Here is a 72089-nt window from a genome sequence, read left to right on the forward strand (position 1 = left end):
TCCGACATCTCCTGATCCACCAACGGAGGTTGAACTCTGGCAGCCAACTCCCTCCACCTCTGAGCATATTCTTTAAACCCCTCGTTATTCTTCTGAGACATACCCTGCAGCTGGGTACGACTCGGGGCCATATCAGCATTGAACTGATACTGTTTAAAGAAAGCGTCACCAAGATCCTGCCAGCTCTTGATATCGGACGACTTAAGCTTGGTGTACCACTCCAAGGATCCTCCAGACAGACTGTCTTGGAAGAAGTACATCCAGAGCTTCTGATCTGTTGTGTATGCAGAGATCTTGCGAACGAAAGCTTGAAGATGAGTTTCCGGGCAGGAACTCCCATTGTATTTGTCAAATGCAGGCGCCTTGAACTTTTGTGGGATCACAATCCCCTCGACCAGCCCCATGTTGGACATGTTGACAAACCCCGGAGTAGCATGGCTTTCCAGAGCCCTTACCTTCTCTGCCAGCAACTGAATCTCTTTGCTTTGAGGCTGAACATTGTACTGACCCAAAGGCTCGTTGTGCATCGAGAACTGATCAGCCTCTCTGTCTTCCTCCCTATCTTCATCGAAGCCATAGAATGGAGGCACAAAATTATCCTTCATATTCTGCCCCGGTTGGCCACCAGCACCAGCATTATTCACCACACCAATGGTTGTCCTCTTTCCGCCGTCGCGAGAACCACCCAGCCCCTGGTTGGAGACTCCGTCCAGGTTAACCCCACTGTTAGCAGCTGAAGCCCGCTCGAGCTTTTCAACTTTGTCAGCCAAAGCTTTCTGATCAACTGCAAAACCCTGCATGATGTTGATCAGCTCAGTCATCTTGTCCTTCAGCTCGAGGAGATCAGTACTTGGGAGATCCATCAGTCGAGGAGTATTGCGTCTGGTGAAGTATCTGTGAGGACGGGTTGAGTGCAAGGGTACAACTCTACGAGCGCGAGCAATGATTCCTGCAAAATAGCAAACAGGTTAATATGCATGAATGCAACGTCTATCCATACGAGGAAGCTTCTGTCTTTCGATCCTGGTTTCATCGAGACAGATAACATTTCACCAATAACATTTTGACATCCAGATGTCTCTCAACCAGATTCTCAATCCATAATACTCCCCATATGGCTAGACGTAGGTTTAAATGTAGATGAATGTAAAATGAGAATGATGCAGATGAGTGAATGCAATGCATTGCCATCCTCCAAGCCATCTGATCATCAACGGTACAGAAGCCTGGTCTCTGAACTGTTCCTACCCATCTGAGGAAACTGTAACCACAACTCTGACCCTCGGGTTCCGAAATAAACGGAAGACAGATACATCATCATCATCACTGAACCATCTCTGAGCAGACATTCGCGACCATCTGAATCGGCCCGGGGAATCCTGAAATAAACGGATCCCCACTGATAAATATCTCGGCCCGGGGAATCCTGAAATAAACGGATCCCCACTGATAAATCACGGACAGCACTCCGGCGTCTCGGCAATAAATGACCATAAATCCGACTTATAAATATGACTCTGATCCACGGAACAAAAGTCACCATCAAAATCACCATCTGTACCTGTGATAAAGATCATTCCCTCCCCACTCACGGGTGTCATCTAGGCCAGGGTAAGGTCGAGAGAAACGCAGCATAAATAACCTTTCGCAGAATACCATCATATACACACCCGAAGTATGTAACGATAATATCCCACCAGGGTCTGAACTGCTCGTGATGTCAATGTTCCGCTAAGTGGCGCATACCACCCGCTTCCCATGAATCACTCTATTCCTAGGTTTCCTAGATTGCACTCATAGCCTGGGTATTGGGCCTTTTACTTCGAGTAACTCCCACCCCAAACAGAGAAACCACCTGCACAGAGGACGGCAATAATGATAGTATGATGCATGCAAATATTTATGCAAATATATACACAGGTTAGAATAATAAATGCAATAAATACAACAACACAAGCAACCTAAACTATCCTAGAACGCTAGGAAGGACTCGCTTAGGGAAGATGGACCAGCACAGGTCTACATCCGTAGTCCCCAGCAGAGTCGCCAGCTGTCGCATCCTGCGAAAAATCAACCGGCGAGCTAAAAATAAAACACACACAGAGCCGCCACTAAACGTTATTTATCCCAAGATAGGGAAAGGAAACGCTCAGAGAAACCTGGAAAGACATGGTCTCGCGACCAGAGAGAAAAGGTTCGGGAGTCGGTTACGCGAGGGGAAGGTATTAGCACCCCTCACGTCCTAGGTACTCCTAGGGATCCACGTTCTAAAATAAAGAAAAGGTTGCTAAACATCACACACATACACGGGGAACGCAGGTGGGGTTAAGAGAAGGGAGCTCGATAAGGTATCGCACCTTATGCCTACATATCTTGTCTGGAACAAGAATCAGAGCCACTGTAGTTCGGCTTACGCACGCCAAACAACACAAAACATACAAACAAGCACGGGTGGCAAACATGGAGCCCGACAACCACTGGATGGAATTACGTCGGCATCCGAACCAAAACACACTCACAAGGGAAAACGTGGAGCCCGACTGCCAATCACTGGACTTACGTCGGCATCCGAGCCAAAACACGCAATCAGATAACAAGTAAACACACGCAAAAAAGAAAAAGGTTGCCCGGAGTGGTCTCGCACGACCACCTGCCTACATACCTCGTCTGGAACAAGGATCAGGGCGATGTAGTTCCCCTGAAAGGGAAAAAGATTCCTAACCAGAAACCAGGGAAAAGACACACTACTAGGGAGCTGGACTCGAGCCTAGTGTTGTCATGCATCGTTTACCCTAAGTTCAGTTTTCTATCCTACTTGCATAAGCAAACTACTCCTATCCAGGAAAGAAGCAAGCACACAAGCATACAGCATAATTCAAGCATACATCAAATGAGAACAAGCATCTCAAACAGATATCCACACAGCACGCACTATAACCAAACAAGTGGCTCACACAATAGGTTTGACTGCCGAAGCGAGTCGTCTGTACGGGCTGGGTTTGCTCTTAACCTTGCCATTACGAGGCTAAGGTGAAGCAGATGAGAGGTGAAGTGAGGATCAGACCTCACTGCTCTTATCCCTAACCAGGGAGAGCTTCTGACAAATGAGCATGGGTCCAGAATGGGGGAACCCTTCTATACTCAGAGACTCTGACACAATGTGCACTGCACAAGATCTTGAGCTTGTAATCTCAATGCTACAACCATGTAATGGGAGCAATGAGAAGACTCACAGAATAGTGGGGGGTAGATTGCATACCCCTACCTTCCACCAATTGCCTTATTTAAAGGACTTTCACCTGCTTGGCACGAAAAATAAACAACCACAATCATTGCCTCTTAAGGAGGACTTCAGACATTTATTTGCCCGGCCCGGTAACAGCCGGGTCTCCAGACTACATGAAGTCAAGAGGACCTACCTCAATGCAAGTTGCTTAAGCAAAGCAAAGCAAAAGTTCACAAGGAACTGAGCAACTAAAAGTACCTGGAAACAGTCAAACATAGTTAGTACTCAGACGGACAAAACTAAACAGCAAAAGTTCAATCAGTTAATCTATACAGATCAATGCACAACAAAGCAAGCTCAAAGCTCAATCCCAAACTTCACAACCTACAAAACAATGTTATATTAGTGTACAAACATCCAACAACATCAATTTCATTTAACTTGATTCATTCTCCATGTGCATTATGCTTTTGATCCTGAAAAATCAAGCAAATATTAGCAACAAGACCACTAGGCTAAGCCTAGGGTCCAAAGGCAAGAAAAATTCCTAAACAGCAAAGTATTCACCAACCAAAGTCAAATTAATATCAAACAAGAGCAAACACCATTAGTCTCATGTTTATATCATTCATCATGTTCATGTTATGCACAAAACAAGGCAAATTAGTTCAAATGAAGCACCAAACATGCAAACAGAACTATTGCATTCAAATCCACATCAAAACAACTTCAAAAATTCTCAAATAAATTACACCTAAACAGGACCTAATCCAGGCATGGCACACCAAATTTCAGCTTAATTGGGCAAATAGAACCATGTCAATGAAAATCAACAAAAACAGACACAATTATAGGCTCCAAATCACAACATCAACACATACATCCACTTCAAAAATTCATAACTCAATGAAAACAAAAAAGAAATGGATGAGACCAAAACAGGGATGTCACACAATGTGTCTATTACAAGCATGCCAAATTTCATGATTATCCAATACCATATGAGCATTTCACATCAAAATTACAAACATGTACCACATGGACTTGCATATTTGACCAACAGAGATGAAAAATCACAATCAATTTGAAAATGCAATGTAAAATTCCACAAAATTTCATACAACATCTCAACATGTTAATGATTCACCATGCAAAATTTCAGTTCATTCTAACAAGTATAGGTCACTCAAAAAAATCCAGCAAATTGACATAATGAGGTGTGACACAAATTGTCACACCTAAGTTCCAAAATTCATAACTCAATGATCAGGTATCAAAAACTCATGAAATTTACATGGAAATAAACATCATCCAGTCCACAATCATCACAAAAATTTTCAAGAATTTCTTTTAGAATATGAGGATTTCATGATCACAATAGCACAAGATACCAAAAATGCACATATGTGAAAGAACCCTAGGTCAAATAATAATTCCACCATGCACAACTTTGACCAATAGGTCAAACAAATTCTACACTCAACAACAAAGTCAAAGAAACAATCCTCATATTTTTCTGAATTCTCTATAATTTTTTATGAATTTTTAAACATGTTAATGAATTTTTATGAATTAATTAAATTAAGTGAAATTCCACAATGGCAGATCTGTAATTAAAGATGGCGGGAGCGGGAAACCTCCAATTCGAATATTCAAACAGAAAACAAGATCAAACAAGCTTTTGTCATCGTCTTCATCACAACATTTTCCAGATTTTCAAGAATTTGAAGAACACGAAATTTTCACTAAAATGAGCAAGTCTATAGTCATTCGAATCGTCTCAACATGAGGAACACGAATATCAACTTGATTTCTCCTAAAAGTTCCTATATCATGCGAATCGAATCAATTAGGGTTTGATTACAAAACTTCAATTCCAGATTTCGTGAGCTATGGTTCACTATAACCAAAACCAACCATATCATTGAACTCTACACAGCAAGGGCTTTCAAACACATATAACCAACAAGCATATCATGAAACTCGAAAAACTTCAAAACCTGGAAATGGCAGAAGTGTTCGCGTGGCCTTGGCGCTTAATTCCTTCAAACAGATGCAGAAGGATGATGAAGAAGGTGAATGGAGTGCTTGCTTCAGGTCCAGGTTGCTTCTAGTGCACCAAACCACGATTTGCCATGAATGAATGCATTTTGGACAGTTGCAATTGGTGGAGCAATCGATGATTAGAACCACAAACAGATGTAGAGGAAGGAGATGCAAGATCAACACAAAAAGAGATTCGAGAATTGATCCACAATTGAAGAAGATTGATGAGTTTGAAGGTTTTTGTGTTCTTGAGGATTTGAGAGAGTTTGGAAAGTTTGAGATCCAATCTTGGTAAAAGTGATTTTCTGTTATGATTTGGAAGTGATTAGAAATATATATGATACCTTAATCCAAGCTTAAACATGTAATTAGCCAACTTGCATTTGATTAGTGAAGATGTTAATTTTCAAGTGAGGGACAAAATGGTCTTTTCACATATAAGCCAATGCCAGCTCATGGACAGCTCACACACTCTCTAAATGACATGTGTGAGCTGTTGCAACTTGTCTCACTCTCATTGGATGCACCATTCTCATTTTCACCTTGTGATTGCACTTTATCCATTTTTGCACTTTCATTTTTCAAGCCAAACCTCAAATTACAAGGCCTATGCATGAAGTGATGATTCCAACAAATTTTAAATGCCATTTGGAAAGTGTTGCAAAAAGTCCCATCTCAAAATTCCAATTATTTCACAAGTTGGACCATTTTGCCCCTAGTCCAATTTAACTGTCCAGTTGAAAATTGACTTTTTGCATTGACCACTTTTAGAAAAATCCAATTATGCACCATGAAAGTACATGTCAAATGGAGTTTGTGCATATAAAGAACTTGCAATTTGGACAAACCATGTGGAAGTTATGGCCTCCTGATTATGGGTCATTTCTGAAATTCACTGAGCCATAATTTTCCAACCACACATGGGATTTTCAAGTTCTTGGACTTTTTGGAAAGGTGAGAACAATATCTACAACTTTCATGTTGAACAAATTTTCATTTGAAGCTTCCTTGGACACGTGGTCTTGAGGTCAAAAACTTTCCACTTTTGGAAACTTCAATTACAAGTCACTTTCTATTTTTGGCAGTTTTTGTTCTGACTTGATTTTCTTCATTCTTAAGCTTTGAGATGTCATACAACACTTGTTCCAACATGAATGAAGTGTATCCAACTCATTTCCACCTCCAAATCCATCAGATCATGTACAGTTGACCACAGTTGACTTTTTCATCTGATAGATGAATCTGGCAATGCATAGATCAATCTGAGCTCCATTCTTCAACTGAAATGGCTCAAGGGTGAAACCCTAGCCTCAATTATCTCCATAAAATCATATAATGAACCCCATAACCATCATAAACCCCATCTCCTGATCATGCCCTGACTGGCCCAATGCAACTGATTAGGGTTGACCAGTGGTCAAAACCCTAATCTCAAGGAATCTTCTTCAATCTTCTGATGATATCCAACCATGATGATGATGATGTATCACTTCAATCAAGATGAAGACCAATATCCTTGGAGAGTCATAAAACCCTAATTCACAGCCCAATCCTCAGATGGTCCATGATCAGTCAATAAACCCTAGGCTTGCACTTAGACTTCTCCATCTTCTGATCAAGACTTGGGAGAATGGCTTGCACAGTGTAACCACATGATATGCAATATGCAATGCCTAATGACCTAGAAATGATATGTACAATGATAAGCTTAGTCCCAAGAGAGGAGGGCAAATTTTGAGGTGTTACAGCTGCCCCTATTCAATCCACTGTGAACCTGTCGATACGAAATAGCCTCGGCTTTCGGATGATCAGGATGAAGAGTGATTGAATACCAAGAACAGACGAACAATTTGCACTCTGATGGGATAATAATTAACAACGCCTGTCAGCATCGACGAAGCAACCAACTCTAGAAACGTCGACCTGGATACCAAAATAAATGGTAACACAGGGATAACCATGGTCTGATCACCACACATCCACTCGGGATTATTATTCTCCTTTTTCTATGCTTTTCTTGAACCCCGAAATTTTCTTTTTTTTTTTTTCATTTTCTTGAACCCCGAACACCTCTTCGGTCTGGATACCACTTCGGTCTGGATACCACTTCGGTCTGGATACCACTTCGGTATGGATACCGGGAAACTGGCCGGATTGCCGCAAGCTGCATCGATCTAATCATCATGAGCTTCTTCGATCTGGAAATCGGAACTGGCCGGAGTGCCACAAGTTCTTCGTCCTGACTGTTGAGAACCTCTTCGATCTGGAAATCGGAAACTTCTTCGATCTGGAAATCGGAAACTGGCCGGAGTGCCACAAGTTCTTCGTCCTGATTGTTGAGAACCTCTTCGATCTGGAAATCGGAAACTGGCCGGAATGCCACAAGTTCTTCGTCCTGATTGTTGAGAACCTCTTCGATCTGGAAATCGGAAACTTCTTCGATCTGGAAATCGGAAACTGGCCGGAATGCCACAAGTTCTTCGTCCTGATTGTTGAGAACCTCTTCGATCTGGAAATCGGAAACTTCTTCGATCTGGAAATCGGAAACTTCTTCGATCTGGAAATCGGAAACTTCTTCGATCTGGAAATCGGAAACTGGCCGAATTGCCGCAAGTTCTTCGTCCTGACTGTTGAGAACCTCTTCGATCTGGAAATCGGAAACATGCCGGATTGCCACAACGACCCATGCTGAGGATGACAAGCCCTGAGCCGACTGCTCTCCATTCAACCCTGGCAGACAAACACTTCGCGTTCAGCTGGGGATTATCTTCTTTCTTGTTTTCCTATTTGGACCCCGAAACTTTCTTGATTAACATTCCCATCTCTGCTCGACAGAAACTTACCCTCCAGTATCGTACTACTGGGGAATATCCTTGATTAAAACCCTGATGCTAGACTCCTCGGAGTAACACCTTCACTGTCTGATAAAACCAATCCTCAAGCGGTAACCACGGCTTGAATCGCGCTGATCGCGTAACGTCCTCTGATTTTATTTCCATCTCTGTCCGACGGAAACATTTCCTCCAATATCGCACTACTGGGGAACGTTGCTGATCTGACGTCATGATGCTAAACTCCACAGAGTAAAATCTTCGCTTTTGCGGATAAAACCACCTCTCAAACAGTAACCACGGCTTGAGACTAGCTCTATGCTTGCAACAATGATGCATGATCTTCTTCTGCGTAATGCTCCATAATTATGGAAATGCTACGCGATTATCTATTTTTCTATGCAATATGCCATGTTATTTTTTCATGATGAATGCATAAAAAGAAATATCCCCCTCAAGGGACTCTTCTGAGGAATACGAGACTCTCCGCTGAGGAACTCGTCACCGCTCCGATTTCCACCCCGCTGGGGGAATAGCACCGCTGCTGGGAATAAGGCAACCCTTGCTGGGAAAGAGCCTCCTTTGCACACAATCCACTCGAGAAACGGCTGGGGATAAGCACCACCAACACTCTGTGGGGATACAACAGTCTTCGACCTGCTGAGGATATCAATCCTGACTCTGCTTCGGGAAAACCCTCACAGATACCTGCTGACTTCACTGGGGAAATGCTCACAAATACTCCGCTGGGGAATAGCAACCTCCAGGACTGTCGACTTGGGAAACATCAATTTGAAACCTGCTGGGGATAACCATCCTGACCCTGCTAGGGAAAACGAATGCTACTCCGCTGGGGACAACCCATGCAATCCATAGGTAGAATCAGCTCAGCTGGGGATGCTGATATCTGTCCACTACGGGCACTTACTCAATCCTCTGGTAGGATGAACGCTGCTGGAGATATATTTCTTTGAAAAAGACCCGCTCCACTCGGGGAGTAACAACCTTCAGGACTGGCTGCTGAGGCAACACCGTTGTAAACCTGCCGGGGATAACCATCTTAACTCGGCTGGGGAATTCACAGACATTGGATCTGCTGGAAGGTTTGGTCCTCACCACTCTGCTTGGGGACATAGCTGGGAAATGAGAAAAGTTGGTACAATACCCGTCGACTCGTCGAACCACGGTATCCACCTCCCAATCTCGTATCAGCTTTCCACTTTTGAGAACTCCCAGACTCGTCTGGACCTTTTCTGCTCCATCATCTTGTATTCCAAATCGTTCCGCGCTCGACGAGAACGTACTCCTGGAATTATACAGAAATTTCAATTTCTCGATTTTGAAGAGTCTTCTTGATTAATTCCAAAGGTCGTCGGACGTCTCGTCGTCTCTCTGTTCCTTTTTCATGCACTCGTCCCTGATCGGACTCTGCGGGGAATCGCTACAGACTTTCAAATCCTCTGATTTTGAAGAGTCTTCTTGATCATCATCAAGGATCGTCGTACGTCTCAACGTCTTCGCCATCGTCTCTGAGCGAACTCTCTGGGGATCTGTTACAAAGCTTCCACATCACAACCTGCAAGTGAGTGAAGAATATCTAACAGTACCTGCAAAACAGATCGTTAGATAAAACCGTGCCCCAGGCGTGTCAAGATTTCAACACTTGGGTCACTCGACCTTCCAAATAAGATTTCAAGCCTTCAATCTTATAAACATGCATTGGAAGGAACCTGTATGTCTTAAAATGCAAAATTCTTTATCAAAAATATCTGGATGTTTTTGCAATCAAAGCGGTAATGAAAAAACAAAAACAAAATTATTTGACTGAATATGCATTTTATTGATTGGAAAAGTGTGGCTCAAATTGAGCAATACAAAGGAAGCAATTCCTGAAAAGAGGTAATTGCACAAAAGGAAAAATCTATCCTAATGGCAATGTGAAACCCGTGATCTCATCGAGTTCCAACTCGGTTACACCCCATATGTCCTCAGACTCTCCATGCTTTCTGCCTTCTGAACAAGACGATTCCAACTGATCCTTACCAAGTATTATCCATGATGCTTTAACCAAAGCGAAAACGATCATGCTGGACGCAGTCGTTCGTTTCAATCCCTCTTTTGCCTGGACCGCCCTTTCGGGTTTTCAGTCCACCGGGATACCCATTTTTGCCCAAGTCGCCTTCTCAGGTTCTCGACTTGCCGGGTGTACAATTTTCATTTTTATCCCTAATTTTTGCCCGAACCTTTTCTTCCTGTTTTTGGTTCGCCGGGATGCCCATTTTTGCCTGGACTATTTTGTTCTTTTCGTCCAGCGGGTCTCTTTACACGAAGTATTTTTTAACTGCGTCCGCATTCACAGGGGATGGAAAATCCTCGCCATCCATGGTCGTTAACAACAAGGCTCCGCCAGAGAAAACCTTCTTGACCACGAATGGACCTTCATAATTCGGCGTCCATTTGCCCCTTCGATCGTTTTGAGGAGGAAGGATCCTTTTCAGCACCATATCACCTACGTGATACACACGAGGTCGCACCTTCTTGTCAAAAGCACGCTTCATCCGTTGCTGGTATAAATGCCCATGACAGATGGCTGCTAGCCTCTTTTCCTCAATCAGGCTCAACTCTTCATACCGGGTCCTTACCCATTCAACCTCTTGCAATTTCACGTCCATCAGGACTTTTAAAGAGGGAATCTGAACCTCAACGGGTAATACAGCCTCCATCCCATATACCAACGAGAAAGGAGTTGCCCCAGTAGATGTACGTACCGACGTTCGATACCCATGCAACGCAAACGGCAACATCTCGTGCCAGTCTCTGTAGGTTACCACCATTTTCTACACAATCACACCGTCGGTGCATTCAAACGTTATCCGGGCAACGAAAGCTCATCCACCTTAACCTCCCCATCAGACATCAGAATCCGTTCGGATTCAGGGTCAGGCCCCTCCTCCGGGATCGGTCACTCTCAATCTTTCGATTGGAGCACCTCGAGATGTCCTCATCAGGGAACTCAAACTTCATCGGTTGATAATCCTCAATGGGTTGCAGAGCGCTGTAATCAGACAATACACTCCCCTTGATTGCTTTCTGAGAGTGTCACAAATCAGTCCATATCCTTTCGCCTTTTCACAACCCGTCCGGTCAATGTTGGATTCTCAAACCCATGCTTGATCGGATCCATCTTGGAAATCCACAAAGTGGTATGAACCAGCATAAACTGTCTCAGTCGGCGAGCAGCCTATGCCAAAGTACATCAAGTTTTCCCGAACAGTGAATGTATTGTTTCACAGTCGGTAAACTTTTTGCTTAGGTAAATTGCATGCTCTTTTCAACAAGACTAGTCACGCTGACCCAACACACCTCGTAGACCCCTCGAAAGCCATCAAGTACATATTAACAGTCTCTTTCCATAGGGAGACATCCGAATCGGAGGTTCCTGCAACTTATTTTTATTCTTTCAATGCCCCTTGGCAATCATTATTTCACCTGACCATTCGATTTCTTTTCTTTCTCAGCTTCTTGAATATAGGTTCGCACATGGCTGTTAGATGAGATGTGAACCATGACAGGTAGTTCAATCTTTCTAAGAAACCACGAACCTCTCTTTTTCTGTTTTTCCTCGTTTCAGGCATTTTTTTTTAGCAGGTTCAACCTCGATTCCTCTCTTACAATGAACCCCAACAGCTTACCGGATCACACTCTGATAGTGCACTCGCTTGAATTCAACCTCAGTTTGAATTGTCCCAACTGGTCAAACGACTTGGCCAGATCTGCCAGATGCCCCTCTTCTGTTTGGGACTTTGCTATCATGTCATAGCATTCGATTTCATGATGAATCATGTCATGAAACAAAGTCACCATGGCTCTCTGCTAAGTAGCACCGGCGTTCTGCTCCTCTAGAGGACAGTCTCCTCTCCATGGTAGCTTGTGCACAACGACATCGGTATCCGACCCTGGCATATCCTGACACGACCAGGTGAAGGTATCCACATGTCCCTTCAACCGGACTACCATTCTGCTCTCGACTTGCCTCTGAAGCGGCCCCAATTTTTATTTCTTTCCTGACCTCGGTGGTGCTTGGAATAACAATCTCAACCTGCTCCGCATGCGGCTGAATCACCCTCTCCTCTGGTTTTAACATCCTGGTTAATTCCAGCAGATCACAGTCTTCTTCGTCTTCTTCTTCAGCCTGATCGCTCGGATTGTCGAAGTCATATGAGGTGTAACCAAATCGTTATCAACGAGATCCGGAGAATTATTTTTGAAGTTGGGACGAGACAGATCAAAAAGAGGAAAATGAAAACAAACATTGCCATTTTTATTTGTTTTTAAACTGCAAAAATAAATGAAAAACAGGGAACACCGCTTTTTTGACTGAAAAACATCCATTTATTTATGATGCAGAAATGCATATTTAAACATGAGGTGGCCCTTACAATGGACCATTACGTGTCGGGCAACACATATGGCTTTCATGCAAATAAAATTGAAAACAGAAAATCATTACTCTTCCGGACGAGTGTCAGTGCTGATCTTTTTTTTTTTTAAGCCTTCCAGCTTCCTGGTACGCACGGCTTTATCCAACCATCAAACTTGCAGTTACCATCAGTCTCTTCACCCATCCCACAGGCGTGATCCGAATCTTCAGCAACTGCACTCACCATCGCCTGACCATGTGCCGGCATGGGATTGGCATTAACATTCGGTGATGGTGCAAAGTTAATAGCCTTGGAGTCCACCAGGTCCTGGACAACATTCTTGAACGCTCTACAGCCCTCAATGTTATGCCCCGGTGTTCCAGAATGAAACTCGCACTGGGCGTTCTCATCATAGTTAGGAGGCCTCTGTTCAGATCTCATCGGAACCATCGCCCTTGGCTGCACCAACCCAAGATCCCTCAGCTTTTTGAACAGAACAGAATATGTCACGGGCGGCATGTCAAAATGGCGATCAACCCCTTTTCCTCTCACCTGGTACCCAGCTCTCTGTTGAGGTGGCTGACGTTGCTGTCGTACTGACTGATTACCAGCAGGGATGGTTACAGCAGCAGTGTGCTGGTAGTAACGATCCCTACCGTTTCCTCTCTGGGCATACACAGCACTCGATTCGCCCTCATTCTTGCGCTGACCATTCCCGAATGGCTTCTTCGATGCTGATGACGAAGCACTACCTTGTATTTTCCCCATTTTCAGCCAACTTTCAATTCTCTCCCCAGCCACCACAATGTCAGCAAAGTTGGTAACCGGGCATCCAACCATTCTTTCAGCAAAAACCCCTTGCAGGGTACCCAAGAATAGATCCGACATCTCCTGATCCACCAACGGAGGTTGAACTCTGGCAGCCAACTCCCTCCACCTCTGAGCATATTCTTTAAACCCCTCGTTATTCTTCTGAGACATACCCTGCAGCTGGGTACGACTCGGGGCCATATCAGCATTGAACTGATACTGTTTAAAGAAAGCGTCACCAAGATCCTGCCAGCTCTTGATATCGGACGACTTAAGCTTGGTGTACCACTCCAAGGATCCTCCAGACAGACTGTCTTGGAAGAAGTACATCCAGAGCTTCTGATCTGTTGTGTATGCAGAGATCTTGCGAACGAAAGCTTGAAGATGAGTTTCCGGGCAGGAACTCCCATTGTATTTGTCAAATGCAGGCGCCTTGAACTTTTGTGGGATCACAATCCCCTCGACCAGCCCCATGTTGGACATGTTGACAAACCCCGGAGTAGCATGGCTTTCCAGAGCCCTTACCTTCTCTGCCAGCAACTGAATCTCTTTGCTTTGAGGCTGAACATTGTACTGACCCAAAGGCTCGTTGTGCATCGAGAACTGATCAGCCTCTCTGTCTTCCTCCCTATCTTCATCGAAGCCATAGAATGGAGGCACAAAATTATCCTTCATATTCTGCCCCGGTTGGCCACCAGCACCAGCATTATTCACCACACCAATGGTTGTCCTCTTTCCGCCGTCGCGAGAACCACCCAGCCCCTGGTTGGAGACTCCGTCCAGGTTAACCCCACTGTTAGCAGCTGAAGCCCGCTCGAGCTTTTCAACTTTGTCAGCCAAAGCTTTCTGATCAACTGCAAAACCCTGCATGATGTTGATCAGCTCAGTCATCTTGTCCTTCAGCTCGAGGAGATCAGTACTTGGGAGATCCATCAGTCGAGGAGTATTGCGTCTGGTGAAGTATCTGTGAGGACGGGTTGAGTGCAAGGGTACAACTCTACGAGCGCGAGCAATGATTCCTGCAAAATAGCAAACAGGTTAATATGCATGAATGCAACGTCTATCCATACGAGGAAGCTTCTGTCTTTCGATCCTGGTTTCATCGAGACAGATAACATTTCACCAATAACATTTTGACATCCAGATGTCTCTCAACCAGATTCTCAATCCATAATACTCCCCATATGGCTAGACGTAGGTTTAAATGCAGATGAATGTAAAATGAGAATGATGCAGATGAGTGAATGCAATGCATTGCCATCCTCCAAGCCATCTGATCATCAACGGTACAGAAGCCTGGTCTCTGAACTGTTCCTACCCATCTGAGGAAACTGTAACCACAACTCTGACCCTCGGGTTCCGAAATAAACGGAAGACAGATACATCATCATCATCACTGAACCATCTCTGAGCAGACATTCGCGACCATCTGAATCGGCCCGGGGAATCCTGAAATAAACGGATCCCCACTGATAAATATCTCGGCCCGGGGAATCCTGAAATAAACGGATCCCCACTGATAAATCACGGACAGCACTCCGGCGTCTCGGCAATAAATGACCATAAATCCGACTTATAAATATGACTCTGATCCACGGAACAAAAGTCACCATCAAAATCACCATCTGTACCTGTGATAAAGATCATTCCCTCCCCACTCACGGGTGTCATCTAGGCCAGGGTAAGGTCGAGAGAAACGCAGCATAAATAACCTTTCGCAGAATACCATCATATACACACCCGAAGTATGTAACGATAATATCCCACCAGGGTCTGAACTGCTCGTGATGTCAATGTTCCGCTAAGTGGCGCATACCACCCGCTTCCCATGAATCACTCTATTCCTAGGTTTCCTAGATTGCACTCATAGCCTGGGTATTGGGCCTTTTACTTCGAGTAACTCCCACCCCAAACAGAGAAACCACCTGCACAGAGGACGGCAATAATGATAGTATGATGCATGCAAATATTTATGCAAATATATACACAGGTTAGAATAATAAATGCAATAAATACAACAACACAAGCAACCTAAACTATCCTAGAACGCTAGGAAGGACTCGCTTAGGGAAGATGGACCAGCACAGGTCTACATCCGTAGTCCCCAGCAGAGTCGCCAGCTGTCGCATCCTGCGAAAAATCAACCGGCGAGCTAAAAATAAAACACACACAGAGCCGCCACTAAACGTTATTTATCCCAAGATAGGGAAAGGAAACGCTCAGAGAAACCTGGAAAGACATGGTCTCGCGACCAGAGAGAAAAGGTTCGGGAGTCGGTTACGCGAGGGGAAGGTATTAGCACCCCTCACGTCCTAGGTACTCCTAGGGATCCACGTTCTAAAATAAAGAAAAGGTTGCTAAACATCACACACATACACGGGGAACGCAGGTGGGGTTAAGAGAAGGGAGCTCGATAAGGTATCGCACCTTATGCCTACATATCTTGTCTGGAACAAGAATCAGAGCCACTGTAGTTCGGCTTACGCACGCCAAACAACACAAAACATACAAACAAGCACGGGTGGCAAACATGGAGCCCGACAACCACTGGATGGAATTACGTCGGCATCCGAACCAAAACACACTCACAAGGGAAAACGTGGAGCCCGACTGCCAATCACTGGACTTACGTCGGCATCCGAGCCAAAACACGCAATCAGATAACAAGTAAACACACGCAAAAAAGAAAAAGGTTGCCCGGAGTGGTCTCGCACGACCACCTGCCTACATACCTCGTCTGGAACAAGGATCAGGGCGATGTAGTTCCCCTGAAAGGGAAAAAGATTCCTAACCAGAAACCAGGGAAAAGACACACTACTAGGGAGCTGGACTCGAGCCTAGTGTTGTCATGCATCGTTTACCCTAAGTTCAGTTTTCTATCCTACTTGCATAAGCAAACTACTCCTATCCAGGAAAGAAGCAAGCACACAAGCATACAGCATAATTCAAGCATACATCAAATGAGAACAAGCATCTCAAACAGATATCCACACAGCACGCACTATAACCAAACAAGTGGCTCACACAATAGGTTTGACTGCCGAAGCGAGTCGTCTGTACGGGCTGGGTTTGCTCTTAACCTTGCCATTACGAGGCTAAGGTGAAGCAGATGAGAGGTGAAGTGAGGATCAGACCTCACTGCTCTTATCCCTAACCAGGGAGAGCTTCTGACAAATGAGCATGGGTCCAGAATGGGGGAACCCTTCTATACTCAGAGACTCTGACACAATGTGCACTGCACAAGATCTTGAGCTTGTAATCTCAATGCTACAACCATGTAATGGGAGCAATGAGAAGACTCACAGAATAGTGGGGGGTAGATTGCATACCCCTACCTTCCACCAATTGCCTTATTTAAAGGACTTTCACCTGCTTGGCACGAAAAATAAACAACCACAATCATTGCCTCTTAAGGAGGACTTCAGACATTTATTTGCCCGGCCCGGTAACAGCCGGGTCTCCAGACTACATGAAGTCAAGAGGACCTACCTCAATGCAAGTTGCTTAAGCAAAGCAAAGCAAAAGTTCACAAGGAACTGAGCAACTAAAAGTACTTGGAAACAGTCAAACATAGTTAGTACTCAGACGGACAAAACTAAACAGCAAAAGTTCAATCAGTTAATCTATACAGATCAATGCACAACAAAGCAAGCTCAAAGCTCAATCCCAAACTTCACAACCTACAAAACAATGTTATATTAGTGTACAAACATCCAACAACATCAATTGCATTTAACTTGATTCATTCTCCATGTGCATTATGCTTTTGATCCTGAAAAATCAAGCAAATATTAGCAACAAGACCACTAGGCTAAGCCTAGGGTCCAAAGGCAAGAAAAATTCCTAAACAGCAAAGTATTCACCAACCAAAGTCAAATTAATATCAAACAAGAGCAAACACCATTAGTCTCATGTTTATATCATTCATCATGTTCATGTTATGCACAAAACAAGGCAAATTAGTTCAAATGAAGCACCAAACATGCAAACAGAACTATTGCATTCAAATCCACATCAAAACAACTTCAAAAATTCTCAAATAAATTACACCTAAACAGGACCTAATCCAGGCATGGCACACCAAATTTCAGCTTAATTGGGCAAATAGAACTATGTCAATGAAAATCAACAAAAACAGACACAATTATAGGCTCCAAATCACAACATCAACACATACATCCACTTCAAAAATTCATAACTCAATGAAAACAAAAAAGAAATGGATGAGACCAAAACATGGATGTCACACAATGTGTCTATTACAAGCATGCCAAATTTCATGATTATCCAATACCATATGAGCATTTCACATCAAAATTACAAACATGTACCACATGGACTTGCATATTTGACCAACAGAGATGAAAAATCACAATCAATTTGAAAATGCAATGTAAAATTCCACAAAATTTCATACAACATCTCAACATGTTAATGATTCACCATGCAAAATTTCATTTCATTCTAACAAGTATAGGTCACTCAAAAAAATCCAGCAAATTGACATAATGAGGTGTGACACAAATTGTCACACCTAAGTTCCAAAATTCATAACTCAATGATCAGGTATCAAAAACTCATGAAATTTACATGGAAATAAACATCATCCAGTCCACAATCATCACAAAAATTTTCAAGAATTTCTTTTAGAATATGAGGATTTCATGATCACAATAGCACAAGATACCAAAAATGCACATATGTGAAAGAACCCTAGGTCAAATAATAATTCCACCATGCACAACTTTGACCAATAGGTCAAACAAATTCTACACTCAACAACAAAGTCAAAGAAACAATCCTCATATTTTTCTGAATTCTCTATAATTTTTTATGAATTTTTAAACATGTTAATGAATTTTTATGAATTAATTAAATTAAGTGAAATTCCACAATGGCAGATCTGTAATTAAAGATGGCGGGAGCGGGAAACCTCCAATTCGAATATTCAAACAGAAAACAAGATCAAACAAGCTTTTGTCATCGTCTTCATCACAACATTTTCCAGATTTTCAAGAATTTGAAGAACACGAAATTTTCACTAAAATGAGCAAGTCTATAGTCATTCGAATCGTCTCAACATGAGGAACACGAATATCAACTTGATTTCTCCTAAAAGTTCCTATATCATGCGAATCGAATCAATTAGGGTTTGATTACAAAACTTCAATTCCAGATTTCGTGAGCTATGGTTCACTATAACCAAAACCAACCATATCATTGAACTCTACACAGCAAGGGCTTTCAAACACATATAACCAACAAGCATATCATGAAACTCGAAAAACTTCAAAACCTGGAAATGGCAGAAGTGTTCGCGTGGCCTTGGCGCTTAATTCCTTCAAACAGATGCAGAAGGATGATGAAGAAGGTGAATGGAGTGCTTGCTTCAGGTCCAGGTTGCTTCTAGTGCACCAAACCACGATTTGCCATGAATGAATGCATTTTGGACAGTTGCAATTGGTGGAGCAATCGATGATTAGAACCACAAACAGATGTAGAGGAAGGAGATGCAAGATCAACACAAAAAGAGATTCGAGAATTGATCCACAATTGAAGAAGATTGATGAGTTTGAAGGTTTTTGTGTTCTTGAGGATTTGAGAGAGTTTGGAAAGTTTGAGATCCAATCTTGGTAAAAGTGATTTTCTGTTATGATTTGGAAGTGATTAGAAATATATATGATACCTTAATCCAAGCTTAAACATGTAATTAGCCAACTTGCATTTGATTAGTGAAGATGTTAATTTTCAAGTGAGGGACAAAATGGTCTTTTCACATATAAGCCAATGCCAGCTCATGGACAGCTCACACACTCTCTAAATGACATGTGTGAGCTGTTGCAACTTGTCTCACTCTCATTGGATGCACCATTCTCATTTTCACCTTGTGATTGCACTTTATCCATTTTTGCACTTTCATTTTTCAAGCCAAACCTCAAATTACAAGGCCTATGCATGAAGTGATGATTCCAACAAATTTTAAATGCCATTTGGAAAGTGTTGCAAAAAGTCCCATCTCAAAATTCCAATTATTTCACAAGTTGGACCATTTTGCCCCTAGTCCAATTTAACTGTCCAGTTGAAAATTGACTTTTTGCATTGACCACTTTTAGAAAAATCCAATTATGCACCATGAAAGTACATGTCAAATGGAGTTTGTGCATATAAAGAACTTGCAATTTGGACAAACCATGTGGAAGTTATGGCCTCCTGATTATGGGTCATTTCTGAAATTCACTGAGCCATAATTTTCCAACCACACATGGGATTTTCAAGTTCTTGGACGTTTTGGAAAGGTGAGAACAATATCTACAACTTTCATGTTGAACAAATTTTCATTTGAAGCTTCCTTGGACACGTGGTCTTGAGGTCAAAAACTTTCCACTTTTGGAAACTTCAATTACAAGTCACTTTCTATTTTTGGCAGTTTTTGTTCTGACTTGATTTTCTTCATTCTTAAGCTTTGAGATGTCATACAACACTTGTTCCAACATGAATGAAGTGTATCCAACTCATTTCCACCTCCAAATCCATCAGATCATGTACAGTTGACCACAGTTGACTTTTTCATCTGATAGATGAATCTGGCAATGCATAGATCAATCTGAGCTCCATTCTTCAACTGAAATGGCTCAAGGGTGAAACCCTAGCCTCAATTATCTCCATAAAATCATATAATGAACCCCATAACCATCATAAACCCCATCTCCTGATCATGCCCTGAATGGCCCAATGCAACTGATTAGGGTTGACCAGTGGTCAAAACCCTAATCTCAAGGAATCTTCTTCAATCTTCTGATGATATCCAACCATGATGATGATGATGTATCACTTCAATCAAGATGAAGACCAATATCCTTGGAGAATCATAAAACCCTAATTCACAGCCCAATCCTCAGATGGTCCATGATCAGTCAATAAACCCTAGGCTTGCACTTAGACTTCTCCATCTTCTGATCAAGACTTGGGAGAATGGCTTGCACAGTGTAACCACATGATATGCAATATGCAATGCCTAATGACCTAGAAATGATATGTACAATGATAAGCTTAGTCCCAAGAGAGGAGGGCAAATTTTGAGGTGTTACACCATGATGCTGAAGTAGATAAATTAATTTCAATAACAAAAATACCTGAAGTTGGAGTCTCTACTCCATTCTTCCTATCTTCCAGGTACTTTGGGCAGTTCCTCTTCCAGTGTGCGGTCTTACCGCAATGGAAGCAGGTGCCTTCCTTTTCTATGCTTCCACTAGGCTTCAAAGCAGCACTAGTGGGTTTGGGTTTGGCAACTTCCTTGCCTTTCCCTTTATCATGTTTGAGGACAATCCTCATGTCTCGGTACCAATCCAGAAAATTTGTCCCAGACAATTTTTCCTTGTCAAGGTTTGATCGCAATATGTTGTTAGAGGTGTTTGTTGTCATGGTAATCTACACAAGGATTAATGAAAATATAAGTATCATTGACATATTTAATTAGGCCTTTAATTAAACATGCTCCCACTATTTTATTCAAAACAAATGACCCTCATCATTTGATTCGGAAAATCCCGTTGGAAGATTTTCTAGTGGGTCGAGATCCATATTTCACTTCGTTCTAAGTCCGTGTAGGCGGATTACACAAAACTAGGTTATTTCAGGTAGGAACTCCTTCCAATTGTATCTCATACAACTCTCGAAAATTTCAGTTGGGTGAATAACTCCTTATTCTAATCCATCATATGGATTATTCCCAACTCTTGCTTCTAAACATATATATAATCTTATTATAATTTGTTTAGTTAAGTTTGACCCATTGTTTTAACAGTTGGATATTACAATTATCCCATCGCACCTTACTAATATATAGATCATGCACCTCGCGTAGGCGAAACCTACATTATCCATTACTAGTCTTGATGAGTGTTAAAACTTGGAAAGCATAAACTTAATATTGAATTTGAGGGAATTGCAATTTTTCTGATCTCACCGGCTTGTTTATCATATAAACCGTCTCTCACATGCATCAACATACATACAAACATAATGAAACAGTTATGGCCCCTAGCGCAATTGTTCTCCCAAGCCAATGAGAGAACCTAAGCTAACCTAACAACGATCTAAGCTTCTCCAAGCAAGATCTTCAAGGTTGTCCTCCTTTGGTACTGACTTCTTTGCTTTCTTCATATCATTACATTACATAAAAGAAACTCGTTTTATATACGAGGGAGTGAGATGAGAAAAGAAATTACATTTGGGAGATTAAGAGAGAGGCACGACACGCAGGTCGTATTTTAAAATCCAAAGCAGAATAAAGGAAAACTAAGGCCATAAACGATCACCACAAGACAATAATAAACACTTTATTATTATTATTAATTCCTTTTAATTAATTAAAATCAAATTAAATTTCGACGACCGATCACACTACGCAGAGTTAGCCGGGGGTCCGCTGCCCGGACAGCGGGAACACTTGATACTTCAAAGCACTTTTTCTAGCCGAACGGGTGAATTTTTCCTTGCGTTAACCGGTTAACCATATGCGTTAACCGGTTAACACTGTTTGAAAACTTTTAGAAAATTCTTTTCTGCCTTGCGTTAACTGGTTAACCATATGCGTTAACCGGTTAACACTGTTTGAAAATTAAAAAAAATTATTTCGTATTGCGTTAACCGGTTAACCATACGCGTTAACCGGTTAACACTGTTCGGAAAAGTGTTTAGAACGCACAACTCTTGTGCAGTCAAACCCCAATCGCATAACTCTCTGACAACACAACCCTTGTGCCGTCACTAACCCTGATGCACCAATTTCAGACCGTCAAACACATCTCGATTATTAATTCAGTATGATTGATCAACACGTCATTGCTTCACCATACTAATGTCGGATCAAGAAGCAAACGACCATTGATCGCTCAAAGGAAAACAATCATTGAGGGTTTGAATGAATGAAACGAGAACACTATATCATATATAATGTATTTTGCATCAGGATTACATATATCACATATATGTAACTTGATCGATCTCAATTTAACCTTTGATTCATTCTGTCTTTAATCATATTATTACAGAACAAAAACAAATATCAGATTCATGATTTCGTAAGTGGCTCTGATACCACTGAAGGAGAATTGCCATCCAAGGCGCAGCGGAATTTAAAAATTTCTCCATTTAGTGATCCTTACGAATGGGCATGATCAGTGATAGAATCGTTACCTCTTGTGGAGATTCAAACCTTTGGTGCAGATCTCTTGAAACGACCAAAACCTTAGATACAAATCCACAGGGCGATCACGAACGTTGAATGATGACAACGTCTCTACTCAGTCCATACGAACGGATTCCTTCAATCGCAGTGCTAGCTGTTATGAATGAAGGCTTTGAGTGAGAGAAAGAGGGAAACAAAATTCCAAGTCTCTACTTGAATTTCTGTCTGAGTGGAGTGGAGTGACTATGCTTCTACCCAAGGGGTTCTATTTATAGAACCACTTGTGTGGGCTTCAAGCTAAAAAGCCCACTTAAGTGTATTTTGGCCCATATCTTATAATATGCCCAAAATCACTTAAGTATTTGGTACCTTACCATATTTCGTCTCCCACTTAAGTGCACCATACCTTACGGTGTTCCTTAGTTACTCTATCTCTCATCAATCTGTCCTTTGTGTGTGACCCTATAGGTTTTCGCGGCGTTGGCAATTATATTAAATCACGCATTTAACATAATAAATAGTGAGCGGTATCTAGCAACACATCACTGCTACCCAAGTCACGAAAATGTCATGTGATCTGACAAAACCTCCTGTGATAATAATTATGTGTATAATTACCCCTTTGCCCTTATGTCTATATTGAACACAAGGTATAGACCGTGTCACCCTTGTCCAGTTCAATATTGGGCCCATAGACATTTATCCTGTTACGCAGGATTGGCAAATTCCATCTAGGACACTCATGTCCCTCAACATTCTTCGTGGAGTACCCATCAACTGTCTTTATGGTTATCCAGTTACGGACAATGTTGGATCAACAATAAAGCACTCGACTCTACATCTAGGATCCATAGTGGTTTCAGGTCGAAGAGTAGTATACACTATTATCACCATGAGAATAACTTATGACACTTTGCACAACTTTCTACATAGTATTCTCATAGCGGGTCAATCCGGTATAAATATTACTCTTAATATTCATACCTATGTTTAAGACTTGATAACTCTTTATCCATGATCCATGAGATGTGATCATCAGTCTACAAACATAATAGTCTTAATGCTTTAATGTTATCCCACTTCACATTAAAGCTCGACTATAGATACTTTAAGAACAGTGCCCTTATGTTTAATGTGTTCTCATGATTAAGTCACACTTAATACATTAAACGGACTATCTATTCTAGGGACTTTATTAATCAACCATAATAAAGAAAATGCCATTTATTATTAATAAATAATTCGATACAAGAACCAAAAGTATTGGCCTCTAGGGCTTACACCAACAGTTAACACCTTACCACTTCTGAAGAACATCATAGCATAATCAGATTCCAAACCTTAAGGATATTGCTTAACTCGTTATTTTAAGCACTTTACCCAATTAGTTCTTTGTATGTTATCCAAACATCTCTTGCTTAACTAGTTATGTCAAGCACTTTAGCCAACAAATGTTCTTGGCACTTTATCATTATAAGTGTCTCCCTTCCCCTCTCCCCTCCCTCTACCCTTTAACTTCCACTTGACAAAATTTCTATACGATTACTCAGATCTTGGGAATCGTCCAATTATTACTTTAATGTATCCTAGGTGTCCCAACATTTTCCTCGACCCATCTCTTTTAGAGGTGTTAATGGGTTGGTATTCCCTAAAGATATAGATCATCCCTGTAACATTCATAATGGTCGTTACCACTAGATTGACACTTTTAGTTGCGATGGAAATGTCAACCTTCTTCTTTCTTGGAAGGGATCCTTGTCGTGGTTTATGGTTCTATGATGAGGTTACTGGTTTCTGTTGAAATATTAAACTTGATTTGGGTATAACCTTATTATTTGTATTTTTAGGCTTAGTTATTTTGGGCTTAGTTAAGTTTGGGTAATGCTTCTAGAAAAATCTTGTAGTGTTTGGAGTGTCTAGATATTTCTTAGGGTTGTAATATTTTCTAGAATACTCATTGAATTTCTAGACTTGATAACTCTTTAGAATTAGTGTGTCCTACTCTTTTGAATCGAGTACTATAAATAGAGATGTACTATAAATAGAGATGTAATCTTACTCTTTTGAATTGAGTAAAAATATAAAGTTCTCTCATCCACAAAGAATTCTCCTACCTATTAAGTTTCTATTCAAGCCTCTAATATTACCACACACTTTTCATAAACACAAAAGGTCTTATTTCCAACAAAGTGGTATCAGAGCTTCAAGGTCCTCAAAAAATGGAGAATGGAGGTTTCCCTTTCCAAATGACAATGCTCACAAAGAACAACTCTGACAATTGGAGCATCAAGATGAAGGCGCTACTAGAAGCTCAAGATGTGTGGGATATCTTTGATAAAGGCTTCAAGGAGCAAGATGAAGCCTCACTAAGCCATGGTGTAAAGGAGGCATTAAAGGAGTCAAGAAAGATAAACAAGAAAGCTCTCTTCCTCATTTATCAATCAATGGATGAAGATACATTTGAGAAGAACTCCAACGCAACGACGACCAAAGAAGTATGTGATAAGCTTCAAACTTGCAACAAAGGAGTGGAGCAGGTGAAAAAGATTTGTCTTCAAACTCTTAGAGGTGACTTTGAACGTTTATTTATGGAAGTGTCGAAGTCAACTTATGATTATTTTTCTCGAGTATTGATTGTATTCCATCAATTCAAAAGAAATGGTAAAGATGTTGATGAGGTGAAAGTCATGGAGAAAATACTTCGCACTTTAAATCCAAGTTTTGACTTCATTGTTACCAACATTGAAGAAAATAATGATTTAAAGACCATGACTATTAAGAAACTCATGGGTTCCTTACAAGCATACGAAGAAAGACAAAAGAGAAAAATTTAATAAAAGAAGGCTACAGAGAAACTACTACAACTCAACATAAAGGAAGCACGTGATGTGAAATACAAGAGCCAAAGAGGACGAGGTTGTAGACAAGATCATGTACGTGGACAAGGACATGGAGAAGAAGGAATAGGCGGTTACAATAACTACTCCAACAGCTTCAACAATGGAGAAAGAATTTGGAATCCACAAGCAACAAGAGGTCGCGAAAGAGGAAATTCATGGTCGAGGTGAGACAAATTACAAATCAAGTGCTTCAACTGCAACAAGATCAGTCACTACGCACCTAAGTGTAGATTCTTGAAGAAGGTTATGGAGAAAGCTAACTTTGTAGAAGAAAAAGGAGGAGAAGAAGGAACTTTTCTTCTCGTGTGCCAAAACCATGTTGAAGAGAAAAGAAACAAGTGGTACCTCGACATCGGTGCAAGAAATCATATGTTCGGAGATCGAAGCATGTTCGTAGAAATCAATGAAGCGGCAACTGGAAATGTCTCATTTAGAGATGACCCAAAGATACTAGTCAAAGGAAAAGATAAAGTTCTCATACGCTTGAAGAATGAGAGTCATCAATTCATATTCAATGTCTACTATGTTCCTAACATGAAGAATAATATTTGGAGCTTGGGAAAATTATTAGAGAAAGGCTATGACATCCACTTCAAAGAACATAGTCCTTTCTTAAGAGCTTATGGAGATAACCTGATTGCTAAGGTGCATATGTAAAAGAATAGAATGTTCCTCTTGAATATTCAAAATGCTGTGGAAAAGTGTCTCAACGCTTGCTATATCGACTCTTCGTGGCTATGGCATCTATGATTCAGACACCTCAACTTCGACAGTCTAGAACGTTTGTCAAAGAAGAAGACAGCGAGAGGCTTGCCTAGTATAAACCACCCATACCAACTCTGCGAAGGATGTATACTTGGGAAGCGATTTCGTAAAACTTTCCAAAGGAATCAGCGTCAAGAGCGACAAAACCACTAGAGCTCGTACACACTGATGTATATGGACCAATAAATCCAAAATCTTTTGGTAAGAGTAAATACTTTACCCTCTTTATTGATGATTATTCCAGAAAAACATGGGTTTATTTCTTGAAGGAGAAGTCATAAGGGTTTGAAAACTTTAAGAAGTTCAAAGCCCTTGTGGAGAAATAAAGTGGTCTTTCCATTAAGGTCATGAGATCTGATCGAGGATGGGAGTTCACTTCAAATGAGTTCCACAAATATTTTAAAGACCATGGAATACACTGCCCACTAACAGTGTCAAGATCTCCATAACAAAAGGGAGTAGCAGAGAGAAAGAATCGGACCATACTTAACATGGTGTGAAACATGCTTAAGAGCAAGTAGATGCCAAAAGAGTTTTGGGCCGAAGCAGTGGCATGTGCGATTCACTTGACAAACTATTCCCCAACAAGAAGCGTGCACGAGAAGACACCACAAGAAGCATGGATTGGAAGGAAGCATAGGATCTCTCACCTCAAAGTGTTTGGAAGCATTGCATATACCCACGTTCCAGATGAAAGGAGAAAAAGGCTCGATGATAAAAGTGAGAAGTACGTATTTGTGGGTTACGACTCAAGCTCCAAAGGATACAAGCTCTATAATCCAAATAGTGGAAACATCGTCATAAGCCCTGACGTGGAGTTCGAAGAAGAAGATTGTTGGGCTTGGAGTGTTCAAGAAGACATGTACAATTTTCTTTCTTACTTTGAGGAAGAAGACGAAATGGAACAACCAATGATAAAGGAACATATTACACCACCTGCCTCACCGACACCAAGGTTGGGTGAAATAAGCTCAAGTGAGAGGACACCACGACTAAGGAGCATTAAAGAGCTTTATGAGGTAACCAAAAACCAAAATGACATTAACCTCTTTTGTGTTTTTAGTGATTGTGAGCCTCTAAGTTATCAAGAAGCAATTGAAAATGTAAAGTGTAGAGACGTCGTGGACGAATAAATCAACTCAATCACGAAGAATGATACATGGGAACTTACTACACTTCCACGAGGATACAAAGCAATGGGAGTAAGGTGGGTGTACAGGGAAAATAAGAATGCAAAAGGAGACATGGAGCGATACAAAGCAAGATTGGTGGCGAAAGGTTATAGTCAAAGATAAGGAATTGACTATGATGAGGTATTCTCCCCCGTTGCTCGTCTTGAAACTATTACTCTAATCATTTCTTTGGAAGCCCAAAATGAATGGAAGATCTATCAAATGGATGTGAAGTTGGCCTTCTTGAATGATTTTCTTGAAGAAGAAGTTTATATCGAGCAACCACAGGGCTATGAAGTAAAAGGGCAAGAAGAAAAAGTATTGAAGTTGAAGAAGGCGTTGTATGGACTCAAGCAAGCACCGAGAGCTTGGAATGTTCGAATCGACAAGTACTTTCAAGACAAGAACTTCATCAAGAGTTCATATAAGCATACATTTTATATTAAAGTGCAAAGTGTAACACCCTACTAAAATACCCCAAAAATTAATTAAAATAATAAACATATAATCAGAGTAATAGTGCACCAAGGGTGTCACACAAACATTCCACACCATTTAAACAATATAACAATCATGCTCTTTTATTTAATTTAAATATAAAGTATTTGCACAATTACGCAGCGGATAGAGATCAACTCAATCATGCAAAACATGTAACATCACATGTAATTTAGTTCAACAACAACAACAATAATAATCAAAGTGTTCCCGCCCGATGTTACATCTATCAGAGCATGACCCACTAGGGAGACTACACTAGACTCCAAGCATTTGCTTCTACTCAACTCATTTCTCGTTACCTGAAAAATAGTTGTAAGGGTGAGTTCCTCAATCAATATAATAAGCATTATAAAACAACATGTAATGCCAAGTAATTAACACATCAATCGCCCTAATTGCAATACACATTCAGTAATAGCTCATTGGCTTAAACATCATACTCAACCTCAATATACAATACCAGTATAATCTCAAATCATACTTAACAACAACACAACACACGTATAATATTGGAACACATCCATTCATATTATACGCCATACATATTTTTATGCAATGAGACTCTACACATGCGGTACCGACTATTCTTGAACATATAGTTCAAGCTCACCGATCCCTCCAGATACGGCTACTAAGCTCACTAGTCCCACTCATTTGAGACCTAGTGACTCACTCACTAATTCCTCACCATGGGAATTAGCTACAGCCCCGAAGGCTAGACTATGCACACTAATCATCTAGTATGCAAACATCAACAACAAACCCACAATGGTTCACTCACTAATTCCTCACTATGGGAATTAGCTACAGCCCCGAAGGCTATGCCATGCATGCTAATCATCTAGCAATGCAACATCAACAATAATTCAAGAATAAACATATGCTCACACTCTGAACCATACAACAGTCCATTCACACATACATGCATAATATATACATTCACAGCATCATGTACATCATTATACATCATCAATCTTTCATCACATAAGCATGTCAGATTATGCCAAACAACAACCACAATATTAGTACATTTCAATATTGCATATACTGCTCAAAACAGCGGGAATTTATCCCTATTACACCATAGGCAACATAGGCCAACCCTCAATTAGGTACACCACATTTAAAAACAATAATTTTTCACTCTGCAACAGTGTTAACCGGTTAACGCCCTGGGTTAACCGGTTAACGCAGGCAAAACTCACTTTCTGGCAAAACGCAACAGCGTTAACCGGTTAACGCCCTGGGTTAACCGGTTAACGCAGGCAAAAACTCAATATTTTCACATTTCAATACAGTGTTAACCGGTTAACACCCTGGGTTAACCGGTTAACGCAGACCAAACAACAATTCCTGCGCTAACACACGGCAGAATGCAGAATTCCGCCGTTGGAGGACTTCCGGCCCTCCGATTCCGATTCCGTAAATAGCTATACGATCGGGAAAACATTACTCACACAAATACCGATTTAATTTCAACTTTCAGCACAGTTCATCCAACAACATTTCAACATTTACAATTCCCAATTAGGGTCAAATTAACGGCTTATCACTACCCATGACATATTATCCCAAAATACCCATTAATCGACGATAAACCCCCCTTACCTTAACAATCCGGCGAATCTTTGAGCTTCAAGCCTTTCCGTTCTTCAACCTTTGCTCTTCAGCTCCTTTCTCCTCTTCTCTGCCCTTTTCCCTTTTCACGATTTTCTCTGTTTTCACGTGAAATGTTTTTACTCCCAATGGGACTTTTTCCTTAATTCCAACTTATATATATTTTCCAAATAATAATTATTGTTCCAAAATAATAATAATTCAAAAAATAATAATAATAATAAAATTTCCAATTATTTAATTAAATTAATAATTAAATTATTAACTCAATTCAAATAATTATTTTATTATTATCGGGGTGTTACAACTCTCCCCCACTGGATAAGACTCCTTCATCTTACTCTCCAGTTCCCAAGTCACGTTGCCACCTGCTGGTCCTCCCCAAGCTACCTTCACCAAGGCAATCTCTTTACCCCGCAACTGCTTCAACTCTCGATCCTCGATCCTCATAGGTGATGTTTCAACAGTCAGGTTATCTCTCACCTGTACATCATCTATTTGGACTACATGCGACGGATCATGAATGTACCTCCTCAACTGAGACACATGAAAAACTTCATGCAAATTCGCAAGCGACGGCGGTAAGGTGATACGATAGGCTACTTCTCCTATCCTCTCCAAAATCTGATAAGGACCAATAAATCGAGGTGTCAACTTCTTCGACTTCAAAGCTCGACCAACACCAGTTATCGGAGTAACACGAAGAAACACATGATCTCCCTCTTGGAACTCAAGTGACTTCCTCCTCTTATCGTGATAACTCTTCTGACGACTCTGAGCAATTCTCATCTTCTCCTGAATCATCTTAATCTTTTCCGTAGTTTGTTGAACAATCTCCGGTCCAACCACAGCACTCTCACCGGACTCATACCAACATAAAGGTGTCCGACATCTCCTACCATACAAAGCTTCAAACGGTGCCATACCAATGCTCGAATGAAAACTATTGTTGTAGGTGAACTCAATCAAAGGCAAATAACAATCCCAAGCACCTCCTTTTTCCAAAACACAAGCTCTCAAAAGATCCTCTAATGACTGAATCGTCCTCTCAGTCTGACCATCAGTCTGCGGATGATATGCAGAACTCAATCTCAGCTTAGTTCCCAAAGCCTTCTGCAAACCTTCCCAGAATTTCGATGTAAATCTAGGATCCCTGTCCGAAACAATACTCGACGGAATACCATGCAAACTTACAATCTTCTCAATATACAACTCGGCTAATCTCTCTAACGGATAATCCATTCTGATCGGAATGAAATGAGCCGACTTTGTCAATCTGTCAACAATCACCCAAATGGCTTCAAAATTCTTATTTGTCCTCGGCAAACCAGAAACAAAATCCATACTGATACTATCCCACTTCCACTCTGGAATAGCCAACGGTTGCATTAGCCCAGACGGCTTCTGATGCTCAATCTTCGACTTCTGACAAGTCAAACAGGAATAAACAAAACTCGCAATTTCTCTTTTCATTCCCGGCCACCAAAATAACTTCTTCAAATCATGATACATCTTCGTAGCTCCAGGATGAATACTCAAGCCACTACGATGTCCTTCCTCAAGGATACTCTTCTTAAGTTCGATCACATCCGGAATACACACCCGATTACCAAATTTCAAAACACCATTCTCATCAACTCTGAATTCACCACCTTGGCCTTGATTCACTAAAGTCAACTTATCAACCAAAAACGCATCGGATTTCTGACCCTCTCTGATCTCATCCAGAATACCACTTGTTAACTTCAACATTCCCAATTTAACACTATTGTGAGTACTCTCACACACCAAACTCAAATCTCTAAACTGCTCAATTAAATCCAATTCCCTAACCATTAACATAGACATATGTAATGATTTCCGACTCAATGCATCAGCCACTACATTTGCTTTACCCGGATGGTAATTCAAACCAAAATCATAATCCTTCAGAAACTCTAACCATCTCCTCTGTCTCATATTCAGCTCTTTCTGATCAAACAAATACTTTAAACTCTTATGGTCACTGAAAACCTCAAATCTTGATCCATACAAGTAATGCCTCCACAACTTCAAAACAAACACTACAGCTGCCAACTCTAAATCGTGCGTCGGATAGTTCCTTTCATGAACCCTCAGCTGTCTCGAAGCATAAGCTATAACCTGCTGATTCTGCATCAACACACCACCCAAACCCAACAATGAAGCATCACAGTAAACTTCAAATGGTTCCGACGAACTCGGTAACGTCAAAATAGGAGCAGTAGTCAACCTTCTCTTTAACTCTTGGAAACCTTCTTCACATTTTGAGTCCCAAACAAACGCTTGCCCCTTTCTAGTCAACATCGTCAACGGTAACGCCAACTTAGAAAATCCCTCAATGAACTTCCTATAATAACCAGCCAAACCAAGGAAACTTCGAATCTCAGCAACAGACTTCGGAGCTTCCCACTTAGATACCGCTTCTATCTTAGAAGGATCAACAGCAACACCACCTCTTGAAATCACATGACCAAGAAAACTAACTTCTTCTAACCAAAATTCACACTTAGACAGTTTAGCAAATAACTGCTTTTCTCGCAGCACTCCTAAAACCACTCTCAAATGCTCAGCATGCTCTTCTTCAGATTTCGAATACACCAAAATGTCATCAATAAACACCACAACAAACTGATCCAAGTACGGATGGAAAATCCTATTCATGTACTCCATAAATACTCCAGGCGCATTAGTCACACCAAAAGGCATTACAGAATACTCATAATGTCCATACCTCGTTCTGAAAGCAGTCTTCTGAATATCCTCAGTTTTCACACGTATCTGATGATACCCAGATCTCAAATCTATCTTGCTGAACACACTCGCACCAACCAACTGATCCATCAAATCATCAATCCTCGGCAAAGGATACCGATTCTTGATCGTCACTTTATTCAGTTGCCTGTAGTCCACACACAACCTCATAGTACCTTCCTTCTTCTTGACCAACAACACTGGTGCACCCCACGGTGACACACTTGGACGAATAAACTTCTTATCCAACAAATCTTCCAACTGACTTTTCAATTCAGCTAACTCAACAGCAGACATACGGTACGGAGCCATCGATATCGGTCTAGTACCAGGTACCAATTCAATCGAGAACTCAACTTCACGCTCTGGCGGTAACTCATTCACTTCTTCCGGAAACACATCAGGAAAGTCACACACCACTGCTAGATCACGAATCACCAGTTTATCTTTAGCCTCTAAAGTTGCCAACAGCATAAACAACTCTGCCCCATCTGCCACTTCCTCATTCACCTGCCTGGCTGATAGAAACAGACTCTGCCCTTCCTCAATCTCAGGAAATATCACCGTCTTATCAAAACAGTTGATATAAACTCGGTTAAACACCAACCAGTTCATACCCAAGATAACGTCAATCTGCACTAATGGAAGACACACAAGGTCTATCCCAAAATCTCTACTAAAAATATTCAAAGGACAACTCAAACAAACCGAAGTAGTAGTCACTGAACCCTTTGCAGGAGTATCAATCACCATACTTCCACGCATCTCAGATATCTCTAACTTAAGCTTCACAGCACAATCCACAGATATAAAAGAATGAGTAGCACCTGTGTCAATAATAGCTATAAGAGGAAAGCCATTAATATAACACGTACCTCTGATCAAACGATCATCTGCAGAAGTCTCAGAACCTGATAGAGCAAAAACCTTGCCTCCTGACTGATTCTCCTTCTTCGGCTTAGGACACTGGGGACTGATATGACCCAACTCTCCACAGTTGAAACAAGTTACAGTCTTCAATCGGCACTCTGCAGCCAAGTGACCACCTTTCCCACACTTGAAACACTTCATCTCAGCACTGGTACACTCATGAACACGATGTCCAGCCCGACCACATCTATAACACTTAGCAGGAGCACTAGAGTCCCCTCCACTAGGCCTCTTCATCCCACTCTGCTTCTGAAAACCTTTGCCAGCTGCATACGGTTTTCCACGATCCATCTGATTCTTACCCTTCCTATCAACCCTCTGCTGATAGCTCTCTGCTCTAGCCTTGGAATCCTGTTCAAAAATTCTGCAACAGTCAACCAAGTCAGAAAACACCCTGATCCTCTGATATCCAATAGCTTGTTTGATCTCAGGACGCAACCCGTTCTCAAACTTCACACATTTCGAAAATTCTCCAGCAGCCTCATTATAGGGAGTATAGTACTTTGACAGCTCGGTGAACTTCGCAGCATACTCAGTAACCGACCTGTTACCCTGCTTCAATTCCAAAAACTCTATCTCTTTCTTTCCTCTGACATCTTCTGGAAAATACTTTCTCAGGAACCTTTCCCTGAACACAGCCCAAGTGATCTCAGTATTCCCAGCAGATTCCAACTCAGTGCGGGTAGCAACCCACCAATCATCAGCTTCCTCTGACAGCATATGTGTACCAAACCTGACCTTCTGGTTATCAGCACACTCAGTTACTCTGAAGATCCTCTCGATCTCCTTCAACCACTTCTGAGCACCATCTGGATCGTATGCTCCCTTGAACATTGGAGGATTGTTCTTCTGGAACTCACTCAGTTGACGAGCAGCTCCCATTCCTACAACATTTGGATTCCCTCCAAGTACTCCAGCCAGCATACCCAGAGCCTCAGCAATCGCAGCATCATCTCTGCCTCTTCCAGCCATCTCTATTCTGAAAACCCAACCAACTAAAACAATAAGTACTGATAGGGTTACGCAACACCTATCCCGTACAGGGAAAACAGAATAATTACGACTCGACACGACCGACTATGCTCTGATACCACTAATGTAACACCCTACTAAAATACCCCAAAAATTAATTAAAATAATAAACATATAATCAGAGTAATAGTGCACCAAGGGTGTCACACAAACATTCCACACCATTTAAACAATATAACAATCATGCTCTTTTATTTAATTTAAATATAAAGTATTTGCACAATTACGCAGCGGATAGAGATCAACTCAATCATGCAAAACATGTAACATCACATGTAATTTAGTTCAACAACAACAACAATAATAATCAAAGTGTTCCCGCCCGATGTTACATCTATCAGAGCATGACCCACTAGGGAGACTACACTAGACTCCAAGCATTTGCTTCTACTCAACTCATTTCTCGTTACCTGAAAAATAGTTGTAAGGGTGAGTTCCTCAATCAATATAATAAGCATTATAAAACAACATGTAATGCCAAGTAATTAACACATCAATCGCCCTAATTGCAATACACATTCAATAATAGCTCATTGGCTTAAACATCATACTCAACCTCAATATACAATACCAGTATAATCTCAAATCATACTTAACAACAACACAACACACGTATAATATTGGAACACATCCATTCATATTATACGCCATACATATTTTTATGCAATGAGACTCTACACATGCGGTACCGACTATTCTTGAACATATAGTTCAAGCTCACCGATCCCTCCAGATACGGCTACTAAGCTCACTAGTCCCACTCATTTGAGACCTAGTGACTCACTCACTAATTCCTCACCATGGGAATTAGCTACAGCCCCGAAGGCTAGACTATGCACACTAATCATCTAGTATGCAAACATCAACAACAAACCCACAATGGTTCACTCACTAATTCCTCACTATGGGAATTAGCTACAGCCCCGAAGGCTATGCCATGCATGCTAATCATCTAGCAATGCAACATCAACAATAATTCAAGAATAAACATATGCTCACACTCTGAACCATACAACAGTCCATTCACACATACATGCATAATATATACATTCACAGCATCATGTACATCATTATACATCATCAATCTTTCATCACATAAGCATGTCAGATTATGCCAAACAACAACCACAATATTAGTACATTTCAATATTGCATATACTGCTCAAAACAGCGGGAATTTATCCCTATTACACCATAGGCAACATAGGCCAACCCTCAATTAGGTACACCACATTTAAAAACAATAATTTTTCACTCTGCAACAGTGTTAACCGGTTAACGCCCTGGGTTAACCGGTTAACGCAGGCAAAACTCACTTTCTGGCAAAACGCAACAGCGTTAACCGGTTAACGCCCTGGGTTAACCGGTTAACGCAGGCAAAAACTCAATATTTTCACATTTCAATACAGTGTTAACCGGTTAACACCCTGGGTTAACCGGTTAACGCAGACCAAACAACAATTCCTGCGCTAACACACGGCAGAATGCAGAATTCCGCCGTTGGAGGACTTCCGGCCCTCCGATTCCGATTCCGTAAATAGCTATACGATCGGGAAAACATTACTCACACAAATACCGATTTAATTTCAACTTTCAGCACAGTTCATCCAACAACATTTCAACATTTACAATTCCCAATTAGGGTCAAATTAACGGCTTATCACTACCCATGACATATTATCCCAAAATACCCATTAATCGACGATAAACCCCCCTTACCTTAACAATCCGGCGAATCTTTGAGCTTCAAGCCTTTCCGTTCTTCAACCTTTGCTCTTCAGCTCCTTTCTCCTCTTCTCTGCCCTTTTCCCTTTTCACGATTTTCTCTGTTTTCACGTGAAATGTTTTTACTCCCAATGGGACTTTTTCCTTAATTCCAACTTATATATATTTTCCAAATAATAATTATTGTTCCAAAATAATAATAATTCAAAAAATAATAATAATAATAAAATTTCCAATTATTTAATTAAATTAATAATTAAATTATTAACTCAATTCAAATAATTATTTTATTATTATCGGGGTGTTACACAAAGTGGAGATATTTTGATTGTATGCTTATATGTTGATGACTTGATCTTCACGGGGAACAATCTAAGCAATGTTCGAAGAGTTCAAGAAACACATGTCAAATGAATTTGAGATGACAGATATGGGGCTTATGGCATATTATCTAGGCATCGAAGTAAAGAAAAACAAAGGAATTTTTATCACCCAAGAAGGTTATGCCAAAGAAGTCCTTAAGAAGTTCAAGATGGATGATGTCAATCTAGTTGGCACCCCGATGGAATGTGGCAGCAAGTTGAGTAAGCATGAAAATAGAGATATTATGGATCCAACTCTTTACAAAAGTTTGGTTGGAAGTCTTTGTTTGTTGTAGGAGTCGTAATTCGCTATATGGAAGCTCCAACAACAACTCGCTTCAAGGTGACAAAGAGAATCATTCGATACATCAAAGATATAACAAACTTTGGCTTGCATTATTACTCTTCTAACAATTATGAGATTGTTGGCTATAGAAATAACTATTGGAGTTTAGACTTGGATGATAGAAAGAGCACTACTGGTTTTGTATTCTTTATGGGAGATACTGCTTTCACTTAGATGTCAAAGAAGCAACTTATCATCACATTGTCAACTTGTGAAGCTGAGTATGCCGCCGCCACATCATGCGTTTGTCATGCAATTTGGCTAAGGAACTTGTTGAAAGAGTTAAAAATGCTACAAGAAGGTCCTATGGAAATATGTGTTGACAATAAATCAGCACTTGCTTTGACAAAGAATCCCATATTTCATAAAAGAAGTAAGCACATTGACATTCGTTACCACTTCATAAGAGAATTCATCGAGAAGAAGGAGGTCAAGTTAAAGTATGTGATGTCTCGAGATCAAACTGCCGACATTTTCACCAAGCCACTCAAGTTGGAAACTTTCGTGAAGCTAGGGAGTATGCTTGGAGTCACAAATCAAATTTAAAGGGGGGTGTTGAAATATTAAATTGTATTTGGGCCTAACCTTATTATTTGGATTTTTGGGCTTAGTTATTTTTGATTTAGTTAAGTTTGGGTAATGTTTCTAGAAAACTCTTAGTTATTTACTAGAATACTCTTTGAATTTCTAGTGTTGAGAACTCTCTAGAATTAGTGTGTCTAGAGTTCTCCTTAGAGTATTATAAATAGAGATGTAATCCTACACTTTTGTATCAAGCAAAAATATAAAGTTCTTCCACAAAAACAATCTCCTACTTATTAAGTTTTTATTCATATCTCTAATATTCTCCCATATTTTTCATAAACACTAAAGGCCTTATTTCCAACCATTTTAAGGTTGGCAAGTGAAATCCCATGCATTCCCATATTTGAAAAGGGTGCATCATGAGCAAGCTAGGGAACCCTTCCTCATCATGGTTGAATAAGATCCTAGGGATAGCAGGACAACACAATCATGCCGTCCTACTATTGAGGGTGCTCCTTAAAATCTTGCTTGCAGAGATGCGTCACTTCCAAGTTTTTCCGTCTTTTCTTCCACTCAAATTCGTTTTTGGTGAAAGAAAAGACGCAAAGGTGCGCCACTTCCATTTTAAATTAGTTTATTTTAGTTAAAAGTAAGTTGAATATAAAATAATTTGTTTTGATTTAATAACTTGAATAATAAATTTATAAAAGATTAATGTTTTGAAGCAAAAATTTCATATCTGAACTTCAGTTATTAATAAAATTTAGAGGCAAAATTAGTTATAGTCAATAAAAGCTAAATTTGTCAAAAGCAAAGTTTATGCTTTTCAGTAGAAAAACACTGAAATGAATATATAATCACTAACCATCAAATTTATGACTCTTCTGGTTTCACATTTATGTAAAAACAATATGGTAAAACACTGGCATGAATATATAAAATTCACTAACCATCAAATCAATAAAACATGAAAATGTCCCACACTATTTTACTATGGAACATGATATATTGTTCTATAGAAGAACAATACCACACTAGACTCATACATGTTACAAGAAAATACCATATCATGATATTCTTATTACATAAAAGACTCTATCTGAACAAGCATGTTTTGCTCTTCATATTTTCTATAGTAATGTAGAACTTCATATTATTACATGATTAGTTCATCATATTATCAACGATTTAGTTAACTTGGCGGCAATTCGTACGAATCTGACCGTTGTTTCCTGTTAAAGGGCTGAGATTTCCCATTTTCACCATAGCACTAGCAAAATCTGTATAGAAAGATGAAAAGCTTGTGCTATAGGCAGTGACTTGAGAGTCAGTAGAACCACCACTGAAGAGTTGTTGATCAGAATGTAAAAGTCCTTTTTTGTTAACTAGATTCTTGAAATAAGCGTTGTCAAATAACACATTGGTTGTGACATCAAGTGGGGTTAGGTTGCTATCACCACCTGTGCTTGGACAGTTTGATTGCACTGAGGTTGCAAAACTTGAGTCAATGATTGTTTCATTGTAAATTCGGCCTCGGAATAACTGACACCTGGCTTGACCTGTTGTATGTGCACCTATGCATACAAAATAACCTTTAAAAAATTGAACGGAGTTATAGTCCACAACCGCAATTACGGCTGCAATATTGCTGATGTGATAGTCTCTGCAACCGCCTTGAACTAATCTAATTTGAAATCACATATCCATCTATATTAATGAGCACTCTAGTTTAGCCCAGATTTTTTCAAATATTTTCGTCAAAACTTAAAATTTAAAACCCAATTTACTTTTGAAAATATTAATATTAAGTATTTTTTAACCGTATATTTGAAACTGTTCTCAATCAAAATTTATGTTGCAACAACCGCAATATACATTGTAGGAATCGCAATGGCCGTATTCCTAACACCAACAACCGCAACTGCATCGGCGATCGCAACTGCAATTTAAAATCATGATCAGGGTTAATTCATTAGTTAAGAAATATGAAGTTACCTGAAAGGACTACCATCTCTTTGGTGGTGAATCCCTTATTTGAAAAAGCAGTTATGAGGTCACTGAGATCCATTAGAGGGGATGGAATATCACTAGTGGCTGTATCTTTACTAGCAGTTGTTGAATCTCTTCTGCCTAACCCAACACTCCATGTTGGACCACTCAACTGACATAATTAATTGAAGACAAAAAATATATAAATTAGTTAAAGTAAGCTTTAAATTAATTAATCATATAAAAAGTTTTGAAGTTTGATTTATATTCATTGAGATAAGGTTAAGTTGTTGCTGTATTGTACAATATATTTTCTTCGAGTTTATACGTGATTATTAAAACTTACTGCTACAACAGAATCACGAGCAGCAGCAGCAACAATATCTGCACAAGAAACAATTCCAGGACAAGCAGTCTCCAACTGTGTTTTAATATTGTCAATAATATCAAAACCTCTAAGCGAATTCACATTTGCGCCTGCCGACTTCTCTCCGGTGAAGCTCGAAGTGTCATCCAACAGGACTGATGCATCACATCCCTTCAAGTTATAAAACCATCATTAGTAAAGATTATATTTTCTCAACAATATATCAAAGGTTTTAAATTGCCGTCTGCAACTACAGTTGCGGCCGCATGCATTTTTTAACTGCACTTACAAATCATGATCATATGGGTAAATATTAAATTTTATGTAAGTCACACACATGCATTTTCATGCAAGAAGAAATTAAGAACGTACGTTGACAAAGCAATCGTGAAAATGAAGACGGAGCAACGAAGCGCCCATGCGACGCTCTTTGGAAACAGCGCTACATACTGCAGAGTTTATGATAGAGAGAGCTTTGGGACATGTTGTTGAATAGAAATCTGGAGATAGTTGAGCAGAGGCATTTGCCAAGAAGGAAAACAAAATAAAGATAGAAAAAATGTTATTATGTGATTGGAAAACCATTTTATTTTCAAGTTAAAGAGAACAAGAATCACAACTAGTGAGAAATTAAATAAAGTTTTGTTTGCACTTGTGATTCTGTGAGGAAGGAATGTTTCTTGCGCTTAATTTATAGGGTGGTGTTTGTGTTTGGATATGATTAACTAATTTGGTCAAATCAATAGAAAAACAGACTGTGGTGCAAACTCTACTACCTATGCATTATTGGGTTTCAACCAAACTTTCTCCTTTTGTCCATTATTATGGACTATTCATAATTGGTTGGCAATGGCTTATTTTGAATTGCGCATTGATATTAAAGGTATAGGAAAATAAAAATGACCAAATGCTAATGAGTGACCAAGTGCATTGCTCAACAAACTTCAAAAATAAACTATAACAGTTTATTTATTGTGAAAACCTTTTTTATTTTATTTTTAAAAACTTGTTTTTTTTTAATGGCAACATATACTATATAAATAATGACAAGAGTTATTTATATTGGATTGAGAAAAGCGCCAAAAAGTAAGGGTTATTCACTACATTAAAGGCTAAATTTTTTTTTTTTGTCATGGAGTTGTTTTCTCAATAAATCCTCTTTGAATTCTTACTCCCTTATTAATTGATTTCAGAATTCTATCATGTGTCTAAATCAATTGCAGAACAAGAGTTTTGGTATATTCTACTAGTCTTAGTGTGGTTTCAAGCGTTGTGTGTGAGCTTTGATTATTGTTGGTGGGTCTGGTGTTTGAGATCTAGCCTGATACCTGTTGTTGAGCGGTTGTTGAGCGGTATTCTGATGTGCGAATGGTTCATAGGCGTTCGTACCTTTCTCTTAGGTTGATCTCTGATTTTTCATATTTTTTGCTTATTCTTTGACTATTTAGTGTTTGAATTTTCTTGATTTGTAACCGGTGTTTCTATATGTATTCTTAAGGATTATTTTGTCCTTATTTATTAATATTATTTTTTCATTAAAAAAACGTATTTTCAAACCCTATAAAAATCTGAAAATACTCTTTGTTATTGTTTGAATATTGAAATTTGGACGCACCACGTTACAACAAATCAACAAATCTCTATATCAGAAATGCACCCCATCCATTTAATATGGATTTTGGAATTCGGGTGCACCTTTAGGGTCATAGAGGACACCCTTCTTGTAGGTTTGAAATGCAAAATAGAGAATCTCCTACACTACACCGACAATCAAAAAGTGGGTGAGTATCGTTCACCAACAATTGATAATAAATGGAAGATTAAGTTTAATAAATTTTAGTTGAAGACAGATGCAAATGTAAGAGTTATATGGAGTACATTTCACTATTGTTCAACTGAGGATCTAATCGAGGTGGATGTGACACTTGCAAGAACAACCTCTATTACATAATACACATTTCACAACGGTAAAGAGAAGGATTCCACCACTGATGGTTCCCGGTGCTAAAGAAGGGTGTGGTTGTTTGTGTCCTCTTTACCACCACGAGCTATTAGTCATGGTAAAAACACAAAAGTTTGTAACATGCCATTACAATTGTATAAAGCAACTGAATTAAAAGGTTGAGGTCAGGGGTTTGATATCCAACGCCTATATTTTTGCAGATTTCAATACATTTCACCACGGTCCTAGATTCTAATCGCGGTGACAGACTTAGCGCACAACATTTCATCTCATTCCTAGATTCTAACTGTGGTGATATGTTTACTTGATTTTATTATAAATTATGTGAAATTCTTATGTCACCAACTTCTCACTAAACATATAACCTTTCAATCTGATTTAAAAATCAATAATATGGCAAATTAAGTTATATTAGAAGAACATGAAACACTAATCAAAATTGTACGAGTTTCATACAAACAATTATCTTCATTTTGGGCTTTAACGGTTAGAATGTGTTTTAATGCTTCTAATTCTTTTACTAACACTTACTTCACCTCTAGTTCATTTTGCAAAATATTATTTACTTTATAGTCAAAATTAGAGGTGAAGGAAGTGGTAACTGAATAACTAGAAGCATTGAATCAAGTTTCAACAATTAAAGAGCAAGATATGAATAATAAACTGCAAAAAAACACGTAAAACATTGTTAAATGTAAGTTGTTTTCTCATATAACTTAAGATATCTTATTATAATTTTCTGATTCAATTTGAAAGGTTATATATATTCAGTAAAGGGTTGAAAAACACTCAAACCACATACAATAAAATAATCTCATCTTATATGACATGTTCTCTGAACGTAAAAAATGTTTACAATAACACAAACATTTACAACATACCTAAACAAAAACATAAACAATGCAACATTCACAATAACTTACCTTAAACAATAACATGCCTTAACAACAACATCCAACTTTTATATAAAATAAAATAAAATCATGCTCAACATGCAACTTTTATCAACAATAACATACAACTTTTATTAACAAAAATAAAATCATTAATAATATACAACTTTTATCAACAACAACATAAAACTTTTATCAACAAAAAAAATTATCAACAACATACAACTTTTATCAACAACAGCATACCTTAAGAACATTATACAACCTAATTTTATCAACAAAAACAAAATCATCAACAAAAACAAAACCATCAATAAAATACAATTTTTATCAACAACAACATAGCTTAACAACAACATAAATTTTTTATCCTGTATGAGCTAAACAAAATTATTAATATACCTAAACAATAAAATTCACAATAACACAAACAACAACCTATATGTGCTAAACAAAAACAACAATATAGTTAAACAATAACATTCACAATAATACAAACAACAACAAACGTTTTATCCAAAAACGACAACATATAACATAGCTCAACAAAAACATTAACATATTCTTACAAAAATATCAAAAATATCACAACTCATGACATAAAATGTGGAAACATCTCACATATCTAAAATGTGAAGGGGAAGTTAAAGAAATGTGTCTTGTGTAATATTGTTCCTTGATCCATAAGAGTTAAATAAGATATGTTGGAGTTTTGTAAAGAAATTGTATGCAATCGTTCATGAAGATTAGGATAAGGCACGAGAGAGATATTAGGGTTTTGTTTTATGAGCGAGACAGTTGTTTTGTCCTGAACGGGAGAACTTTCACTTATATATAGGTTATACTTTTCACCACAGTTGATAAAAATGACTATGATGAAATGTAGGTACATTTCACAACGGTTTCTATTTTAAAACGTGGTGAAGGGTATTTTAATTTTAATATAAATATAATATTATAAGTGACACACCTATTTTGTAACCAAAAAAGAAAAATTACTAGTGCAGGGGTTTAAAGTTTATCACTCTAGAGTACTTTTCACTATGGTTGTTTGGTTTGATTATGGTGAAATGTCTAAAATAGCAACAACAAAAAAAACGCCTAAAAATGATTTATTACTACGGTTGACTAAATGGCCATAGTAAGATGATGTTATGAAATATATATTTTGTAGTAGTAAACCATGCATATTCTAAAGATGATGAAGCATCTGTTAGTGATGAGATGTCATGTTAGATTTAGATTAACAAATATCTATGTTATGTTGTATTATGTGTATATGATAACAAAGATTTATGTTAGCTTATATTATTTTAGATTCTATGTCTAATACTATTGGTGTGTTTTGTGTATGTGATAACAGAGGTGAATCAAGATTTCAATATTCAGACAAACATGTAGAACAAATTGCTTGTGTGTTCTATGCATGTGATAATCAGGGTGAATCCGAATTTCAATATCCAATCAAACCCTTAGAACAAATTGTTTGTGTATTTTGTGTATTTAATAAAAGGGTTGAATCCATATTTTAATATTCTGACAAACCCCTAAAACAAATTGCTTGTGTATTCTGTCTACGTGATAGCAAACAGTGAATCCATATTTCAATATTCAGACACACCCATATAACAAATTGATTATGTGTTTGGTCCATGTGATAACAAAGGGTGAATATGGATTTCCATATACGAATAAGCCCATATAACAAATTGCTTGTGTTATGTCTATGTGATACCAAAGAGTGAGTCTGGATTTCAATATCCGAACACATCCCTAGGACAAATTGTTTACGTGTTTAGTTCATTTGATAGCAAAGGGTGAATTCGAATTTCAATATCCAGACATATTTTTTCACTTGTTTTTGGAGTGGTTATGGTGCGTCAGGATTCTAATTTTCGGGTTCTATGGTTATGTTTAAAATTTCTGCAGGGTGGGTGAGTAATGTATGTGGTGCAATAAACAATAAAAAACCTACAAAGAACTGCAAAAGACAAGATAACAAAGAAGAAAAACTAAAAATAAGTAATAATAAAAAAATCAACAACAACAACAACATCAACAATAAAAAAAACACCATAAAACCTTCCGCTAAAGCCCTAACCATGATTTGAAAATTCAAACCCTCAAAACAACTAACAACTCAAGGATAGGACGGAGTCCGTTAAGCATCTGAAGAAGGTGCAAGAAACAAAGACAATCTTAATAAGATATAATTTTTTCAAACCAAAATAAAACTCTATACACCAATTCTTCAAATGTAGATGATGTCTTTCTTGAAAAAATGACATCATTTTAGGATTTCCACATAACTCATACTATAGAATTTCATACTAAGAAAAAACCAGTTCTATAACTCTAGCCTTAATCTTCATAGACCTAATTAATTAAAAAAACACTATAAATTTCTAAGTAAAGCCAACTCCCAGCTTAGTCACTTAAATACTTTATACCTAAGAGATATTGCAACATCACAAATTACAAAAAGGTAGAAATGAGGCTCCCTAAAACGACAAGAAAGCCTTTATGGATCAACAAACACCTGACAATTAAAAAGGTTGTCCCTCGTGGGAATATTTTGTCCTTACCATGAGACCAACTCAATCTATCCTCTTCGAGCGAATAAAAAAAACCTTTAATGGTCGAGATCATTCTACCCAAAAGCTCATTTGAAACAAAAAGAACCCTTCCCCACCTAAAATCTGAAACAGGATCCTTTTATCCAAACTAACAATCTTCTAAAAATGATGGATAGAGATCAGACAAAGCCCTAGAAAGCAGGCTCGTAAAAGAAATGGGCCTCACTAGAGGTCCTCCTCAAAAGAGGTATTATGACCATTTCCACATTCTTAAATAGACCCTTAACAACTGAGACACAAATATCATGGAAAATAATACCATTAAAAGAAATCACCTTCCACCACATAAAAGTCCATCTAAACCTTCGGTCCTACCCTTGAAGAAAGATAAAACCACACAAAATTCATATATAATTGAGAGGATACCAAACCAAAGGCTACAACAATAAAATAATATTTATTTATATTTAACAAGAAGCGCCAAATTGAGAATGTGTATCTCTAATACCTGGACCTTTGTCATTATTCTTTGCCATACAAACATCCCACAAAAAAGATTTAATACATCTTTTAATCTTTTAACTTAATTTAATATTTCACTTTGGTCTCTTATTTTATAAAAGTTACGTTTTAGTTCCTTAAAAACTATTTTGTTAGGCGATTTAGTTTATTTTATTAACTTTTAACTTTAAATGTTTTAGGTGAAATAATATGGTTGAGTGTCCACCATAGGTTTTATTAATTTTTTTAATTTTAACCATTTGATATTTTTAACGAATTTTACATATTTGAATCTTGAGAGTCTATTAATTATAATAGTACACTATCAACATCTAATATTTTTTACCTATCTTCATCTTTTCCCCCTTCTTCATCTTCATCACCATCTTCATAAATCTTCATCCAAAACCTAAAAAAAATCTAAAAAAATTAAAATTCTAAAAATCAATCTTTCTTCGAATAACGATCATTCTAAACATTTCATTTCCATTGTAGCTTTTTTTCATTCTTGGATCCACCAATGTTTCAAAATTCTCAGTATCGAGTGCTTCAATAAATAAAGGTCGAGTGTGGAATTCAAATTTATGTCATGGTGAACACAGTTAATATTATTGGATCATCAATTTGATCTACAAAATTTTCTTTGATCCTGCACAATGGAACCACACAACCAAGCACAAGTCTGCAGTTTTACTCATGTATTTATTTATTTATTTTGCAAGGGGAAACAATATTATAGCATTATTATTTCTAGTAGTTTAATTTTATTCAGCTTTTGATTTACAAAGCTTGAACATCAACCATATCAAATCAAGTAAGAAAAGATGAAGATACAATTTAAACCCATAACCTAACCTATTCTTATCGACTTGTGTGTCTTTTAAATATTATCTCTCTCTTACATCTCATTTGTCATTTGATAGTTCCTTGCAAAATTCAAAAATCTAATGCTTATCTAATGAAAAAGAAATTTTTAAGATCCGTAAAGAATTGCTGAGATCTCCAAAATATTCTCTCAAATGGATTTAATCAGTAAGAGTGTTGATGGTTTAATTGTTGATGGTTTAATTGTTATATTGTAGTGGAAATCTCTTGAAAGTTAAAGATAGTCTCATTTTAGGTGTGAGATTAAATTCTATTTTGATTTGGAAGTGGTTAGTGTTTAAGCTTTTTTATTGTAATGTTTAATTTTATTTTATTTTAAATTTGAGAGGTTTAGATTTACTAGTTTTAGAATTTTAAATTTTTTTACTTTTTATTTTTTGAATTTTGGATGAAGGTTTATATTGACGGTGCACGGTTATAATTAATAGATCTTCAAGATTCAAATATGTAAATTTTGTTAAAAGATCAAATAATTAAAATTAAAAAACAATAAAATATATGATAGACAATCAACGATATTGTCTAATCTAAAACATTTAAAATTAAAGTTAATAAATTGACTAAATCGATTAACGGAGTAATTTTGAAGGGAGGTGTTTATTAAATAAATGACTAAAATAAAATTTTAAATTAAATTAAGAGACTGTGACATTAATTAAGTCAAAAAAAACATCAACCTTCAAATGGCAGGTATTTATATTCTATATGTTAAATTAATTCAAAAAAAAAATTATAGATAATTAAATATTAATAAATTACATGAACTTCTTATTATATAAGATCTTATTTTCATACTTTTGTCACTTAATTTAAAACATTTTTTTCTCGTTTGATATCATTAATTATATGAATATTATAAAACTTAATACATATTTTTTTCAACTAACTTATTATTACAACTAATTTTTTTTAAAATTTCTACTTTTTATTTAGATAGATTTATAATATTGGATGGAGTGAGTAATTGTTTCCTCCACGCAATAGTTTTCCTCCCTCGTCCCAGAAATTAAACTTGTGGGGTCAAGATAAAGAGTCATGGACACAATAAAAATATTATTATTTTTTAGAGAAAAAATACTAGATTTTATATTTATAATACATACTAAGATTTAATAATGTTAATAACAATTGTCAATGTTGAGATAAAGAGATGTAGTAATAACAAGAAGATACAACAATGACAAAAATATTGAAAATGGAATCAAGATCAATTAAATTAAAGAAGAAGAAGCAATAACAGAATATTGTTATGAAACTGTTAGAAGGAAGCAAAATGATTGGTGTTTATTGTATTCACATTATTCACATACAAAATGAATGAATAATTATCAGGACAGTATACAGGCTATATATAAGCTAATATCCCCCCTCAAGTTGGGCAATGAATGGTACAAACTCCCAATTTGTCCAAACTACTCTTCAAAGATGGTAAATGAAGAGGTTTAGTAAAAATATTCGTCAATTGGTTATGTGTAGAGATTGGAAGCAGATGAATAAGTTTTGAATTGATCTTTTCCCTTATCACATGACAGTCCAATTCAATGTGTTTGCTACGTTCATGAAATGTAGGATTATGTGCCAAGTAAATTGCAGATTTGCTGTAACAAAACACAGATGCAGGCTGCTCAAATTGAACTAAGAAATCTCGAAACAGAAAATTCAGCCATTGTAATTCACAAGTAATATAAGCCAATGCACGATACTCTGCCTCAGTGGAAGAACGAGAAATTGTGTGTTGCTTTTTGGATTTCCAGCATAGTAAAGAGGAGCCTAACATGACACAATACTCAGTGACTGATTTCATGGTATCAGGGCATCTAGCCCAGTCAGAATCAACAAAACCAAAAAGTTGTAATTTGCTGTTGGAGGAAAAGAAAATACCTTTAGCTGGGACAACTTTGAGGTACCTGAGAATTTGAATTGCAGCCTGATAATGAGGAGCACGTGGCTTGGATACATATTGACTCAGATGTTGTACTGCAAATGCAATGCCAGGTTGTGAGTTGGTGAGGTAAATCAACCTACCAATTAACCTTCTATATAGGGAAGGATCCTCCAAAACACTGCCTTCATCAACAGACAGCTTTAGGGTTGGGTTGAAGGGAACTGCAGAGGGTTTTGCTGCCAAGAGACCAGCATCCTCCAAGAGTTCAAGAGCATATTTTATTTGATTAAGAAAAATACCAGTAGGAGATCTAGCAATCTCAAATCCTAAGAAGAAATGCAACTGACCAAGGTCTTTGATTTGAAACTTTTGATTCAAGAGATGCTTGACCTGTTGAATCTCAGACAAAAAATTACCTGCCAACACCACATCATTTACATAAACAAGTAGTGCAGTGAATTCATGTTTGACCTTTTTAACATAAAGGGAATGGTCAGCCTGGGATTATGTGTAGCCAAGTGAGAGAAATAAGGTGGAGAGTTTTGAGTACCATTTCATGTTGGCCTGTTTGAGGCCATATAAAGACTTCTGCAGTTTGCACACCTTAGATTCACCATAACCAGATAAGCCAGTAGGGAGAGTCATATATACCTCTTCATGTAAATCACCATGAAGAAATGCATTGTTCACATCTAACTGTTCTAAGTACCAACCTTTAACAGCGGATAATGATAAAAGAACTCTGACTGTAGTAATTTTGGCTACAGGAGAGAAGGTGTCAAAGTAATCAATACCCTCCATTTGTGTATATCCCTTTGCCACTAGCCTGGCTTTAAATCTCTCAATGGAACCATCTGCCTTATGTTTGATTTTGTAAACCCATCTGCAGCCTATGGGTGTTTTTCCATGAGGTAGATCAACAACCTGCCAAGTATGCTTTTCCTCAAGAGCAATCAACTCTGCATCCATTGCCTTCTTCCAACAGTCGTGTTTATTGGCTTGGTTAAATGTCTTTGGTTCAACATGAGAGGATATATAAAGGAAATAGTGTTTATAAGAGGGAGAACAATTATCATAGGACAACACAGAGGATAAGGGATATGCAACATTGGAAGGTTTTGGTTTAGTGTTAGGAGAGTTAGGAGAGTGATGTATGGTGTTATAGTAATGATAATCCTCCAGGTAACTTGGAGGATGAGACACTCTAGTAGAATATCGATTACGTAAAGGTTCTGCATTATTAGCTGGCTCTGGTTCAGGTAAAGGAACATGTGATTGTTCAGTTATAGCAGACGGTTGTGTAGTAGTAGTTACAGCAGGGGAAACAAGGGATTGTCCATTAGGTAATGGTAAAGGTGTTAAAGAGGTTCTGATAAGGACAGTTTGAGTAGCAGACCTATGTGCACCCAACAAGAGACTAGAGTTGAACATTTGTGTAGAGTCATTCATGACAGGTTGTAAAGTTGGCCTGATGACAGGTTGTAAAGTTGTCCTGATGACAGGTTGTAAAGTTGGATTGAGATTAGAAGGGTCATTAATGACCAACTATTGAGGTGTACCAACAGCAGGCTGAATAGGAGAACAAGGTGAAAGCATGTCATGAGTTGTAGAAGAGGGAATAGGCTGAATAGGTGGATCATCATATGTGGGAAAGGACACGATAGTGGGGTTTTTAGGTTCAGGTACAAATGTGTTAGGAGTTTTAAATGGAAAGTAAGTTTCATAAAAAAACTACATGCCTAGACACAAAGATATTATGATGTTGTAAGTCATAGAGAATATATCCCTTAGTCCCTTCCTTAAAACCAAGAAAAATAACTTTTCTAGCTCTAGGTGCAAACTTAGTTCTGTGAGCTTGTAATGAGGTAGCATGGCTCAAACGTCCAAAGGTTTTTAAATGGATGAAAATAGGAGGATGTTGATGTAGCAATTCATAAGGACTTTTGAGTTTCAATAGGGGAGTAGGAAGTCGATTTATGAGGTGTATGGCATGTTGGATATAGAAATTCCACATATTTAAAGGAATTGAGGAATGAAATAAAAGGGTTCTAGCTACATTCAATATATGTTGATGTTTCCTCTCTACTACCCCATTCTGTTGGGGTGTTTCAACGCAGGACTTTTGGTGAATGATACTTTTAGATAAGAGAAAATAACTAAGGGCAACAAACTCACTTCCATTATCAGATCTAAGGCATTTCAAAGAAGTTTTGAATTGAGTCTCAATGTATGGTACAAACTGTATTAAACTATTCTTTGTTTGATCTTTGGATTTGAGGAATATAGTCCATGTATACCTAGTATAATCATCTACCAAAGTCAAAAAGTATCTATGGCCCAATATAGAAGTGGTGGCAAACGGCCCCCCACAAGTCAACATGTAATATTTCAAAAGGAAAAGAGGAAACAGTAGTACTGTTAGGAAATGATAGTTTCTTTTGTTTTCCAAAATGACAAGAATCGCAGGGAATATTATTGTGTACATAAGGAATAAATGGGAAAACTTTGGAAATGTATTTTAAACCATCATTAGAGATGTGGCCTAATCTTATATGCCAAAGATTACAAGAGGAAGCAGAATTGGAATGAAGGGCTTGTGATTGAGGAGTAGCATCAAGCACATATAATCCTCTTTGTAGGTTAGTTATACCAATCACTGCCTTGAAATGGTTCTGCAGAATGGTACAAGAATTAGTAGTGAAGTTAACATGACAAACATTATTATTAACAAGTTTAGCAATAGAGAGTAAGTTAACATGGAAAGTGGGAATGTATAGTACATTATGAAGAGTAAGGGTGGGAGATAAAACTATGCTACCAGACATAGAAGCAACTATTTGAGAACCATCTGGTAAACTAACATGGACAGGGATTATGTCTTTATATGATTCAAAAGAGGCTAAGTCATATGAAATATGATCTGTTGCACTAGTATCAAATATCCATAGATTAGGGTTCTTACCATGATCATTGTAAGCATGAGAAGTTAGCCAAAAGGGGATGAGGATATGGAATTGGCTTGAGGTGTGAGTTGGGACTATTGAATTAAGGCCAAAATGTTGTTGTATTGTTCTTGTGTAAAACCAAAATTTGGTTGAGATTCATCTGACCCTGCATGAACAGATGCAACAACAGTCTGATTTGAAGCATTGGAAGATTGGGTTTTACCTTTACCTTTGAATCCAGGTGGATAGCCATGCTTGAGGAAACAAGTCTCAGCTGTATGATTAGTTCTCCCATAATGAGTGCATGCACGGTTGTGTCCTCGAGCTCCACCTTGTGGCTTGCCTCTGAAATTCTGACCATTCTTGCCATTAGCATGTCCTGAATAAGAACTGTGAAGTTGAAATGCAGTCACTTCTTCGTTTGCTGAAACAGTAGGAATAACCATAGATGACCCTGCATTGTTCATCTCTCTTTCTTGTTGAATCACCAATGGAAGTGCCTTGTCAATGGTGGGAAGGGGTTGCATCATCATTATTTGAGATTTGGAATGTATAAACTTTTCATTAAACCCTTTAAGAAACCTGATAACATAGTCTTGCTCTCTGTATTTTCGAATTGAACCAATGGCACCACAAAACACGGTATGGCGCAAGAACAAGCTGGTACGGGTCGATAATTCTTGAGTTCATCCCACATTACCTTCAATTGAGTGAAATAGTTCGAAACATCAAGAGAACCTTGACGAAACTTGTACAAATCTTCTTGAATATCTGAAATGCGGAAAATATCACCTTGCGAAAAACGGAGCTGCAAGTTCTTCCATACGCCAACTGCGCTTTCGCTCCACAACACAGACTTAGCAATAGATTCAGATATTGAATGATGAATCCATGCCAGAACCATTGTGTTACACCGAATCCATGGGGCGTATAAGGGATCAAAAATGGAAGGCTTTGTGAGTGTACCGTCAACGAACTTGTCCTTGTTCTTGGAGATCAGCGCAATATGCATCGATCTCGCTCAAGTATGGTAATTTTTATCATCAAGTAGAGGTGAAACGAGGATGATTAAGGGATTTTCATTCGGATGTAGGTAATACGGATTCGACGAATTTGTGGAAAAATCGGTGAAGCTCTGGTTAGCCATGAAAACAGAAATGAAGAAATAGCAAGAATCTGCAAATTGGAACAATTGGTTGAAAGATAACGCAATCAATTGGAGAGGGGAAAAGAAGAACAATGGCTACCAGAGCTATTGAAGCTCTGATACCATGCCAATGTTCAGATAAAGAGATGCAATAATAACAGAAGATGCAACAATGACAGGAGTATTGAAAATGGATTCAAGATCCATTAAAGAAGAAGAAGAAGCAATAACAAAATATTATTATGAAACTCTTAGAAGGAAGCAAAATGATTGGTGTTTATTATATTCACATTATCCACATACAAAATGAATGAATAATTATTGGTACAGGCTATATATAAGCTAATAACAATCTTGCTAAAGAATTTACTTATTTAAAAAAATGTTAATAACTATTAAGGTTTTCATTTGAAGTAAATAAATTTATCCACTACTTATTATTTTTTGTTAATTACACAAATAACAAAACTGTTTTTTGTAATTGGAAGTAGGATAATATACTTAAGAAAATTTTAGGTACCAATAGTGTTCAGTGCTCACCTTCATCTATTCATAAACATTATTTTTGTTTGGAATGTGAACACGCAGTCAAAGGAATCCATTCAATTAGTCAACAAAATTATTTTCAAAACTTAGAACCAAGTTTTGCTATTCTGCCAAACTAAAGAACATTCCAAAGTAAGATAATATAAATTCTTTTAGCAGTTCAAAAGTAAACGTTGGTTACAACAAAGCGTCCAAAAGGTTCATATTTGAAACTGGTTTGTCAAAGGCATGCATGAAATGATATGCAAAATGTTTACATCATAAGATGGCTTTATCTAACAAATTAATAGTAGTGACTTGTGACATCAACTTTCATGTTTCTTTTGAATTTGTTGGCAGATTGTCCAAATGGAAAATAATATTCAAGACAATGACACTTACTTGCCCTTGCCCAACCCCCCACTATATGATGATTCATGATATTTCTTATATTAATATATAGACATTTGATTTTAAAGATATTTGAGATTAAAGAAGATTCGAAGAATGGTTGGAAATCCACCACAATCTATGGAGAATTTCGATCAATCTTGATGAACAAGATTGTTATCACCTACACAATAACAATGAAAGAGAAGAAAATGGAGGAAGAAAGTAAAGAACGGAAAGAGTAATAAAATTCTCCAGAGTTTTCTCTGTCCACAAACTGTAAAGTATTGTGAATACAATGTTATGAATTCTCTATTCACTTCCATACAAGAATAAGGGTCATTCCCTCTATTTATAGATTTAGGTTAATTTAGACCTCAAACTAAAACTCAAATTTATAAAAGTCCAAAATAGCTAACACTACTAAAATAGACCTAAGTCGAAATTCTGTGTGAAGCAACATGCTTCGACACTTCGACACACTAACACAACTCAATACATTAGATGGTTCGACACTTTCTTGTTCTGTCGAATAATATATTTCGACACAAAGAATTACAATTCAATAAGAATTAAAATAATTGTAAAAGGAATTATTGGTGTATTTATGTCATTCAAATAATAGTAACATGTACAGTACATGTTCGTCCTTGAAAGAATAACAGACATCACACCTGTCGGACGATGTGAAAAACTAACTGAAAATTGTGATTTATTGATGTGGAAGAAATCAAGCCAAATCTTGAAGTTCTTGTTTTCTTTGGGGTGATTTTTAGGGTGTATAAACTGTTAAATTTGTCTACATTTTTAATCTTGGACTTATCATAAAAGTTGAATTGCTTGGATGTAATGATAGAAACTTTATTTATATATAAGTATTATTAAATTTTATAGTCTACAAGATTTGTCTAAAAAATGAGTATAAAAAAAATGTAAAAGATACGTTTATTTATTATAAGTTATATATTTATTTCATATAGTAGCTTAATATTATTTTTTTGTCAACTAAATGGCCTTCATTTTATTATTAACTTGAATATTGAATCAAATCATTGGATTGAACGAATTAAATATGTTACTCTCTCCGTACCTTTTTAATTATTTCTTTTTAACTTTTTCTGCATATCAATAAAGCAAATAATTTTTATTATTTTTAAAGTAATGATTGTCTTTTTATCTATAATACCCTTAATTGTTTGTTAATTCATTTAACTTTTTCTCTCTCTTCAATGAATAATTAGGGGTAATTTTGATAAATCAACAATTAATGTACCTTGAACTTTGAAAATAACAAATAAAAAGAAACAAAATTTTTGCTTAAAAACGACAGTTAAAAAGGAACAGAGGGAGTACAATAGATGTACATATATAGCAACCAGTTAGCTTGTGGTATAAGTAACTTAACCAAAGTAAATTTAATTAACTTGGTAGATAATCTAACTAATTAGAGGAATTTGTAACTAACTCATCCAACTCTGGTTATATTATTTGTGATACCCTTTAAAAACCCAGGGAAGGAAGATTGAAAAACTGAGTTTGAGTCTGAATGTGTAGAAAGTGAAGATGGGTTCTTTTTGTAAGAATGTCTGCAACTCTACTCAATTGGTGGTATGTGGAGGATTTTGAAAGTTTTGCCTAAAATATTTTCTCGAATGAAAGTGGAGATTTAATTCAAAGTGTTAAATTTGTGCGAGAATGAAGGATTGGGTTGGAACCTAGAAGAGTTCTGCTTAAATTGCCACAATAGATCATAAGTTGAGGGGATGATGAAAGACAGTCCTCAGCGTAAATTGGTGTGCCACCCTTATTTTGCCAAAATTTTATTCCCGAGATGCATCTTTGTATTAATATTAGGGTGAGTTCGGAGATGCATCTTTGTAGAAACCCTTAATTCAAAATTAAGTGAATTTTACAGAGATGTATCTTCGAATGCGTTTAATTCATAAAGTTGCACCAAAGTCTTCCTCATCCTTCTTCATTTTCTGCAAACTTAAACTCGCTAAAATGTTATTCGAGCTTGTGAGCAAGTTTTTTCAAGTCCATTTTTCAAGGTTCAACACTACTACTAGTTCACTAATTCAATCACAAGTCATTCAACTCACTCGATTGAAGCTTTTCATCCACAACTCTCATTTGCAAGTTTCTCATTTCATTTCTTTTTTGAGATATGATGAATGTATTAGTTAAAATAGGTTGTTTAAAATTCATTAGGTAGTAGTTACATTTGAAATATGTAGTTGGTATAAACATGCATTCCCATTTGATTGGAATTTATGGCATCAATGGGGTTTCTGCCATTTCTGTAACCCACGAGTTTATTCAGAGATTCAAATCTGGATTTTGGGTGAACTAGTTTACAGAGATGTATCACCGGATTTTGCATGACTACATTTTGATGTGATTTTATAGTTTTACAACAACTACAGTGGCTGAAAACAACGAGGACAGATTGAGGAACGGTCGTATCTCCCAACATGTGTTTGAACGACGTGAGAGAGGTAGGCCCAGGAGGCCACGAGTCGATGCTATCTCGTTTGATGGTTCACAAGGTCGAGGTTCAAAACCATCTACTTTTACTTCCCGAAATCTCTTGTCTCGGGCATCTACTTCACGGGGCCATGTGTCCCCTGCTTATAAAGCCCTTGAAGCCCCTAAATCTCCTGATGTGAATGCCCCTGTAGATAGTTATCTAGGAGGCCTATTTGACACATCCTTACTTAATATCTATGAAGAGCATGCTTATAGACATGTCATGGAAGGAGAGGTATATTTATTTACTTTTACATTGCATATATTTTGTATTAATTTAATCGGGAGTGATGGTAATATATTTACTTTTACAGGAGCGTCCATGTTTAAAATCTATAAACCACAAAAAGAAGAATTTTGACCTTGAACATCCTGAAGATGAATGGTTCGAGAATGTTCTATATTACTCTAGGCTTGCTGGTTTATGTGTTATTGTGTACAAGACCATAAACTATGACATACATGTGGTATTTGCAGAGAGATGACCATTCAGAGACGTCATCTTTCCACCTTCCTATTTGTGAGATGCCCATCACCTTGGATGACGTCTCATACCTCATACATCTTCCCATCAGGAGGAAATTATTGGACCATCGAAGGCTCAGTCGAGACGAAGCCATCGAGATAATGGTTACCTATCTGGGAACTGACCAAACTAAGGCCTGAAATGAGGTACATGACACCAGAGGTGTTCATGCTAGACTTATGATATTTGAAGACTTTTATAAAGGTCATTTGTATACGGTTATGGATGTCGAAGGTGATGATATGCAGGTTTAGTACCACAAGAAGTGTGCATTGAGGTGGTACCTCTTGTCCATGGTTGGCATGTTCATGTTTGTGGACAAAACTACAACCTACGTCGATATGGTCTACCTTAATACTTCACCGACTTAACGGTGATTCACAAGCAAAAATAGGGGGTCACTGGTTTGGTCTACCTGTACTCAAAGTTAGGTGAAGCTTATCTTTGAAAGACAAAGCAAATGATAGAAAGCTGCACGTTTCTTACAGTAATTAATTGTTACTACTATTTTCTTAAATCTTGTGTTACACTTGTTACTAATATTTTATCTGAACCATTTTTAGGTGTGGATCATATCTCACTTTCCTGGAATATTCGGATGGGAACCCGAGCCTAACTACACTGAGGATTACCCACGCGATTGTGTATTTGCATCTTACAGAGGGAATAATGTGATTTATCCCTTCTGGGTGTATCTTGATTGTCATGTAGTAGATGACATTGCCTTTTTCCCATACGGAGGTCACCCCAAAACATGTCAACTAGACGTTATTTCGTTTTACTTCTGATGTCTGGCTTATGGGTTATGTCATACCCCAAAATTTGCCCATTAATATTTCAAGACATTTCAGGGCACTCCGACTCATTTTATGACACTTAAAGGAACAAAGGCCCAGCTCGCGTATGACCCAAACTGGCCTACACGCTCACCCAGTGATAATATGAAAGTGGTTTATTTGGAAGCGGAGGAAAAGGGGTGCAAAAAGAAAATAAAACGAACCAAACAGCAAAGCCCAGCCCAAAGCGCAAGACACAAATGTTGTGCCTGTGACGGACGTCACAGAGGGCGTGACGAGCGTCACGCAACACAGCCTTGTGACGGGCGTCACAGAAGGCGTGACGAGCGTCACGCAACACACCCCTGTGACGGGCGTCACACATGGTGTGACGAACGTCACACCATTCCCCTACTTTGTAGGCGCAGGTAACGCTTCGGAGACTTGAAGATCCGTTGAGGAATGTTGGGCCCTGCATCCACTATATCCATGCGCACGTTGAAGACTTTTTTTGGGCAGCATGCATGACCTAATGACACTAATATAAATAGCCACCTTGAAAACCTAAAAGGGGGCTTTTTCACATTCCTTTTTCCGTGGCCGTTTTCGCTTTTGCACATTTACTTTTCCAACAGCTTAGGCATTGTGTTTTACAAGACTACTGTTTAACTTACCCCGGGTAACCCTAAAGGAAACCCTGAAGGAAAAGCCGGCGGCCGCAAAGCTACCTCCGTCCAATTCAATCCGGCTCGCCAACTCAAGGGTGCAATTCGATTGCAAACAGGTTTGCATTATTATTACAGCTTCATTTTCTCAATTTGCATGCGATATCGCTTTATGTTCTTAACTTGCGTGTGATATCATAATTTAACTCATAAATGTATTTGAGGTTTGCATGTGGACTTAAGTATGCCTGGATACTTTGAATTGTTATAATGAATGCCGCTGTTTCTTCGCTCTGTTTTGATCCTTGCCCACCTGACCTGTTTTACTATAACTATGCTTTGCTTACCTGATACTATTACTGCTTTGGTGTAATCTTCGATTACACCCCGATTTGGTATTCTAACCCATTTGCTGAATTTTGCAAAGGTTCATATGTCCCAGGAAAAGATTGCCGTTAGGTCTTCCACTTTATTTGTGGGATACCATTGTGAAGGCTCACCCTAAATTGCCTAATTTAATTTTAATGTGTTAATTTTAATAATTAATTTTAATGTGTTAATTTTAATAATTAATTTTAATGTAATTTTAATGTATTGATTTTAATGTGGAGGCTCATCCTAATTACCTACTTAACTTTAAAATATGACCTTTAAATAAGTGAACTTGGACCTCTTTTTGCGGCCTTACGGTACTACGGTATAAATCGGTCATGTCCCGCGAATGTGGGGATACACTTAGCAATGGCCCTTCGATTAAATCATCATAGAATAAATCATGGTCCCTCGGATGTTGCCTTCGAAAATACGATTTTGTCCCTCGATGTCCCTTCGGCGTAGCCTACGGTTAAATGATGATAGTCCCTTCGAATGCTAAGGTATCCTCACAACTGTTGCCTTCAATGACCGATCGATGACCCTACGATGACCCTTCAACATCCCAAGGATAAAACTACTTACTTCTCAATAGTAAGGACAGTTTTACCCTCATAAGGATGGGAAATGCCCGGAAAGACCTCGGACAGGTGCAACCTTAATTGCTCATTCATAATAAAAAATACTTTTCCCACCTTACACCTTTCAAACATCCTTTTTTTAGAAAATCACCACTTAGCATACATCCGTACTAGGATCATTGCCAAGTTCTATTTTTCTAAACCATTTTCAAAATTAAGAGGGATAACCACTTTGTATACATTCATGCAAGAATCATTACAAAGTTAAATTCTCATTTTCAAAACATCTTTCATACATTTCTCAACCACTTTTTCAAACCTAGAAAACATAAATGATTGAGCAATTAAGAGCCCATGGATAACCATGGATACGAAGGGTGCCTAACACCTTCCCTTCGTATAAAGTACCTCCCGAACCTAAGAATTTAAAATTAAGGTCTTTCCTGTTCTTTTCCGCCTTTCCTTATGGGATAAAAGAAAAGTCGGTGGCGACTCTTGCTAACCGCGACATTGCGATTACAAATCCAATAAGGTCCAGTTCACCGTATGACAGAACTGGCGACTCTGCTGGGGAATACAAAGAGAGGTCCATCTTAAAAAAAAAAATCATTTATGTTTTATTATTCCTTCTTTTAAGGGGGCTTTGAGTGAAAGATCCTACACCCGGATCTAGTGTACCTTAGGTAAGTAGCAATAGATCATCGCGACTATCCGGCGTATACTGGAATGGTCAAAATGATAGCTACGGTTAATGCGACACTTTGGTTGTCCTGATGGTCCTCATGTTATTTGAGGAAAAATTTGGCTTCCGCGTGGTGTCATCAAAGCATTAACCCGACCTTTAGAACCCTAATTGACTCATCCTAGCCATTAGAAAGTAGTGAGATAACTGGCTTCGGTTCCGACTGAGGTTGGTTGATACTCGATACTACACTCTTTGAGATTGGACTTTAGGGAAGCTTCGGTCAACCACTTGGTGTTGCACTGAAGTGGACTTAAGGAAAGGTCGATGATTTGAGATCCTTCTAGAACCCGGTTACTATTCTAGGACAGGTTGAACCAACTAAACTTCAGTGGGGAGGGTACTTACCTATGGAACTCATGCAAGCCTTAAAACCTAGGAATGATGGTTGTGTGACTTGCTTGTGCTTGTTATTTATTTAACCTCATAACATCATAACATCATAACATCATGACATCATAACATTGAACTAACCATTTCAAGGACTTAGGGATTTAACTTTGCTCTGTTTTGTATGAAAAAAAAAACAAAAAAAGTTTCCCTTTCCGGTAGTTTATGCAAAGTTAAATTCCAAAAGGCCTTGAAAACATTTCATGCATTGCATAGCATAACATAGCATAACAGGTACTCTAAAGGGATCAGTGTTCTCACGGTTTTCCTCCAAACAGAAAAATGGACCTCGAACAAACTGTCAAGGATCTCCATGCTCAGAAGGCTCAACTCCAGGAGATGATCTTGAACTTATCCAGGGGGCAGGAGGAACTGAAAGCTCTCTTGCTCGAGGAAAAGAAAGACAAGAAAGCTGTGAGTTACATTAACCCGGGAAGAAGGCTTAAAGGACAGGCTGCGGGAATCAAAATCAGAATTCCGAAGGATCAAGAAGAGGAAACAGAGACAGATTCAGAAGATGAGAATGCTGATCCTTTCAACCCTGAGGATGACGATGAAGATTACGAGAATGAACAGTACTCTCCAAAGGATGGCAAGTACAAGTTGCTGGAAGAACGCATGCTAGCTATGGAAGGTCAGAAGGCGCCCGGTCTGGATTTTGAAAGTTTGGGTCTAGTCTCCGATGTGATCATTCCTCGCAAATTCAAGGTCCCCGCTTTCACTCAGTATGATGGGGCATCTTGTCCTCAGATGCATCTGAGAGCTTACGTGAGAAAGATTCAGCCGTATACCACTAATAAGAAGCTCTGGGTCCATTTCTTCCAAGAGAGTCTGGCTGGCACACAGTTGGAATGGTACTATCAGCTCGAGAGCTCTAACATCCGCACCTGGACTGATTTAGCGACAGCTTTCTACAAGCACTATTAGTATAATTCTGAACTAGCGCCTACTCGGCTACAGCTGCAGAATATGACTATGGGATCTAAAGAAAGTTTCAAAGAATATGCTCAAAAGTGGAGAGATTTGGCTGGCAGAGTCAAACCCCCTATGACTGATCGAGAATTAGTGGACATGTTCATGAGCACACTGACTGGCCCATTCTACAGCCATCTATTGAGGAGTTCCTCATTGGGTTTCACTGAACTTATATTAACAGGTGAACATGTTGAAAGTGGCATTCGAAGTGGGAAGATACAGGCGACTATCTTTGATCCTCCAGAGACTCCTAATGGCATCACTGCCCCTCTACCTAATCATGACGAGACTGTCAATGCTGTGGAAGATACTGATAACGATTATGACTTGGATAGCTGGATTTTCCCAACAATTGGTGACGGACCCAATAATTGGAAGGCTGAAGACACTATCCCGATTTCCTTTAGTCAGGAGTAATTGTTATTGCTATTTTTGTGTTTCAAAGCATTGTGTCTATACCCGGGGCATAATAGCTAATTTTTCAAGGGTTTTGTCATTTCATAAGCATATTCATATTCAATAAATCAATGGACTTTTTGCATTCAAATATTGCGCTCTTTATCTTTCCTGTCATTTTTTTCAAAACAAGCTATGTTTCTTGCACACACGCACGTAACAGTTTTCCGATCCATATCCACTCTGGATCCTGTTGATAATAGTTCTGCTACTGTTCATTATGACTTTGAAAATCCGATCTACCAAGCCGAGGATGGAAGCGAGGAAGATTGTGAAGTCCCTGGTGAACTTGTCAGATTGTTACTACAAGAAGAAAAGACCATACAGCCGCAGGAGGAATCAATTGAAATTGCAATGGGTACTGAAATAGACAAGAAAGAAGTCAGAGGTTTCTTGGGGCACTCGAATTACATTGCCCGATTCATCCCACATTTGACTGCTACCTGCAAACCCATCTTCAAATTACCAAAAAAGAAAAATCAAGAGATGGTATGGAATGATGAATGACAAAATCAAGAAATATCTCCAAGAACCTCCAATTCTAATGCTACCAGTTGAAGGAAGACCTCTAATCATGTATTTGACCGTGTTAGCAAATTCAATAGGGTGTGCTGGGGCAACATGACGAGTCTGGTCGAAAAGAGCATGCCATACACTGCCTTAGCAAAAGGTACCGACTGTGAAACAAGATACTCACGGCTCGAGAAAGCTTGCTACGCTTTGGCCTAGGCTGCTCGCCGACTAAGACAGTATATGTTGAATCATACCACTTTATTGACTTCTAAGATGGATTCTATCAAATACCTATTTGAGAAACCTGTTGTTCCCTGAAAGAGTTATCACTGATAATGGTACTAAACTGAACTCGGCATGCAGTTCAAAATAAAACACCATAACTCTTCTCCGTACCGGCCAAAGACGAACGGCGCCATGGAGGCTGCTAACAATATCAAGAATATAACAGTAACATACAAAGACTGGCATGAGATGTTACCTTTTGCTCTTCATGGTTACCGCACTTCGACAGGGGCAACTCCGTTCTCTTTAGTCTATGGAAGGGAAGCCATCTTACCAGTGGAAGTTCAGATTCCCTCTCTAAGAATCATGAAAGAGGCGGGCTTAGATGAAGAGGAACGGATTCAGACTCGACTCGATCAGATAAATTTGATTGAAGAGACTTGCGGCTGTATGTCACGGGCAGATATATCAGAAGCGCATGACCAGGGCATTCAACAAAAAGGTCAAGAGACAAGTGTACCAACTTGGCGACGTGGTGATCAAGCGTATCATTCTACCGCAAACTGATCCCAGAGGCAAATGGACTCCCACGTACAAAGGGCCATTTGTAGTTAGGAAGGTATTCTCTGGTGGAGCCATAATACTTGCTACAGTGGATGGCGAAGATTTCCCACATCCCGTGAACGCGGACATAGTTAAAAAATACTACGCATAAAAGAGACCCGCTAGATCGACGTATCTAGGCAAAAATAAGGGCATCCCGGCGAACCAAAAGGGTTCGGGCAAAAATTAGGGATATATAAAAAAAATGTACACCCGGCAAGTCGAAAAACTGAAAAGGTGGCTTGGGCAAAAAAGGGTATCCTGGTGGACTGAAAACCTGAAAAGGCGGTCCAGGCAAAAATTAGGGATCAAAGCGTATGACTATGTCCCATTCTCTGCCACCTTCAACCAAGTTCCAGGGACTGAACGAGCCAATCACTTCTATCCGACGGCAGGAGATGAGATGCTTGAAGACATAATGACAGTGGTGGAATTAGAATCGATAGGACTTTTTCTGCATAGCTTTCTCTTTTTCTTGACAATTTCCTCTTACTAGGATTTCTGTCTCCTTGTACATAAATTGCCTGTTTATAGGCCCTCTTTCAACATCAATACAATTTCATTTCCCAAAAGATGCTTTTGTTTTTTACTTTTCTGTTTTGGTTGCGTAAATGTCCATTGATTTAACTTGAATTGACTTATGCACTCGGATATGACCGATGTTTATAAAAAATGCATGCCTAAAATAGCAATAGCAATTACTACACGACTTCAGGATCGAGGAGAAGGTCTAACCATGCTTTCCAAGGAGGCTGTTACTAATTCGATTCCCCGGCAACGCCAGTTATTCCCCAACGGAGGTCGGCATCATCAGACATATTGATCATCTCATCCATCCCCAGCCAGGCTCTGTTGAATATCTCTACCATCGATCAGAACCCCCAGCCGAGAGAGGGTCCTCAACACGAATATCTCCAATCAGTAGAGGGGGATTTATTTTCCCCAGTAGAGTCCCCAAGCAGAACTTCTCATACGCATAACTCATTCATTACATTGTTTCACCACATACGCATGCATACAACATTCGCATTTATTTTCGAAAGCATAAAACATCTCATGCATCATGACATAGCATAGCGCTAACCTTTCTTTGCAGATTAATTATCCTCCTGATATAGTCAAAGTAAAAGGCTCATTCAGGCAGACGCCTTTATCAATCACAGACAAGATTCAGATACATATTCCAGACAATACTTCGATATCCTCCTAGCGATGGCATCTTTAAGCCCATCCCAGACATTTATTGCAAGTACAACGTATACAGATACAGCCTAACATACAGTTCATTCTGATTCAGCTCAACATATGACTCCTTCGACTCAGATACGATCTAGCGTACGATCCATTCTGACCTTCTTCAACTCAAATACGGTTTAATGTACGACCAAGTTAAACCTCCATCTTGCTCAGGTGCTACCTTCGGACAGGTACATTCCTGAATGGTAGTCTGGTATACGGCTACTCCCTTACTCAGGTGCTACCTTCGGACAGGTACATTCCTGAATGGTAGTCTGGTATACGGCTACTCCCTTGCTCAGGGGCTACCTTCGGACAGGTACATTCCTGAATGGTAGTCTGGTATACGGCTACTCCCTTACTCAGGTGCTACCTTCGGACAGGTACATTCCTGAATGGTAGTCTGGTATACGGCTACTCCCTTACTCAGGTGCTACCTTCGGACAGGTACATTCCTGAATGGTAGTCTGGTATACGGCTACTCCCTTGCTCAGGTGATACCTTCGGACAGGTACATTCCTGAATGGTAGTCTGGTATACGGCTACTCCCTTACTCAGGTGCTACCTTCGGACAGGTACATTCCTGAATGGTAGTTTGGTATACGGCTACTCCCTTGCTCAGGTGCTACCTTCGGACAGGTACAGTCCTGAATGGTAGTCTGGTATACGGCTACTCCCTTGCTCAGGTGCTACCTTCGGACAGGTACATTCCTGAATGGTAGTCTGGTATACGGCTACTCCCTTACTCAGGTGCTACCTTCGGACAGGTACATTCCTGAATGGTAGTTTGGTATACGGCTACTCCCTTGCTCAGGTGCTACCTTCGGACAGGTACAGTCCTGAATGGTAGTCTGGTATACGGCTACTCCCTTGCTCAGGTGCTACCTTCGGACAGGTACATTCCTGAATGGTATTCTGGTATACGGCTACTCCCTTTCTCAGGTGCTACCTTCGGACAGGTACATTCCTGAATGGTAGTCGAGTATACGACTACTCCCTCTTCAAGCAGATTCAGCCTAACGGACGGCTCATTCTGCAACTCAGAACCGATCTGGCGTACGATCCGTTCTGATCTTTCATCCCCATCAAAGTCACCTGCCTAACGAACAGCTCACGGTCCAGTGTATGACCCATTCTGATCCTTTATCCCCAACAGCATATGACACACTCCGACTCCCCAGCGAAGTCGGCAGCCTAATGGATGACTCATTATTCGGTCTAATGTACGACCCAGTGTGGCACCCATGTCTTCAAATTGGCCTAACGTACGACACAGCCTGAAGCTCCCCTCATCAAATTTCCTGGATGGCATCTTTAAGCCCATCTCCACCAAGACCAATTGGCAAGCGCAAATTTTCGGGACATTCTAGTGTTCAATAATCTTTCACCTCCAGACCACGAACGGCACATACCATTCTACTCTCTCGGTTCAAGAATATTGAACAGGGGCAGCTGTCATACCCCAAAATTTGCCCATTAATATTTCAAGACATTTCAGGGCACTCCGACTCATTTTATGACACTTAAAGGAACAAAGGCCCAGCTCGCGTATGACCCAAACTGGCCTACACGCTCACCCAGTGATAATATGAAAGTGGTTTATTTGGAAGCGGAGGAAAAGGGGTGCAAAAAGAAAATAAAACGAACCAAACAGCAAAGCCCAGCCCAAAGCGCAAGACACAAATGTTGTGCCTGTGACGGACGTCACAGAGGGCGTGACGAGCGTCACGCAACACAGCCTTGTGACGGGCGTCACAGAAGGCGTGACGAGCGTCACGCAACACACCCCTGTGACGGGCGTCACACATGGTGTGACGAACGTCACACCATTCCCCTACTTTGTAGGCGCAGGTAACGCTTCGGAGACTTGAAGATCCGTTGAGGAATGTTGGGCCCTGCATCCACTATATCCATGCGCACGTTGAAGACTTTTTTTGGGCAGCATGCATGACCTAATGACACTAATATAAATAGCCACCTTGAAAACCTAAAAGGGGGCTTTTTCACATTCCTTTTTCCGTGGCCGTTTTCGCTTTTGCACATTTACTTTTCCAACAGCTTAGGCATTGTGTTTTACAAGACTACTGTTTAACTTACCCCGGGTAACCCTAAAGGAAACCCTGAAGGAAAAGCCGGCGGCCGCAAAGCTACCTCCGTCCAATTCAATCCGGCTCGCCAACTCAAGGGTGCAATTCGATTGCAAACAGGTTTGCATTATTATTACAGCTTCATTTTCTCAATTTGCATGCGATATCGCTTTATGTTCTTAACTTGCGTGTGATATCATAATTTAACTCATAAATGTATTTGAGGTTTGCATGTGGACTTAAGTATGCCTGGATACTTTGAATTGTTATAATGAATGCCGTTGTTTCTTCGCTCTGTTTTGATCCTTGCCCACCTGACCTGTTTTACTATAACTATGCTTTGCTTACCTGATACTATTACTGCTTTGGTGTAATCTTCGATTACACCCCGATTTGGTATTCTAACCCATTTGCTGAATTTTGCAAAGGTTCATATGTCCCAGGAAAAGATTGCCGTTAGGTCTTCCACTTTATTTGTGGGATACCATTGTGAAGGCTCACCCTAAATTGCCTAATTTAATTTTAATGTGTTAATTTTAATAATTAATTTTAATGTGTTAATTTTAATAATTAATTTTAATGTAATTTTAATGTATTGATTTTAATGTGGAGGCTCATCCTAATTACCTACTTAACTTTAAAATATGACCTTTAAATAAGTGATCTTGGACCTCTTTTTGCGGCCTTACGGTACTACGGTATAAATCGGTCATGTCCCGCGAATGTGGGGATACACTTAGCAATGGCCCTTCGATTAAATCATCATAGAATAAATCATGGTCCCTCGGATGTTGCCTTCGAAAATACGATTTTGTCCCTCGATGTCCCTTCGGCGTAGCCTACGGTTAAATGATGATAGTCCCTTCGAATGCTAAGGTATCCTCACAACTGTTGCCTTCAATGACCGATCGATGACCCTACGATGACCCTTCAACATCCCAAGGATAAAACTACTTACTTCTCAATAGTAAGGACAGTTTTACCCTCATAAGGATGGGAAATGCCCGGAAAGACCTCGGACAGGTGCAACCTTAATTGCTCATTCATAATAAAAAATACTTTTCCCACCTTACACCTTTCAAACATCCTTTTTTTAGAAAATCACCACTTAGCATACATCCGTACTAGGATCATTGCCAAGTTCTATTTTTCTAAACCATTTTCAAAATTAAGAGGGATAACCACTTTGTATACATTCATGCAAGAATCATTACAAAGTTAAATTCTCATTTTCAAAACATCTTTCATACATTTCTCAACCACTTTTTCAAACCTAGAAAACATAAATGATTGAGCAATTAAGAGCCCATGGATAACCATGGATACGAAGGGTGCCTAACACCTTCCCTTCGTATAAAGTACCTCCCGAACCTAAGAATTTAAAATTAAGGTCTTTCCTGTTCTTTTCCGCCTTTCCTTATGGGATAAAAGAAAAGTCGGTGGCGACTCTTGCTAACCGCGACATTGCGATTACAAATCCAATAAGGTCCAGTTCACCGTATGACAGGTTAGGTCTGATGTATACATATTTTCCTGAGCGAGTGATGTTCCAGTTTGGTTATTTGCAGGTGATTCCGCAACACGCCTCAAAGTCTTCTCCTACCACCGTCTGTCACAAAGATCTTGATTTCATACTTGAGGATCTCGATAGCCATCTGGTACAATAAAACTATCATAGGGTGGAAACTCTTGTACAATGGGCTTATGCAGATGGCAACATCACATGCTTCTACAGGGTGTCACATCATATCTTGACACCAAACGTTCTTGGAATACCACCTAAGCCATCTAATTAGGAGATGCTAGAGGCTAGGGATGACCACACCTAGGACATGTTGTCGGTCTGTCAGCGTATTGTGAATATCAAGAGATCGGGCATAGATGTATCGCCTCAGACTACTTTTCAGGATTACCGTCTGACCCCGCAAACCAACACAGGTCTTTTCAGCATGTTTTGTCCTCACTCACATGCTTTCCGAAAGACTTTCCAGAAGGTTACCCATCAAAATATGTACTACTCCAAGTCAAGCACACTTAACTATGGAGTTCTTATTTGTTAGGCTATCGAAAAAAAGATGCATCTTGTTGGTATAGGTAGTACCTTTCAATCCTTATAAGTTTTTCTTCAACCATGCAGTCCCATACATGCACACCATCATGATCCTCTTCATTTCGATGTGAATTCGAGCTACCACCCCCCTCGCTCTTCGACCTCGGTTGTTACAACCATTCCCCTCCCTTTTCTGTCTCGGGTATTATATGTCCATCAATTTCCGCTTAGTTCGTCCCTGAAGCACATCATACTGGGAAAGATACGCATTGATACAATTTGTAATTCCCCAGACTACTTTCAGGATTATCGACTCATCCCACAAACCAACACGATTTTTTTATCATATTTTGTCCTCACACGCACACTTTTTGGAAAACTTTCCAGATGATCCAACATCCAAATATTACTCCAAGTCAAGGACGTCTAGCTATAGAGTTCTTATTAGTTAGGCTACCGAAAAGAAAATGCATCTTTTTGGTATAGGTAGTACCAATCAATCCTTATAAGTCTTCCTTCAACCATGCAGTCTCGTACCTGCACAACCTTAGAATCCTCCCATTTTAATGTGAATTTGGGCGACCATTCCCCGCCCTTTTCGGTCTCGGATGTTACAACCACTCTCCTCCCTCTTCGGCCTCGAGTGTTACAATAGATGCTGAACTTTTTGAGGAACGAAGTCCTCAGTTGGTCCTCATAGAAGACATTATGGTCGAGGAATGAAATGTCTTGCAGTACAGGCGGAGGAGACACCGGGGGGTTAGACATATCCAGTCATTTATGTTTGTTTTTATTATTTTTTGTATTTTTTGGAACAACTTATGTATGGTCGATACATTTTAAATTTGATTTAATTAATATATAACATGTTTGAACAATTTATGACACTCTTAAATGACCAAAGAATGACCTAAAATATAAATTAGCTTTAAAAAATGATAAAGGTAAGACAATGTTTCTTCCTAGAATGCATTCAAGAGGATCTCCGGAGATGCATCTCCGAATTCCAATAACTTAAATTGAATTTAGGGGGTTGTACGGAGATTCATCTCCGAATGCAACCCATAAAATTTACGAGTATGCATACTCGGACCGGACTAGATTTTGATAAAATAGAGTCTGTGTTTGGAGATGTATCTCTGAACATTAATAAAAGTACTTTTGAATTTCCAGAGACGTGGGACGTACCCCATAGAGTGAGATAAGTATTCTCCTTTGAAAATATCTAAGATGTTTCGCTTCAACTTATAGAGTTGAAGATCAAAGTAGTGACATTTGGAACAACGAAAGGAAAATCTTAATGTTGAATAATCTTAATGCTTTAGAAGTTACTAGAATACGAAGAGACGGTTGGTTGTGGAGTAAAATTTTTAATGGAGATTATAATACTAGAAGTTGGTTTCATTGATTTTCATTTATGCGTCTGGATTATGATCCTCATTATCACTGCAATTTGATATGCAAGCTACATCTTGTAGCAAGTGCTCACTTTATTATTTAGCAAATTTGTCATAACTCTCTTCTTCTGCAACATCGAGATGTTAAAGGTTTCATCTACACGTCCTTATTGTGTGGAAATGTGAAAGTTATAACTGCATAATACTTTTCTTGCAAGTCGTGTCTATTTGGCGTGCGTTTGACTTTTTAAATATCAGATAAGGTTTTTTCAAGTACATAATGTAAACTTATATGATTATGTGGAACCTGTGATGCTGATGCTGATGTTGTACAAGGAATAAATTTGTATATGAATGAACACAGTTAGTGACTGTATCTACGCCTACAACTGCTACAATATACTCCATATAACATCGAGCATTTGGTAACTCGATAATTTCTCCCTCTTTCCAGCCTCCATAGAAAGCGTGTAGGCAATATAGTGACAGGTATACTTTAGTCATAAATATTAATGATAGTGCATTAATGAACCTGAGACAAGCTCGAGTGTGCTTGCCAAACATTTCATCATTATAGTAACTTCTTGGAGCTAATTTTAAAATTTCAAGATAAAGATTAAAATATGTTTTTTTCACTAGAAGAAAATTCTTATAGGAATATTCTTGCTAAGTTAAGTGTTAATCAAATAGATCTCATACATAAATTCTGTTAAAAAAAAGTTATCTGACTAATAATGTAAGGAGTTGAATCCATTACCATTGCTACTACAAAGAATTAATTTTCTACAAGGTCAATCATTCTATCTTATAGAAATATTACAACAAATATATATATATTCTATAACTAATTCAGTATTATAAAATTATTTAATATTTTAATTAATTTATTTCAACTATAAATTATTTAATATTTCATTAAATACTTGAGTATTTGTATTTCATATTATTTAATAAATTAATTCTTATTTCATATTAATACTTATGGTTGAAATAACTTTTTAATTAACTAATTTTTATTTCAAACTATTTAGTAATTATTTAATATTACATTTCAATTTTATTTTTATTGATATATGAAATAATATTAGTATTATTAAATAGTTTATTAAATATTTCAATTATTATACAAGAAATAATTATGTTATATTATTTGAACTATTTAATATGCTATTAATATATCAACTATTTAATTTATTAAATATTTATTCAATTAAAAAAATATTTTATTAAATATTTAATATTTAATATATTAAATATTTAATATATTAATTATTAATATACTAAATATTAATAGACTAAATATTTATGTTTAATAAAATAATATTAATAGACTAAATATTTAATATTTAATAAAATAATTATTAATAGATTAATATTTTATAGACTAAATATTTAATATTTAATAAAATAATTATTAATAGATTAATATTTTATAGACTAAATATTTAATATTTAATAAAGAAATTTTTTAATAGAATAAATATTTAATAAAATAGATAGTTGAAATATTAATAGCTAAAATATTAATAGATGAAATATTAAATAGTTAAAATAATATGACATAATTATTTAATATATAGTAGTTGAAATATTTAATAAACTATTTGATAATATTAATAGTATTTCATAATATCAATAAAAATAAAACTAAAATATAATATCAAATAATTATTAAATAATATGAAATAAAAATTAATTTATTAAATCGTTATTTCAACCATAATTATTAAGATGAAATAAAAATTTGTTTATTAAATAATATAATATTATGGAATGGAATGGTTGGCTTAGTGGAAAAATAGTCGCGGAATATATATTATTGTTACTATCATACTATGGAAAAATAGTATATATTATTGTTACGTGTATATATTTTTGTTCGTTGTTTGTAATTGCATAGGTGATGAGTTCAATCCCTCAACATTGAGTGTGTTTGCCAAACATTTCATCATTATGGTAATTTTTTGGAGTTAATTTTAAATTTTCAAGATAAAGACTAAAATATGTTTTATTCATGGGAAGAAAACTCTTATAGGAATATTCTTGCCAAGTTAAGTGTTAATCAAATAGATCTCTTATACATAAATCTTTTGAAGGACGTTTTTTATTATAACTTAGTTCTTTTTAGTTTTTTTCTTTCTCTCATAACCAAAATAAACGAATAAGTTCTGAAAAAAAAGTTAGCGATCATATTAGCATGGATGTTACAAGGATATCAAGTTTGCAAGCCGTTATGTTGTCTAGTGAAAGGTAAATACCCCTCAATTTTTTTATTGAATTGCATAACAATAGGGATAAAAGTGAATGTTTTTTGAAAAATATTCAAGCTCTGAATTAAAAGTTCTGGTTTACCCCGAGCAGAATCTTCACTCCATACTAGTTTGCTGCATCAACTAAATGTATAAATGTTAACCATTGAACATTCTATATATTATCATATAACAAGAGATATTCAACCCCGTATTTTCCAACAAATGTTAATATCAGCCATATAACTCTTCAGTGCAGCTTTCCTTGGGGTATATTATACATATACGCCCAATAATTTTTCATTCAGAACATAAATTTAATAAATTGAATGATCCAATAAATTGGCTATATGATATTCCAACTCCAACAGTAAGTGTATGTATGTATATATATTTTATTTCGCCTCTTTTCCATGCATCTCGAATCATGATTCTCATTTTCAATCTCTGACTTCTTTAAACAAAATCACAAACCAAAAT

General features: G+C 38.2%; 4 protein-coding genes across 4 annotated transcripts in view; 2 read left to right on the plus strand and 2 right to left on the minus strand.

Annotated features, from left to right (window-relative positions):
* Window positions 1-24743: 24743 nt before the first annotated feature.
* Window positions 24744-25358, plus strand: LOC127080490 (uncharacterized). The gene has a single exon (XM_051020801.1). It carries the CDS (start codon window positions 24744-24746, stop codon window positions 25356-25358), a length of 615 nt encoding a protein of 204 aa, XP_050876758.1.
* Window positions 25359-36368: 11010 nt separating this feature from the next.
* LOC127080491 (uncharacterized mitochondrial protein AtMg00810-like) lies at window positions 36369-36820 on the plus strand. Its single transcript, XM_051020802.1, has 2 exons — window positions 36369-36522; window positions 36597-36820. Exons 1-2 carry the CDS (start codon window positions 36369-36371, stop codon window positions 36818-36820), a joined length of 378 nt encoding a protein of 125 aa, XP_050876759.1.
* A 1205-nt stretch (window positions 36821-38025) lies between these two features.
* LOC127084434 (cationic peroxidase 1) lies at window positions 38026-40197 on the minus strand. Its single transcript, XM_051024879.1, has 4 exons — window positions 39900-40197; window positions 39507-39698; window positions 39167-39332; window positions 38026-38745 (listed from the first exon to the last, which is right to left on the minus strand). The coding sequence occupies exons 1-4, from the start codon at window positions 40110-40112 to the stop codon at window positions 38360-38362; spliced, it is 957 nt and encodes a 318-aa protein (XP_050880836.1). The 5' UTR covers window positions 40113-40197; the 3' UTR covers window positions 38026-38359.
* Window positions 40198-71925: 31728 nt separating this feature from the next.
* Window positions 71926-72089, minus strand: part of LOC127084435 (protein TIC110, chloroplastic-like) — a 7052-nt gene continuing 6888 nt past the window's right edge. The window contains exon 15 of the mRNA XM_051024880.1: window positions 71926-72089. This exon is cut by the window's right edge and continues 290 nt beyond it. The gene's annotated coding sequence lies outside the window, so the exon portion shown is untranslated.

Source organism: Lathyrus oleraceus, chromosome 5, assembly GCF_024323335.1.
Source record: "Lathyrus oleraceus cultivar Zhongwan6 chromosome 5, CAAS_Psat_ZW6_1.0, whole genome shotgun sequence".
NCBI classification, from domain to species: domain Eukaryota; kingdom Viridiplantae; phylum Streptophyta; class Magnoliopsida; order Fabales; family Fabaceae; genus Lathyrus; species Lathyrus oleraceus.

Coding starts and splice junctions, on each gene's coding strand:
- LOC127084434 (XM_051024879.1), bottom strand. CDS start 40,112: ATGGTTTTCCAATCACATAATAACATTTTTTCTATCTTTATTTTGTTT. Junction 39,699..39,899: donor TTCACGATTGCTTTGTCAAC/GTACGTTCTTAA, acceptor TATAACTTGAAG/GGATGTGATGCATCAGTCCT. Junction 39,333..39,506: donor CTCGTGATTCTGTTGTAGCA/GTAAGTTTTAAT, acceptor TAATTATGTCAG/TTGAGTGGTCCAACATGGAG.
- LOC127080490 (XM_051020801.1), top strand. CDS start 24,744: ATGGAGAATGGAGGTTTCCCTTTCCAAATGACAATGCTCACAAAGAAC.
- LOC127080491 (XM_051020802.1), top strand. CDS start 36,369: ATGGGGCTTATGGCATATTATCTAGGCATCGAAGTAAAGAAAAACAAA. Junction 36,523..36,596: donor GGAATGTGGCAGCAAGTTGA/GTAAGCATGAAA, acceptor TGTTTGTTGTAG/GAGTCGTAATTCGCTATATG.